Source organism: Camellia sinensis, chromosome 1 (genome assembly GCF_055761805.1).
Source record: "Camellia sinensis isolate YWXY chromosome 1, ASM5576180v1, whole genome shotgun sequence".
In the NCBI taxonomy this organism is placed as follows: Eukaryota; Viridiplantae; Streptophyta; class Magnoliopsida; order Ericales; family Theaceae; genus Camellia; species Camellia sinensis.
In genome coordinates this window covers 36,046,168-36,100,801 of record NC_138961.1, presented here as the reverse complement: position 1 = coordinate 36,100,801, position 54,634 = coordinate 36,046,168, and the positions used below count along the sequence as shown (strand labels likewise).

The window sequence follows — 54,634 nt, the reverse complement described above, 5'->3', positions numbered from 1 at the left end:
AATAAATAAATTCCTATAATTTATAGACTAGAGTACACTGTTAAACCTGTTAATAATTAAAACAAAAAGATTAGAATGCATTTATATATAATAACCTCAATGTAAATTATGAACATTTTTGTTTTTGTTTGTTTGTTTGTTTGTTTGTTTTTTTTTTGTTTTTTTGTTTTGAGGCAAAACTCATTTTAATTTCCTATGCTTTATTGCATGTGCAATTTACCCTATGATAATTGAAAATTAACATATAATTTCTTATATCTTGACATGTATTTTACATTTATTGTTAATTTATACAGAATATCTAACTGTGCACAATTTACAAATTATGAGAGGTATGTATTGTGGGGGTCCAAAATGAACAGTAAATAATGATAATACTTAGAGAGGCAAAACTATTCTAACGAGCCAATAATCTAGGATAACTGGAGAGTGAGTAGCCAGGTAAGGGTGGAGTAAGTGGTTTCAATAAAGAATGTGGTAGTGCACAAATGGACAACATATCATCCCAAATCCCAAGAAGTTCTCTTTTGGATTTTGGAAAATGGGTTCTATTTATAGGCTTTTTGTTGGTACCAGAATATACCAAGTGGCCAAATAGTGCAGTGACACATGTCGTAGGATATTCTATTCTAAACCATTAGGTTTTAGTAGACACATGGCCCTTGACATGTTAGTTGAGTATTGTGTTGATACTCGTACGAGGAGTCTAGTTGCTCAATTGTCCTCTCTTATGCTTATCGCCGGATGAATGTGGAAAATATTGGTGTTCACTAGCCCTGTCATATTATGAAATGGAAAATGTTTGGCACAAGTCTTAACATGTACCTTTTGGTGCGAATCTCAATGGGTGTCGTCTTGGTATAGTCCGCAGGAGGCACATCTGTTTTGGTGGCATTCTTCGCAATGGTACTTGTGATGGCATCTGCCCTCTCAATTCGTGTCATGGCCCAAACCCACCCCTATAGGTTTAGCGTCATAATTGGCCAGTGATCTTGAGATTACTAAAGGCCTCTGAGTAAATAAAGGGTTGTTTGGGATGTACTATATAAGTGCACTTTTTGACTTTTTAACTAAAAAAGTAGAGAAAAAAATATATATGTTTGGGATAACTTTTTGACTTTTTATAAAAAAAAATTGTGTAATAAAATATTATAGATACATAGTACACTAACCAAGTTGTTGACTTTTGGGGTGTGAATGAATTTTTTTTTTTTAATGGGAATTTGTGGCTTGGGATGTGTCGCATCTTCTCACTTTGCTAAATATATGTGCAAAGTACACTAACTGAACTTGTCGGATAAAAAAATTAAAAAAAATAGCTTCCCCACACACTTATAGTATAAATTTTTTGACTTTTTTTTAGTAACTTTTTGACTTTTTAACTTTTATAATAGATCCCAAACAAGCACTAAATAAAATATAGGGACTAGCGGAAGCAAATACAAACATATAACGTCCATAGAGCTGTGTAGACATACATGGAACAAAAATTTTAAACTTTAATTATATAAACGTGACATCATATAAGTAACAGTCTTACGTCACTTCATTTATAGATAACCAAAATGGAACTTAGCCCAACATACAAATAAAACAAAAGAAAACTTAAACGAAATTCTGGATCACAAAACATCGACCACAAGCAAGTTTCGGAACCTCCATGGGAGGCACTGTGGTTGACTGGACAAAACTGACCTCTAGGCAACAGCTTAGGCTTGGTCACGCACCTAATCACCTACATACATAAATAACATAGTGAGCTGGAGCCTAGTGAATAACACTAGAGTAAAGGTTTTATGAATGATGTCCAAATAATTTCAGAAATCAGAATTCATATCAGAAACAGATTCAGATTCATATACTCATCAGGAATCATAAACAATTATATGTGGCACATCCATTAACCATCATATCATCTTGGTCTTGGGACCCATATGCATAGTCGGTACCGACGACCCCAAAGGTCCATATCTTGTACACAAGTAGCCATGGTACTGTTTCCCTTAAGCAAGGGCCATGTATAAACCACGGTATTGTTTCCCCCAAGTAAGGGCCATATGATCATAAGCTACAATATTGTTTCCCCCGAGAGAGGGCCATATAAACATATGTCACGGTATTGTTTCCTCCGGGCAAGGGCCACGTAAACTAAGGATGCCACAAATAATACATTTTAGAAAATTGGACATTCATTCAATATTCATAAAATAACATTTCATAAACATATCATATCTTTTCATTTTGAAAATACTTATAGTCAAACATAGCTTTACAGAGTTGTTACTCATAGATAATTTCGATAGTCGAATGGACAGAACAGACAGATCAGATAGTCTATGACGCGTGACCTACACAAACACATAACAATACACATTGAAACACATGTCCGGAAAACACATAACTCATTTCATTTCATCTTGGTGTGTTTTTAATCTTTATCTTTATTATTATGTCTTGATTAAGGCTTAGGAATGCCTAAGATGCAATGAGCATACCAAAATGTAGCTTGAAACACTTAGTCAAATTTTCAAAAATAGAGCAGTCCACTCGAGCGCAACGTTTGTTGCTCGAGCGGTCTGCAAAGTCTGCAAAAGTACTGATTGTATGATTTTTCGGCTCGACAAACGCTCGATGGTTGCTCAAGCCAAAGACTGAGTAAACAGGGTCCTCGCTCAAATGCAACTTTGGTCGCTTGAGCGGTCTGCAAAGTTCTGTAAAACTTCTAGGAACATGAATTTTACACTCGAGCTTAGACTTCTTCGCTTGAGCAGAGGTACAAAACAAAGGGTGGTCGCTCGAGCACAACTTTTGTCGCTGGAGCCAACCCCCAAACTCTGCAAAAGTATTGAAAGCTTGAATTCTTCACTCGAGCACAGACTTTACCGCTCAACCAGAGAGTGCAAATTCTGGAATTTCCAGATTTGCTTCCCGAGTTCAAAACTCAATTTCAAAGTTTCAAAACACAACCTTTTGGGCCAAAACTAAGTAAACCATTGAGAAACTCATAGTATATGATGAATTACAAACTATGTCGCAAAATCAAGCCCAAAAGCTTTGCCAATTGAACAAAACTAAACTTGAAATGTTGAAAACACAACATGCATGTATTTTCTTGAGTTCAAACTTTCCAAATCTTGGTAGAATGAGATGTTTAGTACAAAGAGGAGTTGAATTCTCATAACAAGACCAAAACATGAACATGCATATAGGAAAACTTTGAAATCAGCTTCAAAAACTTCATGATATGCACATGCATGCATGGTTTGATCCCAATTCCATTTATTTAGCTTAATTCTCAAGTTAATCTCCTTAATTCTCCTGAACACATGCATTACACTCTATTTCCCTTTTGATTTCACATGTAAATGAGCTTGAGGTTACAAGATGTGAGTTGAATTCTTACCTAAGGTTGAAGTCAAGTGAAAAACTAACTTAAAGCTCCAAATTGTCTCCAAATCCTACCAATTCTCTCTTTCCTTTTCTTTGATCTCAATTTCTTCCTTCCCTCTCTCTCTCTCTCTCTCTGACGTGTAAGAGCTCAAAATGGTGAAGATGAGATTATTCTAAAGTGTTGTATAAGCCTTATATAGGCTAATTAAGGGACTTAATTAACTCTTGGCTTAAGTTAATTAATTTGTATTATTTTATTCTAATTGTTTAGTTTCGAATCGAATTTCAATTGAACCTACCATAATGTTATAAAAATTCCAAATAATACATAAACCAAGTCAATTTCGTGATCGGATGCCGATAAAGCCTTCAATTTGCATATCAAATCAGAAATACAGACATATATTTCTACATCAAATAGGAATAAGCACATTTAACACAATACACATGCAATTAATGTAGAATTCTCTTGTAACTACTTATTAGGCATTCTTAATAAAAGTTTATAAGTTAATCACAGGTCAGGGTTGTTACAATTCAATTTTCTAAGACATGCAGTCTTAAGACTCATGATCTGCTACCAGTCATACTTATGTCTACCTCAACGGCTCCTCCACCCTTAGCCACCTAACTACAAACTCCTAGTTTCCCAAGACGTAGGCCGTAGCAAGGGTTATGCCTCATATCAAGCCCAATGGGGGCTTCCTTGGCCTTTCCAGTGCAACTAAGGCAGGCTTAAGACTTGCGTAAATAGAAAGGGAGTCCCTTAATTTCAGGCTACCCTACTCCTATCTTTACGGAGTTGTCATGGTATATTGGTATCTTTGGTGCCTGCTATCAATTCCAACTAGAAAGTGGTAGAGCTTACTATTAATGCCAAGCTACATATGCTTTTGACCTGCTATCAATCCTAGGTTGCTAATGTTTGGGGTCTGCTATTAACGCTAAGCATTAGCCTATACTTGTGTGGGGGAAGCCTTTCTCAAAGGTTGTTATCATCTTAGGGAGTCTTGCCTCAAAAAATAGTTGTGGAGGCTTAAGTTGCCTCGGTCTTTCTTTCATCAGCAAGTGTCTCAAAGGCAGCTTTGCAATGTTCTAGTGAGATGGCGACACTGAGGTAGGATACCTCAGCTACTGTCCCTTAACAGGTAGAACCTCAGCAAGTTCCCTAAAGTATTCTTTACTGCTAGGGGCTATTCGATTCTAGTGGGTCGAATCTGGGTTGACCTTCCAGTTGGGCCATTATCTTTGGGCTTTGACCCATATTTATTTATTACACTTATTTACCAAACAAAGTTGACTTTAATGATTAGATTAACACTTTAATTTTTGCTGCTCTACATGTACTTATTTGAAATAATATGTGGTAAATCACATATGGAGTAATAAATCACATGCGGTACTATGAAAATTTCTCAGTAATTCTTAAATGGATAAATATATATATATATATATATATATTGTTTTTTTGTTTTTGGTAAGGAATTTTAAACTTAATTATCATATTATTATGATTTGTACATGAAACATAAATTTAGGGAAATTACCTGTGGTAATTGCAAATTTTATTTATATATCTGGAAAATTTTATAATTTTAATTATTAATATTGATAAAATTTACCACTAATTTGTAATTATTTTTCAACTTATACATTGATTTTAAATTCCCCCATATTGTAATTTTCACCACTTTCATAAATGAACTCATAAAAAAACCATTTTCCCTCCACCCTCTATTACTTCCATCGTAATCAAACTCTAAAAACAAAATTATATTATGGGTTTAGCTTAATGATCATGTAACCATACTTTAGGGGGTGGTGAAAGAAAAGTCAGAGATTTGAGCTGATAGAGTAACGACGACCTTTTTAATTGTAAAATAATTTTACTAATAAATTAACATCTTACAATCTTGGGAAAAAAAATACTCTAAAAACAAATTTGGATTTTTTAAAGCAATTAATTGAGAGGCGTAAATTGAAATTCATGTGCTACTTCATTGGGCCCTGATGTCATAAAAGCAAGTTCACTCTAAAAATTTTCTTCTTTTTTGTTTGGTAAATTATAAATAGGGAAAATTTCACCACAGGGAGACAGATTAAAAAAAAAAATTATAAAAACATGTAAGTGTAAGTGAAAGATTGTGGGGTACAAGTGTGACTTGCACCTAGGGGTGGACATCACCCCTTTGGCTCGCCCAGCCCATCCGGTCTGGCGTTATTTTTTTAGGGTTTGAAAAATTATTTTAGCCCATAGAATTGGGCTGGACCAACATTTTCGAGCTGATATATTACTTGAGATTTATACTTTTAACGTAACCTGGCTCTACCCGACCCGCTATTTAAATTAATTAATTAATTAAAATATATATGTTCTTGATTTTATCTTTGTTAATTTTATTGAAATTCACATTTGTGATGATATTTGATTGAATTTGTTTAAGAAATCTTTCAATTTATAATGTTGTCAGTATATTTATTTAAAAAATATAATGTGTAATTGAATTTAATTATAGAATATTTAAAAAAAAAATTAACTTATAGCCCCAATCATCTTTGGAAAAATTGGTCTAAGGTCTCTCCCCAACTTTTGATAAGAGGAGAGGTCCACAATAATATGATTTGATGGCTAAGGTCCCTCAACCTTATTTTATGTTATAAAATACCTTATTTACCATTCTTTTATAACATAAGTTTGTTTGGATTTTGGCAAACTGAATATTCTATTGCTGACTTCACGGTGAAGATTTTGGAAACTGACTTTGCAGTGGAGATTTCGTAAGGATTTTGCAAGTGTTGCAGTGGACTTAACGATAGAGATTGCTACGATCGTGTAGGTGTTACAGTGTGTTGATCGCGTAGGTTTTTTAGTGGAGTTGAATCATGTGTGTTTTCGATGGAAATTCTACATGGATTTTGATTTTTGTTTTGAATTTTATGTAAGGATTCTGATTTCATATTAGTTTTTCAAGTTTATTTTTGCATTAGGTTTTTGTTTTCAGTTTTGATCAATTTAAAAGAGAGGCTAGCTCAGTGAAATTGTTTATGATTTTTGGAGTTAATTTTTTATTCTCTGTTATTGATCAATTTTAGATAGAGGCCAGCTTGATAGTGTTGATTTTTATTTTTGGAATTAATTTTTCATTCTCTGTTTTTTGATCAATTTCAAAAAGTGTTGACAGTGTAGTTGATTTTGATGTTTAGAATTCATTTTTCGTGCTTTGTTTTTTATCAACATGCTGATCAATGATAAGTTTCGTTCTCTATTTTTTCAAACCAAAGAAATTTTTTTAAACCAGAGAAATTTCATTTTCTGCACTTTTGTTGGTATAATCCAGAGAAAATTGTAAGTTTGTTATTATAATCCAGCAAAAATCATAGAGAAAATTATAAGTTCATATGGGCATATTATTAGAAGTTTCTAATGCAAATAGAATTTGAGAAAGTGAATATAAGTTCTTAAATTTCTCTGGACTTTTATTTGTAGTTCAGAGAAAATTATAAGTTTATTATTCACTTTCAGTTTGTAGTTCAGAGAAAATTATAAATTTGTAGAAAGTGAATATAAGTTTTTGTTTCTCTGAACAAAAGTTATTTTTTGTATTTTTTCTTTCAGTTTAGATGGACAGTGCAGTGTTTTTTATTATCTTGAAGGTGTATATAAGTTTGTTAATTTCTCTGGATTTTGATATGAGTGCAATATTGCAGAATGACGCAAAGAAAATTATAAGCTTGTAGTTCGGTGAAAATCACAAAGAAGTTTATAATTTCATAACAGATCTTCTGTGTGATTTTTGTCTATGATTGTGTTTAATAGTTAGCAGTAAATTTCTCTGTGATTTTGTTTTTGATATCTTGAAGGTGAATATAAGTTTGTAAATGTCTCTGGACTTTTATTTGAGTGCAGAGAAAATTATAAGCTTGTTATTAGAGAAAATTATAATTATTAGAAATTTCTCTGGACTTTTATGTTGTTCTTGTGAAGTGTTTTTATGTTGAACAAATTATTTTTCTTGTTTTTTCTTTCAGTTTCGATGGACAGTACAATGTTGTTGCTATGCAAATATGGGAATGGTACTATTGTCATTAATGTCTCATGCGAATTAAATTTTGAGGAATTGGTTGGCATTTTGTGTAAAACATGGGAGAATTTGAAACCTGAGACGATGTGTATTTCATATTTTATTGTGGGTCATTCGAATTATATGGTTCGAAATAATATTGATTTTCTAAATATGTTGAGGGTTGTTTGTGCACATGGTGTTAATATAGTTGATGTTTCAGTTACTAGGTGTAGTACTTATGATCAAGAGAATGAAGTGGGGTCTAATTGGGTGGATTTTGTGCATGGTGAATGTGATAGGCTGGTGGATATTGAAAGGAATTCACTCTCTAAGTTTTGTTCTCACCAAGAAAAGGTGTTATTGTTAGTTGGTTGGCGAAATAATATTACGAGTGTTGGACAAAAGCTTGAGGGTGGTGTGGTTGAGTTCCGTACTATTTTATGCAAGTATGCTATGAAGGTTGGTTTTCAGTTTACGTATGTTAAAAATGACAAGCTGAAGGTTACGACAGAATGTACATAAAAGGAATCAAGGGGATGTATGTGGCGTGTACATGCTTCAGTTGAAAAAACAAATGGGTTCTTTTACATAAGAACTTTGAACAATGAACATACGTGTAGTGTGGCGGTTCGTATTAGTAAACATGCTAGGATGACTTCCAACTTAGTTTCTGGGCTGATACTTGAAGAGGTAAGTGTAAAACCTCTAACTCGTCTAGTGGATGTTGTCAAAGAAATGAAAGACGAGTATGGGGTCTCAATAAGTTATAACTGTGGTTGGTTGGGGGTTGAAAAAGTAAAATGTAATACATATGAGGATTCTTGTTTGTCATTCGATCAATTATGGAGGTATTATGATGAGGCATTGAAGAACAATCCAAGTAGTCGTTTTGAGTTAGATTTTGTAGATAACAAGCGTTTCAAAAGAGTGTTTGTGGCTTTTCATGCATGTATTGCTGGTTTTAAATATTGTCGGTCATTGTTGTTTCTTGATGGAACATTTTTGAAAGGACGATACAAAGGAGTTATGCTTGCTGCGACGGGGAAATATGGGAATAAAGGTAATTGTAAATATATTTTATTTTATCTAAGTATGTGAATTTTCCATACATATAGGAATTGAGTGAATGTGATTTTTCTCTGACACTTGGAATTTTCTCTGGTTTTGGCCACTATGTGAATTTTCTTTGGTTGTAGCCACTGTGTGAATTTTCTCTGAATTTTGGTCAGTGTATGAATTTTCTCTGGATGTTGTCAATGTGTGAATTTTATCTGTAGTTGGTCACTAAGTGAATTTTCTCTAGATATTGTCACTAAGTGAATTTTCTCTAGATGTTGCCAATGTGTGAATTTTATCTGTAGTTGGTCACTAAGTGAATTTTCTCTGGAGTTGGTCACTAAGTGAATTTTTTCTAGAGGTTACCATTGTGTGAATTTTCTCTGGATGTTGGCAGTGTCAAATTTCTCTGGTTGTTTACTGTTCTAATTTTCTCTGCATGTTTATATCTAATATGCTTGTTCCTATTTGTTTTGTAGGTTTTTTTCCTATAGCTTTTGCTGTTGTTGATGCTGAGAATAAAGACGATTGGTGTTGGTTCCTTAAACATTTATATGATGTATTGGGATCGGAGAGAGTGATAAGTTTCATATGAGATCGACATTGTGGTATTGTAGAAGGAATTGCTAGGTTTTTTCGTAATTACTTTCATGGATTTTGTCTTGAACATCTAAAGAGAAATTTAAGGGATAGTTGTCATGTGGAAACACAGATTTGATTAGGGAGACGGTTGTGTCCAAATTTTCAGAATGTGCATATGCGCCAACAAAGGCATCATTTCATTTCAAGTTAAATGAATTAAAAAGCGAGGGAGAAGACATTGTGAGTATTTTCTTGAGAAGTTTACCATATGAAAATTGGAGTGATGCATATTTTGAGGGGAAATGTTATGGTAAGATACATTCAAATGTTACTGAGTCATTCAATTCATGGATACGAGAAGCTCGGCACTTGCCAATGACAAATTTGGTGGACATGATACGGTTACAAATCGTGAATATGAGGTCTGATAGAAGGCTGCTCTATAGTAAATGGAATAAAGTTCTCTGTCCTCGTATGGATAGTGTATTGGAGAAGGCTTTCTTGAATGGGAGGACATGGAATGTGAGTTTATCATCTGATAATGTCTTTGAAGTGCACTATTTTCCTTCGGTTATGGTTGATCTTGGGTTGAGAACTTGTTCATGTCGAAAATAGGAAATAAATGGGTATCCATGTCAACATGTTGTTGCTGTAATTTTTAGGAGTGGAAAGAATTTTAATTCATTTGTTGAACCATTTTTTCATGTTGATATGTATCGTCAAGTATACTCGTTTTCGATTGATTTAGTTCCAACTGTTGAAAAACTTGTGTGCAGCATTGATGATGCTATGATTTTATCTCCATTGAGTAAGAAACTAGCTAGGAGGCCAAAGAAGAACATAATTGCTTATACTGGAGAGTTTAAAAAGGTTATTAAGTGTAGTCGTTGTGAGAGTATTGGTCGCCATAATAAGAGGACTTGCAAGGAACCTTTGTTAAATAGTTGAGGATAATACATTTTATTGATTGAATAATACATTTGATGATTACTTTGTGTATTTTGTCTTGTAAAATGTATTTTTTGGACAGTGTATATAATAATATCTATCAAATTCATTCAGAGAAATTTTTCAATAGTAGTGAAAGTGTGTATTGTATTTGTTGATACATAGTATAGGCAGTGTGTTTGTAATACCAATCAAATTCATCCAGAGAAATTTGCCTAAAGCAGAGAAAATTACTGTGTACATTGTGTTTTTTGAATTTGATAATTATTTTGTATCAACACAGTGCATTACAGATTGCATGATCATATGGCACCCTCTTTGGGACGATACGAGTTAAATTTCTCTGTGAATTTCTGGTAACTTCATACTAGGCAAATTCATCCATAGAAATTTGCCAATAGAAGAGAGATTTACTATGGGCAATATGTTTGTTGAAACGTGCATTGTGTTTTGTGAGGTCCAATTCATTTAGAGAAATTTGCCAATAGCATTGAAAATTACAGTGTGCATTGTGTTTGTTGAAACATACTATGAGTAGTGTGTTTATAATACTAGTCAATTTCATCTAGAGAAATTTGCCACTGGCAGAGAAAATTATCTGTGCATTGCATTTTGAAACTTCAAATTCATCCAGTGAAATTTGCCAATAGTAGAGAAAATTATTGTGCGTTTTGTGTTTTTTGAATTTGATGATTGTTTTGTACCAACACATAGCATTACAGATTACATGATCATATAGGCATTCCCTTGGCAAAATATGAGTTAAATTTCTCTGTAAATTTCTGGCAATATCATATTAGAGAAATTTCTGCAGACAATTTTCTCTGTGTGGATTGTGTTGACAATCACAATAAAAAAAAATATATTTAACCATTAATAGCTATGAAATTTATATTAGTCAAAAAAAGATATATACATATATGTCAAATATCATCATTCCTTCAATGTATGAAAAAACAAATTGAATGGTTAATCCTAATTACATTGTATACATTGTCTTCCTTTCATTAGTGTGCTTTCAATATTATACTTTTGGTTATTCTTCTGGTGGTATTTGAATTGGTTCTGTCCATTACCGGCCAATTTCGGTCACAAATCTCTCTATGATTTCTGCCCTCATCAACCTTACGTCTTGTGTGGACAATTTCGAGTTGATATGTTCATGGTTGCTATATTGTCTCATTATGTAGCATATAAAGAGGCCACAATCCACACTGCATACAAATTATAGATATAGTTAGTTTTAAGAAACATTCAAATTAGATTATCTTATTTATAGATGTTTTATGAAACTTACGAATCACTGTCTTGTTGTGGAGCATTGTTGATATATTCGAAGTCGTAATTTGTGTTTTGTGAGTCTATCAATTTGAAAGAGGGTTGTGATTGTGTCTCTCTTTCAAGGCAAGCTTTCAAAATATTCTTCACATAATCTTACTACAAAAAAAAAATAATTTTTAAATAACAGAGAAATTTACAGACAAATCAATGGGATTCTATGAAAATTATCATCACATAAACATTATCATGGATTAAAAAATTTGCACTCGTTACCAATTGTTTTGCATTTTTGATATATTTGTCTTGTGCATCATCTCTCATTGGCCTTAGTGAGCTGTAGAACCTCCATAAATTGTCTTGTTTGTCAAGGACTAGAAAGGTCCAGTGATTTCCATCTGTTGACTTCTCATTACCCCCAATATTTATTGGGAAATGGAAGAACTTGTAGTTCCTCCATGTTATTTCAAGATGCTTGTCAAATAATGAGACTCTGAAAGTTTGATTTTCCGTCATCTTAATGAAGTTCTGCGGTAAGAGAAAATAAAAAAAATGGTTATGTTATGAGAAAGTTGAAATGACAGGAATTTAAGAAATATACACACAGAGAAATTTTAAATACACACAACTAGCCAGAGAAAATTAAACTAGTGACACAACTGGTTTCAAGAAGTATCTTAACAAGAGAAAGTAGTAAGTAAATTTCAGAGAAAATCAAATAAAAGAGTAGTAACATACTAAGCTCATGTATGTGAAAAAAAATGAAGTTGGTTGTTGTCGTTTTCTCATTTGGTCAGCAAATAGGATCTCTCCATAGCCATCAACGACTTGAAAAATATCATTTATAATTGTAACATTGGTTTATAAAGGCTGATGGAACATTACAGAGAAATTTTGATGAAAGACTTACATTATTGGCAATTTTTCTTTTTCGTTTATTAGGTATCCAATATCTTCAAAGGTAATGAGAATCAACTCACTTGTCCAGATTAAAGCCCTACAAGATGACAAAGAAGGGATTTAATAGTTGTTAATGCAATATAAGTTAGTAAATTGTTGTTTGTTATCTTCTATTTTATTTGTTGTACTTACTTGAGTCCAGACACATTTGATATGCGCTGCAAGATGTCTTTTTCATGTTCTTTTATCAATTTTGAAACCGGTAAAGTTTGTGAAAAAATCCAAGATTTTTTGATGCTTGTTGGTTGAGGCAAGACATACGTATTGGCATCAAGTACTTCTTTGTCTTTGGTGGTTTGCTCTGTTTGCTTTGCAACTTGCTTTGAACCTTTAGTCACCTTCGCAACTTTAGGATATTGAAATTCTGGATCTTGCTGTTTTTCTTTCCTTTCTTTTGCCTTTAAATTCTTTATCATTGATGTATGATCTTTTTTCACTGTTTTTCACTATAGACAGTGAAAATATCAGTAAAAGTGAAATTTCTTTGAAGAAAGAGATGATATTTCAATATGTAAATTTATTTGATTCAATATTTTCTAATTACCATAGATTTTTGTCTTTTGTTTTGGTTGTTCTTTGTGTGCCACTTATTCTTGCCGGGTTGTTGGTTGTTGTTCCACTTCTATTCTAACTATACACAGTGAAAATAAACAAGCCCCAAAAATCAAATAAGCAAATAGATAGAGAAAATCAAATAAGCAGTAAAAATCAATAGAAATAAGCAGCAGAAACAAATGGTCAGAGAAATTTAACTTCTAGAGAAAATTACCATTGATAGAGAAAATTATAATAAATAAAAATTTCGTTGCTGAGTTATGTTGCCACAAGGACATAACTTTTTGTGGCTCAAGATTTTCATTGACCTCGTGGTTGAACTTGTGTTGGTTTTCGGTAAGGTTGTGTTGCTAGTTGGACGGATAGTTCTTGAATTTGTTCATGCAATCTAGCATTTTCAGTTTCAAGCTATGAAATTGAATGCCTCAACTGTTGAATTGTTTTTGTATCATCTTCTTTTTGAACCTCCAACATCCTTAGTTTCATATGGTTTGTGATGTCTCTTTCTTGAAGTTCTGAGTTATGTGATGTTAAGGTTCTTATTGCAATCTCCTTTTATGCAAGTAATTCATTCAAATTTCTCTCTTCTTCCATTTTGGATTTAAAAAGTGTCTTTAGTCTTTGATGTAGATTAGCAATTTGAGCATCCTTTGATTCCTCAGATTCTTGAGGCTGATGTATTGTTGAGCCACAAATGCTATCATGATGTTGGTCCATCGGCTCATTATGTTCTTCTTCATCACTCTCCTCATTGTTTTCTTCTTGCTTTTTAGATTGAGAGTGCCTTCATCTTCTTCTTCATTGTCTTTTTTTTTCTATACATTTTCTTCTTTGTCTTCTACTTCTATTTCTTTACTTTCTTCTCTGGCTTCTGCTTCTCCACTGCTTGCTTGATCTTCTTGTCCATTGCTGGCTTTTTGTTCTTCTATGTTGCCTTTTTTTTGTTCATTCCTTGCTTCTTCAGATGAATCTTCTCATGTCTCTTTGAATTTAACAATTGTTTTTTTTGATTCTTTCTTCTCCTTTTTACCAAGACAAAACTCATCTGATGAGTTTTTAACTAGCTCATTGTTATCTATCTGTAACAGGAGGCTCTTTTATTAGAGAAATGTTACAAAGTTCACTGAGAGAAAAAATTCAAATAAGACAGATAAAATTCATCTAAATGATACTAATGAGAAACAAACTTCAAAGAAAATTGTATGGGTCAGAGAAAATTATAGACAAGGAAATAATTTTATGAGGCAGAGAAAATTATGAAACAAGCAACATAATTTAGATATCAGAGAAAATTAATTAGGACATATAAGTTAATGTTACTATAATTATGTTAGAGAAATTTGGATTCTAGAGAAAATTCATTACAAGGATAGAAATAAACAGTGTTAATTAAAGAAGCAAGGCACATAAGTTATGGGCCAGAGAAAATTACACATAAAGAGAAACAATTTTATGGGCCAGAAAAAATTATGAAACAACCAACATAATTCAGATATTAGAGAAAATCAATCAGGGCATATAAGTTAATGTGTTACAATTGTGGTCAGAGAAATTTGGATTGCAGAGAACATTGATTACAATGGCAAAAAAAAAAAACCAGTGGTAATCAAAGAAGAAACATAAATTGATAGTTCAGAGAAAATTGATCTTAATCAATCAAGGCACAAAGAGGGAAACAAACCAGTGGTCAGAGAAATTTTGGAATTTCACTGAGATTTCAGTGGCAATAGAAATCTAACCTGTCAAGGTGCAAGAGAGTGGACTGGTGTCTTCTGCAGCTATTTGGTCAAGCTTTGCAAGTGTCACGACCCAAACCCGGCCCTATGGGTTTAGCACCGTAACCGGCCAGTAATCCGAGATTACCAAAGGCCTGCTTAACAGTAGCACAGTAAAACAGAGTACAGGGCCTGGCGGAAGCCAAAACAGTAAAGAAACAATATCCAATGAGCTGTGACGGTCTGTATGCAAAAAGACTTTTCATACATATATACACAAACAGTACAGAACAGTATGCACAATATATACAATCATTCAGAATGGGGACTTAATCCCTATATAACAGTACAGTAAACATTCAGTCTATACAATCCACTCGGTTATTACAAACAGTAAGACAGTACAGAATGGGGAGTCCTAAAACGCTCCTAAGCCTTAGCATGATAGGCTTGGAACCTCGCAGTGAGGCACGGTAGTTGGCTGGACAAAATTGAAGTAACCCTGACGCTCCTAGCCGCGGTCTGGTGCCTGTACACCTACATATATATATGAGCGGTGAGCTAAAGCCCAATGAATAACATAATGCGTAAAGAGGTTAAGAATGAATGTCCTTACAGTAATGAAAACAGTTCATTAAATCAGTGTTTCAGTCGTTCAGTCAGTACAGTAATATGTGGTACATCCATTAGCATAACAGTACAGTAAACAGTAGGTCTTAAAAGACCGAGCAGTAAATGATGGCCATCAGTCAGTAACAGTAGTGGTTCCAACAAGGGAACCGACAGAGATCTCTGTATCAGTAATAGTAAACAGTAAACAGTAGGTGCTAAGAATGCCACAATACAGTTCAGAATATAGGGCAGAACATTCATTCAATTAACAGTATTCAATTCAGAAACAGTACAGTTCAGTTGTTCAGAAAATAATCATTTTTGAACATATCTTTACACAATCGTTACTCACAGAGTTTGGGCTACAGTATGCTAGAGCGTGTCTCCCAGTCGCCAACCCTACACAGTTAACAGATTGAACACACTAAGCTACACAGCTGGGAAAGATAATAACTTAATTCTTAATTTGCCTCAGTGTGTTCTACATCTATATCCTCAATAAGATGTCTTAAACTAGGCCTAAGAATGCCTAGGATGAGATGAGGATGCAAAGATGCACTTTTAAAAGCATTTTCAGAATTTTCAGAAAACAGAGTCCCGCTCGAGCGCAGGTTTCCCCGCTCGAGCGGACATGCAACAAGGTTACACGCTCGAGCGTCAAATACCTCGCTCGAGCGTACTGTAAAAGTACTGGATGGGTGAAATCTCCGCTCGACGGACGCTCGACGCCCGCTCGAGCTTGAGACACATGCCTCCGCTCGAGCGCCCATTTCTCCGCTCGAGCGGACTGTAAAATAGTGCAAGATGCTGGATGCTCGAATTCCACGCTCGAGCGGCACTAGCCCCCGCTCGAGCAGAAGTGCAGAATCTGGAAAACCCAGATTGCACCTTCAAGCCAAAAACCAAGTTTTGATGCTCCAAATCCGATCCTCTTGGGCCACTTTTCTGGAAAACATTTGTAACCACATAGAATAACATAAATCAAACCTCAATTTGTAAAATCAAGGCCCAAGGGTGTTTAATTCAAACCCAATATCAAACCAATCTTCATGACAACAATTCAAATGAGCGTGCATGAGCTTAAATCATTTTCAAAGCTTTAATGTTGTTTCAAAAGAGCTCAAACCTTCAAAATCAAGATGAACTCATGGAGTATGATTGAAAGATGGGCATGCATGTGAGGAATTATGAACTTACAACCTCAAAACTCAAGAATGGTAACATGCATGCAACAATCAAGCTACAATTCAACATGTAAGAGCCATAACTTGGCTCAAGGCTACAATTTGCTATAAATCATGCAAGAATCACTTAAACTCAAGAACAAAAGGGCAGTTACTCTACCTTAGGTCGTCAATGCAAAACTAGAAGCTCCAATTAGCAAGCTATACTTCAATTACCAAGCAATTCTTCAAGTTCCAAGCAATTCAAGATGAATTCACTCTAACTCCCTATTTCTCCTCTTCTAGTCGGCTACACACTCAAGAGAAATGGCTGAGCAAATGTGGTGTAAGGCAAGACTAAGTCTTAGACAAGGTTTATCAATGTGGCCCACGAGGATGGCAATTTGGTAATTAAGCCTAACTCTTTAATTAGCTTATTTTAATCTAATTTAATCACACTAAATCAGATTTTCGATAAATACACCATAAAATCACATTAATTATGAGGGTCGAGAAACATCAATCAATTCCCGGTTCGGCCGCCGATAATGCCTTCAATTAGCAGTTTAAACATAAAACATGAACAGATCAAATAAACAATCAAACAGATAGACTACAGATTAACATACATACTCGGTCAATTCAGTTCCAGTTTTCAGTCAGTCAGTTTCGTAGTTCATTCAGTTCAATTATCAGTCATAATCAGTCTCGGTTAACAGTAATTAGCAGTTAATCAGTCATTAATCGGTAAACAGTATGAGGGTTGTTACAGCAAGTTCCACTTGGCATATCTTGGGAAGTCAGTTGTTACTGTCTTCCAAGTCAATAATATTTGCATATTCACATAGCCAATACTGTGATGGAAATTAAAGTAATTAAATTTTGCTAAACACACAAATTTGTAAGTATGATAACTGCAAATTTGAATGGAAATTATACTTACCAACAATGCAATGACACACCCCATAACTTTTTATAGAGTTTTGTGCAATGCGATAATAGAATCAATCAATGTTGATGTGATTGCTTCTGGCCAATCATACTGTTTCATTGATTCAAAAGGTTTCACATACTTTATAAAAACCCACCCTATTGAATTTCCACTTGTTGCAAAAAATATGGTGAGACACAAGTACAATGTAACAATGATTGTTACATCTTTGAAGTCAGTTGGTTGCTTGCCTTTCATTGTTTAGGCATTATTAAGAATAGGACTAGTGAGCCTTGTGTCCTTTGGAAATCTTTTCCTTAGAAATTTAAATTTTGGCTTTTTAGAGGATCTTAATGACATGGCTCATTTACCTCATTGCAAATCAAAAATCAAGGTCATGTCATTGGTTGTAAATGTCAAGTTCTTTTTACCAACTGTGAATGCTTTTGTTTTTTTATTGTAACGTTGGATTATTGCAACTACATCATCATTAGATTTCCTAGATTTCCTTGGATCCATCCTTCCAGTGGTTAGAGCTTGGATCAAATACCAGAATGGGGTCTTTTGAAGCTCTACAAGTTGGTTTGAATTGAATTTAAGTGTTTGAAAAAAGGAGACAACAGATGAGAGATTGGATCAGTATTGAATGCTGTAAGGAGCTCTCTTTCTTTGGAGTTTAACAAGTTTTTCTCCCCTTGAGCTTGAGTCTTTTGAAGTTGGGGTATTCATCTTGATGCTAGTTGCTTCATCACCTTGGACTTGTGTATTTTGGCAAGGAGTTTGTGGTGTTTTGCTAGTTTTTAATCTTAGATCATAAGAAGACTAAGAGAGTTTCTGTTTTTTGCTCAGCGTTTCCAGTGTTTTGCTGCTTTTACATGTTGCCATTTCTAGACAATGATAAAAACATAAAGATGTCAACATTAAATCCCAGAGAAAATTGAACATGCTAGAGAAAGTTGGGCATGTCAGAGAAAATTACACATAAGGAAGAAAACTAAGGTGGTCAGGGAAAATTATAAATGTCAGAGAAAATAAGACACTAAAAATTAAATGTCAGAGTATTAATTGTTTTCCTGTGGAATACATCTAACCATAGAAAATTTCCATTCCCAGAGAAAATCAACAAAGCAACATAAACATGGCTGAGAAATTTTAAATAATTATTAAAATTACATATAGAAGTAAAATATAGCTAGAAAAAATTCAAAAAAGAAATATATATCTAGCAAACACAGAAAATGAATGACAGAGAAAAGTAAACATGGCAAGCCAAAGAAAATTTCCATTCCACAATTAGCAAGATAAAATAAACAAAGCAACGTAAACATGCCACTGAAAATTACACAACATTGAAACCAAGAATTGAACAAAATAAACATACTAGAGAAAATTACACATTTCAGAGAAAATTATACATTCTTGAGAAAATTTCTATCCCAGAGAAAATTTCTAGTCCATAATATTAAAATGCCAGAGAAATTTACATACACAACCAGAGAAAATTAAACATCAAAGAGACACACAAGGGAGAAAAGTAATGTGGCCAGAGAAAATTATAAATACCAGAGAAACTTAAACACAGATAAGAGAGTAATAGACATTCCAGAGAAAAATACATATTCTAGAGAAATTTACAAAGCAGAGAAATTTATAGACAAAATCACAGAAACATGTTTAAGAATAAGATCAAAACACAGAGAAATAACTTTTTTCAAAATAAACATGCCAGAGAAAATTCAAAGAAGAAACATACATTCCAGTCTATAATATTAAAATGCCAGAGAAATTTACATACACAACCAAAGAAAATTAAACATGATAGAGACACACAAGGGAGAAAGGTGATGTGGCCAGAGAAAATTATAAATGCCAGAGAAACTTAGACATAGACAAGAAAGTAATAGACATTCCAAAGAAAGATAGACCTTTCAGAGAAAAATACATATTCTAGAGAAATTTACAGAGAAAGAAATTTATAGACAAAATCATAGAAACATGTTAAAGAATAAGATCAAAACACAAAGAAATAGCTTTTTTCAAAATAAGCATGCTAGAGAAAATTCAAAGAAGAAACATATATCAAGCAAAAATCAGAGAAATTCAAATGCTAGAGAAATTTACAGATAAAATCACACAAACATGTTCAAGAATAAGTTCAAAACACAAAGAAAAAACTTTTTTCAAATTCATGTAGCTTTTTATTACGAAATTGACACTTGAATTTATGGAAGGTTAAAATAAAATGCAATTAACTGTGTTTCTAGAGAAAATCTAGTTGGATTGTAAAAAAACTTACCAGAGTTAGGATGAAACTTTAATTATGAACTGATATGCCCTGAGATGAAGATACGATGTAACGAAGTTGAACTGAGATGACGCTGAACAGTGAAAATGGGGTCAGAGAAATTTGTGAAAAAGGAATGTGAATGATTTTTGCAGAAGATAATAAAACTCTAATGTCGATGGTGAAGATGATATTGAAACCCTAATTCTGCTGTTTTCTTGCTCGTGAAGATAGTTGGATGCTTGGAATGGAACTCAGTCGTCGGAATTCAGTTTCGTTTCTGCGTTGATTTGTGAAGGGTATTTTGGTCCACGAAATAATTAAAAATGCGCGCCATATAGTTCAGGTACCTGATGCATCACCCTTTTTTTTGGTGTCTTTTATCCTCTAAATTACAATTATTAGGGACCTTAAAAAAAATTTCCCTTTATTTTTTTGGGATGTGTTTAGGCTAATGTAGAGACTCGATGTTAGGGCCAGGCCGAGCTGGGTTTAAGCAGACGCAAAGTCTCTTTTATCGTGCAGTGTTAGCCTGACCGGACCCGACGAATGCCCATATCTACTTGCACCCCTCCATATTTGTATAAATTTTCCCCCCTCTTATTGGGATGTAATTCCCCCTTATAAATACATTTTTAAAGTTTGCTTAAAATATGAATTATTTTATGTAATTTTAAAATTTTCAAAACCCTTTTTGTCATAATTTTTTATTTAAAATAATAGAAGAAAAATAAAATTCTTAATTACACTTCTACATAACAATAAAATTACGATAAATTTTAATTGAAAAATATATTTGATATCGTTAAAAATGATTAATTAATTTAATAAAAAATAATTTGTTATACAATTAGAAGTTTGAAGGGGTGGAATAAAATTTTCAAAATTAAAAAAGACAATTTATATTTTAAATAAATTTTAAAATATGATTGTAATTTATTTACGAGGGAATTACAGTTAGAAGAAAAAAAAAAAAAAACCCTCATTTACACCCCCGAATGGCTTCCACCCAATGCTTTTGAAATTATTATTTTTTAACCCTTTATTTATTTTGTAACACTCCAATCCCCGTTCGAAAGCTTCATTTCAGATCGATTGGGGAGGGAGGGAGAGAGAGAGAGTGTGTGCTCTCCACCAAAAATATTCTGGTGAGTTTCATCGTTAGTCTCACTATTTTCTTCTCATGTTACCCTTCTTTTTAGGGCATATATATATATATATATGTTTACTTTCGATCTAATCATCATAATATGTTTCGTTTATTAAATTTCTTCGAACAGTTTCGAATTAAATCTTCAGCTTAGAGTTTGAAGCTTTGTTTATTCTATTTAATTTTATTTGTATATAATGATTGATTGTTATTTGATTATTGATTTACTGAAACCAAATACCCTACCGTTCTTCTAATCCTTTATGGTGGATCAATTAGTTGTTGAAAGATCAGGATTTACAGTCTTGGTGTTAGGTTTACTAGGGTATACCCCTGGACTAGTTGAATTCATAAGAGTAAATTACCCCCCCCCAAAAAAAAAAAAAAAAAAATCATGATTAGAGTCTTGGAAGTGAAACAATAAGTTCATAAAAGATTTACTGAAGTCATGGACTCTCATATATGTTTATCTCCATATCATTACATGAGGGTATGTTCAGGTTTCAGGGTACTGCTTAAGCAAGGTTTTTTTTTAGCTTCAGAATTTTACACATGGGGAAGTGACCCAAATCGTTTATCTAATATCTTCACTTTTTTTTTTGAAAATGTTATTTTTAAAATTTTGAATTTTGCAAACTTCATCAAATTTTGAATTTTGCCACTGGAATTCCTTTTTTCGTGTACTTTTGCTAAAATGCCTAATCTTTGCCCAGTTTAGTTTTATCCGAATTTTGACTAATTCAGATCCAGTTGTCGGGCCCTATATTAATTTATAATCTTTTCTAAATTTCCAGTCAGTTTATTGAAAAAAAAAAATACCACATTCCCTTTTCCCCCCTGAATTGTAAATCCAAATTTTCCTGAATTTCGCCTAAAATTCCAAAATTTTGGCCAGCTTTGTCTGATCTAAATTTTGGCTGATTTGGATTTTGCTGTATTGTCCGAATCTGTCAGCTTTTCTTATGACAAAATGGGGATGACTTTCATAATCAACTTGTTTAACGCTCTACTGCAACCAAAAAGGAAACTCAATTTCCTGATTGGCCTAAAGAAGATGACAGAATGTTATTAATCTTTCTAGAGATTCTCAAATGTTGCATCTGCTAGTACAGGATAGTATTGAGTAGTCCCATAGTGCCATGTGGGATTGCCTACGTCACTACGTGATACTCCAAACCAATCACGTAGCTTAAATTTTTGCGAGTTGAATATATTGATTCATCTTTGTTAGGTAGTTGAGAGTCAAAGAATGGCCCATTTCTCTTTTTGCCAAGAGTACTACAAAGATCTGGGAGTATTTATTAATTTTTTGCAGCTAGTTCATATTGAATTGTAATTTGCAGGACTGAAGCTTGAATGGTATTGGAAAACCTTATGAATCATGATGCAATTTTGGGTTTATACCATAATTGCACGAAGCAAGAGTGGGGATGGAGTGAGGGCGCTATAGAAGAGTCAAAGGTTGGGTTGGGAGTGGGAGCGGGGGCATGGGTGGGGGTGGGGGGCGGGAGTGAGCCCCCATAGGAGTTTCCTGCTACTAAGGTTTATACTCAATAAAATTGTGCACTTTCTTTAATATTAGGTATGACGGTGCTTTCCAGATTCATTGGTTTGTGCTGATGACTTTCATCAGCAGTTTTGCTTAGTTTTTTTACATCAACGATTATGCTCATGAACTCTTTTTCTGGACTTAATTTCACATCTGGATTACATGTACCAACAATGGAAATATGATATTATGAGTGCAATTTTTTGGGGTTTTTTAATTTACAGTTGATGCATCTCCACTGATAATTACTGCAGTATTGTAGTGTTAGGAGATGCATTCTCAACATTCCTTCATTCGGGATATGTTTTACGTACATGCATAATTTGAATTGACTTGTTCTAAATATAAAGTAAACTCATTAGAATTCCTTCATTTTGAATACAGATGAAGTTATTGGAAAGTGATTTTGCTAATGTTCATGATGCAGGGAATGGGTTTTTGGACGCTACTAGAAGGTTGTCTGCTTCTTGCTAATGCACTGGCAATATTAAATGAGGAACGTTTCCTCGTGCCTAGAGGGTGGAGCTTCCAGGAATACTCAGGTGTCAGAAGAAATTCGCTCAAGGGGCAGATGATTGGTCTTATTTATGCAGTCCAGTACATGAGAATTCCTCTTATGATTGCCAATACCATTGTCATTGTTGTGAAGCTGGTGTCTGGGTGATGTTGCATTGTACGTCACTGCCTGATAAGTAATAATGCTATTCTTGTTTATGATGTCTTTGTTAAGTTTGATCTGTATCTGGGAGTTCATTCATTTGGCATGATAAAGTCACAAATCTTGATTACTGAAGAAGTTTATATGGCAAGTGACAAGCAATTCTATGAATTTTGAAAGTGAAATAGAATCAGTCCGCGGTGGTTTTTTTTTTTTTGTTTTTCAGATTTTGAATACTGAGGCTTTTTAAGACCTTTAGAATTTTGTTGTTCCCATGTGATAGAACAATCCAATTGTTCAACTTCCCTTTACATAGGGTGTGGATTAAGCATTTAGTTGACTCACCGATTTAGAGGCTCCGTTTAAAATAGAGCAAAGAGTTTGTATGTGAACTAAGAGGCTGTCAATATGGATTATTTGCTTGTGATTCTGCCGATAGTCTATGGATGACTTCTTGTAGTTGGTGCTTGAATGACATCTAACCACACATTAGGCTGGCAATTTAGGGCACATATGCCTCAAGAATGACTTCTATTTTATCCAAACAAAAAACGTGACTCAACATTGAAAATAATTGAATAAAAATTCTGTCTTGTTTTCCATTGCATTTGCCCTTGTTTTTCCTCAAAATAGTTGATGGCATGTATAATTTCTCTATGTTTCTCTATCCATAAGGATGAATGGCAGACAAACCTGTGTCTGTTTATGTGTCTGTGTTTTTCTTTCACAATACCCATGGTTCTGGCATAATTTTGTCTATTTTCTGGTCTTTGGCAAGGAATTGTTGTGGTCTTATGAATTGTTGATGTTTTTGTTGTTTTTTGCTTTTTTTCAGATGAGCTGAATGGTTGCACGGATTGATGAAGGTTCACCATGATTGATGGAAGTGTGAAGACGTTTTTATTTTTATTTTTTTATTTTGGAAGAGGCAGCATTTGTTAAAAAACAACAAAAACTGCTTTCGTAGGAACTTTCTTTCTTAGTATTTGTTGTTAGGATCCATGACATATCATGGTGGTGGAAGCATCAGGTGGTTTGTGAAACTGGTTTGCAATAGATTTACTGATTTTGTATTGTTGAAATGGCTTCGGCGCAGATGTGTGTTACGGTTTAAGAATTTAGTTCATTGATTTGTTAATTCTCTGCCCCATCTTACATAATGTTCAATGTCTGTGATGTGAGATTTTACGACAATACTTGACTCCAGACTTTGGTATGAGCCACCCTTCAATTTAACAATGTGTTTTGATAATGTGCGTCTACACATTAAGAAGTTTGAAAAGATCGTAAATTCTGAATGGAAGTGTAATAAAGAATGTATAATCTTTTCGAGCCTTATTATCATGTGCTCTAAGATTACACGATAACAAGACCCTTTACAATCTCTCTCAATTGTCTTTGTGCTCTGGCGTGGCTTTTCATACTCGTTTTTATTACAGATAAACTAACAGGATGAGGGGAAATCGTTGAAGCAAATCCGAAATGTCCATTTTATTTTATTTTTTTCTCTCTTTGTTTGCTTCCTTCCATCATGAGAAGTTATTTATTAGGTCAAACTTATCATGTGACTGTTTGCTCATTTAATAATAGAGGAAAACATAATTATTTTATCTAAAAAATAAGATAAAAGGTGGAAGAAAATAGTTACATGTCCACAACAAATATGATGCAAGTCAGACATACTAGAAAATTTCTCACCGAACACCCTTACAAACAAACATTGGAATGTTGCATGGCTAATGGTTCTGGTGTTGGCAAAAGTCTTGATTTGTCTCACTAGGTTTGGAAAAAACATTTTATGCCAAATCAATTTATTTTACATTGATCATAGAACACATTTATGGTTGCCTTGGTTAGCGTTATACCAAATGTTAAAAAATGCAAGAATATTTTTCATCGAAACAAATGGACAGTTAGATTGTACATCTTTTTAAGGTTCACATAGTTGCTTATAGTAAACAAAAAGCATAATATTGAGCTATCACAAGTAGGGCTGCAAACGAGCTGAGTCGAGCCGAGCTTTAGTATGTATGGACTTGTTTATTAAGATTTTAACGAGTTCGAGCTAAATAAAAATTTAACGAACCGAACTCGAGCCGAGTTGGCTTAGGCTCAACTCGAGCTCGAGTCTGTTCACGAGTTTTAACGAGCTAAAAAATTTATAAATTTATACTTACATGTGAGACTAAAGTTGCAATTAAAACTTTGATTATACAATTATATATACAATATATATAAGCATACTAAAAAAAGTTCATATTTTACTAAAATAATAATATCTACTACCACTATTATATAAATGTATTATCTATAGTTAACTATTATTTACATTTATATTTTTTAAATATATAAATAGCATATTTCTCTTATTTTTTATACATATTTTTATATTATTTAATATATAAATAATAAATATTAAACGAGCCAGCTAACGAGCCGAGCTTTAGAATGTTTAAGCTTATTTATTAAAAATTTAACGAGTTCGAGCTCGAGCTCGAGCTTGAGCTCGAATGCAAAAAAAAATTAACGAACAGAGTTCGAATGAGTTCTTATTGAGCCGAACTCGAGCCTGTTCACAAACGGCTCTGTTCATTTGCAACCCTAATCACAAGGGGATGAGAGGAGAGAAATGAGTGAAGAGGACGTTATATGATGCTAAAAACCTTCAATTCTTGAGCTAAAACAAAAGCTTAAAATGTTGTCAATCAAAATACAATAATGGGGACTACATGCCAACAAGTACAAAAACATTGTTGGCTCATAAATCAGCAAACAAATGGTAAGTTTTAGAATCAACTGCAATAAGCCTCAAGGCTGCAACAGATGCAGCAAGCGACATGCAACCGAAGAAACAGACGTTGAGCCAGTGCCACGATTTCTGCACCGCGGTGAGCTTATTATCCTTAGCCACCATGTACATGTGGTTTGCAAGGATGAACGTAAGTGGGAATGTGCTCACAGCCCCGGTGAGGCTCATGAAGTCTCCAAGGAATGGCAAAAGAGCCGCCACAAACGTGTTTATGGCTAAGTAACCACCTCTCACCGTGATTCTGAACGACAAGTTGCGAATAGCGAGGGGGCTTCCTTTGATTCCGTATCTTGTATCCAAGTACTCGTACATCGGGCTTGCAAATATCTGGCAACAGAAGATGAGAAAACAAAAGAGACATGTGTTTAGGAAATAAGTATGGACAGTGTAAATAATATAAACATTATGGTCATCATTAATGACATTATAAGGAAGAAACAAGTGAGGAGTTAATTGAATCAAGAGGCAATAAAAGCTCCAAATTAAGCAAGTTTTACCAGTATGATTGCCTAGAAATGGGCACAGAGATGACAATTTTTTTGTGTTCTTTGCTGATCTAAATTACAATGGGGTTTTGTACCCTATGAACAATTTTAAGGCCAAGATGGGATTTGGAAGGCAATAATTGGGGTCCTTATTTGAGGTAAGTCCAATCTGTATAAAAAAGGGGGGAAAAAATAAAAAAGAGCAGCAATGCTACGGAGCCTGCTAAATGTATTCGAAAAGTTGCCAAGAAAAGAATGCTCTGTTTGTTTCAGCAAAAACATTTTCCATGAACATTTTGCAGAAAATCATCTTCTTAGATAGTGTTTTCTAATGTTTGGTTATGACTTTGAAACTAATGTGCTAGTGATTATGGTAATGGTGATGTTAGTGTGGCAGCAGTATGGTGGTAATGGTGGTGGTAGTAGTTCGGTTGGTGCAGGTGGTGATGGTGGTGGCATTGGTAAGAGTTTAATCCATAAAATGCTAGAAAATGAGGAAAATATTTTTACGAAAACATTCTTCGCCGAAACACACGGAGCGGAAATGTTTGGATTAGATTCAATTGGATATAGGCCACACCACACTAAGTTTGAATCTACATCACACACTACATTTTCAGGTAACTTTTCAAACTACTTTTTCAGGCTCTCTAGGTTTTTCTATAAAAAAGAAAGACAAAAAAACAAGAGATGGCCACTGTAATAATAATAGTAATAAATAAATAAAATAAAAACCACAAAATTGAATGAAAGAAGAAACATACATGGAGAGCAATGACAGTTTGCAAGAAGGAAGAAATGTTGGCCAACACCTTCACCCAAACTGGACCATTAACACTGTTGAGCAAATAAGTCGATGTGCTCGATCCATAAGCCCAGTAACCCACGAAAGTAACAATATACATTGGCAAAACTCCTACGGTGAACTGAAAGTAGAGAGCTTTCATCATGTTCTTAATGGCAGGCTGTCTCACAGTTGCCTGTTTAAAAAATATAATCATTAATTTTGAGAATGTAAAAGAAAGCAAGAAATTTCACATATTGCCTGTGTCCTCCACAACAAGCAGGACCCTTCAGAAATTCGAAGGGAATAATAATGTTTTGATTTTTTTCTTTTAATTTTCAAAATTAACTAATAGGTATCAAGCTTCTATCAACAGAAGCAGTGGAAAGCAAAGCACTTTGCATATTTGGTTTTGTTTTTGTTTTTCCGTTTTCAGTTTTCATGTTTTGGGAAAAAAAGACATTGCAAAGTATAAGAACACCCAGCATTTTCATATTGTTTTTATTCTTGTGTGAAAGCACATTTCAAAAATTTGATCATGTTTCCTAAAAGGTAGGTTGTTTTCAGGATATTTTATTGGAAACAATTCACCAAACAAGTTTTTTGGAAAAAGAAAATGGAAAACAGAAAACAAAAAAAACAACCAAACAGGCCCAAGTAACTTAAGTAAATAATTCAGTGTTTGTCTTCCAGTGAAACTTCAATACAAAGATCCTCAATCCAAAAGAAGAAAAACACGAATACTGCTTGTTAGTTTGCATATTTTGCCACCATAAGGTCAGCCATGGTGTTCAAGGTGATCAATAATATTCTAAACAGAAGTACAAATCTGTTTTTAGAAGAAAAATAAACACTAATTTTGCCAAATATATATATACGAGTCAGGAAAAATATTGTCAGTGACATATAGCACAAGCAGATTGCACGTATTTAAATGCATAATGCGATAGAGATTATGCATCATTCTTTTATTTACCGTAAGAGGTCAAAGAACATGTTCATTGTCATTGTAAAATTCATGGATCTCCTCTGGCTTACCTGTATCTCTGGAAGCATTCCTGTATTGAATGCAAAAACAAGATTTGCAGCTGCACCAATTGTTGTGAAGATCTTGCTTGTTGGTGTTCCCGGGATACTATAATCCCTTGCTGGAGCTTTGATTCCTGAAATGACGGAGACAGTGTTAATGTAAATTGGATACCATAAAAGGATTTAGCTGAGCTAGTAATATTAGTTTATGATGATCTAATTGAATGCAGCGAGAGTCTAAACAAGCACAGGGACAAAAAAGATTTGATAATAGTGATTTAGTAAAATTTGGGGAAAATCTACTCAAACTAGTGCAAGCAATAATCCCAACATCCCCAAATCCATCTTAAATCAAACCTCAAAACTATGTACACAAAGAATCATATTTGACAATAAGTTGGTGTTTTCTATTTTTTTTTTTTAAAAAAAAGAGGCAGAAAAAGTGATAGATTTGTGAAAATACTAACAACTAATTAGAGCTTTTCTTCCTTGGAAAAGTTAAAATAGAGTGCATGGTATTCTAAATAAACTCTCGCATCAATGACATTATAACAGAAGGAAATCTTACCATCTTGAACTGACAGCACAATTGCTATGACAATATACACTAAACTGAAAAATGTTGAAAATCCGAGCCAAATCCTCAGAGCTGACAAATGGGGTATCCCAATGGCAAACATGGCGCACACAACCCCCGATATTGCAATAAAGTATGGGAGCTTCATGGTATTATCGTCCTTAAAAAGCACATAGACTGCCTGTGCAACAAATGTACAAATTAATGAACTTAGAAAAAGCTTCATACAGCTTCGACCAAAAAAAAAAATTAAATTATCTATTTCTTCAAATTCATAGGACAAAGTTTTAATTGTTGAAGAACAATTGAGGCTTGTGAAAACCGTTTACATGTTCATCTTTATAATAGTTCAATGAAATACAGATTTTGACTACAACAAACAAATAGATAAAAAAAAAAAAAAATCATTAATACCAGAAATGAGTATTGCTATCCACCACCTTTAGGGCATTGGTTAAGAGTAAAATAAAGACAAGAAATTTAAAACTTCAAGGCAGATTTCACTTATTCCTATACACTTATATATATATATATTTATTTATTTATATACTTTTTATATATTTTTCAACCTTGATCAACGCCCTAAGGGCGGTGGTTAGCATTTTCCTATCAGAAAATATGAAATGCTGGTAAAATATGTCTTCCATATGCTCAATCCTTGTCTAGAAAACAAATAAATAAATAATAATCAAACAATTCTACAAACCTTTAGTGCCTGACCAGCCAAAATGATATATCCGGTGTTAATCATAAAAAGATTCACATATTGCAAAGCCCATGTAAGCGAATAAGCTTTGCTACCTGTGACAACAAAATACCTAATAAGCAAAAGCAGCAGAGTCAATCATACTAGTTTTCTAAGCAACCAAACAACAAATGGGATGAGATTAATTTTAAAAATAGTTTCCCCCTTTGTTTTGGTGGCTCATACCATATATGAATCCTGCAAGGTCTCTATATCTGATATGTCTTTTGCCCCCAAATTCGTGGAGCTTAGCGGTCAGAGAATTTGCATACAGAGACACCACTGTCGCAACAATTAAACCAACAACGCCCGCTATCCATCCAAGGGGAACCATGATTGTCCCAGAATATCCCAGTACATAGGAACTGTTGATGCCGGTTGTGAGGACAAAACCGACTTGAAACCAAGAATCTAAAAAATCCCCAAAAAAGCATAAAATTAAACATGAATGATAAAAATCATATATGAAAGTAACTTAAGTATAATGAAGCAGATAAGTGTAAAAATTACCCACTAACAGCTCTCTCTCTCTCTCTCTCAGAGATAGAGGGGAGTGTCAAGAACCATGATATTGAAAACAATGAACAACCACGAATGACAAACAATTTACTAAACTACATACTAACTTTCCATTGAAATTCAGGATGCAAACCCTCTAGAAACCCATAATAAAAAAAAAAAAAAAATACACCCTCTAGGAACTGAAATTACTCGGTGAACAAAACAAAAGACCATTAATTCCTCAATAAAATTACCCGCAAGTGGAGGCCTCTCTCTCTGTCTCTCTGAAAGAGAAGGGGCGAACCATGTTATTGAAAATCTATGAATAAGCATGGGCGGCAAACGATTAACCGGACTACATACCAACTTTCCTTTGAAATTTTGGATGCAAACCATCAAGGAGATGAAATTACTAAGTGAACAAAACAAAAAGACACATTAATTTCTCATGCAAATTACCGCAAACAAGTCTCTCTCTCTCTCTAAAAAACAATAGAGGGAAGTGTCAAGAACCATGATACGGCAAAAACTAATAATAAACCATGAGCGGCAAAACAATTAACTGCACTAAATACTAAATTCCTTCAAAATTCTAGATGCAAACCCAATAGGACCTGAAATTTCTCATTGAACAAACACAAAATACCCATTAATTTCTCATACACCAACAATCATACTACATACAGACATTGATTAACAGCCAAACCAGAACCCAATTTCTCCACATTAAATTAGTCCTCTGCCATGCAAAAACTAACCTAAACCAAAATTCTCTCTTATTGAAGCACACAAAATGATTTATTTATAAACCGAAAATTGACGCATAAAACTCAAAATTACTCGTTCCATTTTCCAAAACTTGAATAAAATCCAAACATTTCACTATACAGAATATTAAAAAAAAAAATGACCCAGACACAAAAAAAAAAAAAAAAAAGAATCTTTCAAAAACCCATTCTACATCATACATATATATGTGTATTTGAACAAATATTGGGAATTGAAATAGGAAGAATAGAAAGAGAGACCACGGCTGATGAGGTGAGCGGTGTCGGGAATTTCAGGGCCTGACTTTTGATCAGAGACGGGTTTGCGAGGGCGAGAATCATCGTCGTAGGTATCCATTGATACGACCTCTTGCTCTTCTCTTCTCAAGAGCGGTGTCCTCTCTTCCTCTTCCTCCTCCTCCACCTCAATTATATATGTCACAGCCAGCGTCTCTCTCTCTCTCTCCTCTCTCCCCCCCTCTTTATAATACAAAGATAACACTCGAATCAAAAAGAGAGAAAGAGAGAGAGAGAAACAATAAATGGAATTCACAAAAATCAATTAGAGCCACTGAATCAACCGACCCAATTTTAGAAATCAGAGAAAAAGAAATTAATTTATATCTATATATACACATTAATTTATACAGACCCGACAGCGAATCGCAAGAAAGCACTTGAATGCCACAGGGGATTGAGAGTGGCGCCAATCCCCATGAAAGTCGTTGTGGGCTGCTACTAGTTAGGTATATGTAATTGCGTATCAGAATCAGAAAACTTTTTCATCTGGAGGGCCCCACAGTCTCTGACCGTTGATTTGGTTAGATCCGGGTCGGAGTTGGACCGTTAACGAGGAAGGATGATCGGCGGCGGCGGCCACTGTTTGTCGGTGGTTTCTTTTTCCATAGTAACAACAACAACCACCACCTTCAAAACGATTCTAGTATGTGAATGTTTCGGTTAATCGTTGGGAGGTCGTCCTACTTAGACTGACGTACGGAGATGTCCATCTTCCGACGTCGTTTTGGGAAGATACTCTTCTCTCTCTCTCTATGTATATATATATATAGTTTGGGTGCTTGTTAATAATGCAGGGATATTTGTTTGTTTATTTATTAACGGTGGTGGGTGGGTGCTTTTCTAAGAAAAGTTAGATTCTATATTTGATTTTGATGTGTGCGAGCTTTAATCAGTGTATCATATTTTATATTACAAAAAATATGTCCATACACCTTCAATATTTTCATTTTTATTATTATAATCTTTTTCTCTCTCTATTTTCTTTTTTTATTTTTTATTTATTTATTTATTTTTTTTTTTTGGTGGTGGTAGTGGTGGTGGTGGGATTGGGGACAAGTGGTCATAGTGGTGGCTGGAGAGGGGGGGTCATGATGAGAGAGAGTTGCAATCTCGATTAGTAAGGGAAATATTGAAAAATTTGAATTAAATTTACTCTAATAGTTGTGTCTTTTGACATAGAAGGGTGTGTCATTTTGAAGAGTCACAACTTTTTTAAAGAGTCATGGAAGAATCTATAAATTCTATCCCCCTCACTTTAATTTGGAAGGGAATTGCAATTTTCTTCTTCTTCACTTTGCATTTATTCTTTATATTTTCTGAGTCTAATTTTCTTATGAAGGGAGTACATGCATAGCGAAGTTCGCTAGGCTTGTAATAGTAGTGCTGCTAGTGCAAGACATTGATCGTTGTATCCTGGGAGATAGACGTCCATTGAATCCTAAGCAACGGTAGGAAGATGAATCTGTCTTAAGGAAGAAGTGTCACACACTCAATTTGATTTTGTTTTTATCTATTTATGTGCTGTAAGTTATGTTACATTGTTTTGTCAATTTATTTCAGTTTTAGTTTTGCCCAAAAACCGTTTACATATTTTTAAATTATATTTTCTATATAGTTTGGTACTATTTTTCTAACAATCTTAAGACAGCTCCGTTAATGTTTATGGTTTTTGGGAAAATATAATTTTGATTTTTCCCGACATGAACTACTTTTATGTTAACATTAATCCATTGGTAGAGTTGGATGTGTTTAGGGTATAATTTTCAATCTGTGATCGTAAGAAGATGACGGTTGCCATGCGTGAATGTTGAAAGCTGCCAAATGGTGTCTTTAATTTTGCACTAGAATTGGTGTTTGGACCTATCATATTTTCTTTAGAATTAAAATCACTTAAAAATGGGAAGTCATGATGATGAGTTCACCCAGACCAAGATTAGTTTACTAGGAGAGTTCTCTTGTTTGGCCCTTTCGAATATTTGTGCCGTTTGCTATTATGTGTTGTACGGAGGGCGAGAGAAGTGCACGTTAAGTCAGATGCAATGTGGGAGTGGTGGTCTTCGACTCTGTTCTTCGTCCCTCTTCGCTAGATGGCTTATATTATGCCATTCTTGCACCAAATTGTTTCTAAACTGCTAATCTTCCCTATGACAGTTCTTGGAATTTCTTTGGAGAAATTCAGATCGGAGATTTGGAAATTAGTTGGTTCCTGGTGAGGATAGGACTGAGTTTAACAATGACACTTGGTGTCTATCATGATGATCGGTGGAGTAAGAGAATAAGGCTTTCTATGGCAACAAATAGAAAAGGAATTAGAAACCGAAACACTGTTTTTATAAATTCCGATAAGGCATAAATTCACCAAAACCATTCGAGATGTTAAGTAAAACGGATCTGTACTAGTTTTGTACTGGTTCAATTGTGAAACGGTTCACACTTCAAAACAGCATCTTTATGATTATGATTGACTTGTCAATCTTGTCTATGTCTACATATGTTGTAGAGTTGGCAATTAATAGCATCATTTTTTTATTTTATTAATATGATATCATTAATATCAATTTGGCATGTGGTGTATTATAAATGGATGTCAATTATTTATCAAAGTGTTGATAAAAATCTGAACCTATGTGTTTTGACATAAGAGAGATTCTAACTATTCTTTGGAATAATGACTAAAATTGGTGTGGTGACTGATAACTCTGTAATGAAATATTATATGAGTTAAAATATTTCATAGGTAAAAGACACTTTGGTAATTGTCGACATAGTCACCAATATTGGATAAGACAAATAAGATATAAATGTATTTATACAGTGACATTTATATTCTATGTTGAGATTGGAGGGTTGCAGTAATGCCACGACCCAAACCCGGCCCTATGGGTTTAGCACCGTAACCGGCCAGTAATCCGAGATTACCGAAGGCCTGCTTAACAGTAATACAGTAAAACAGAGTACAGGGCCTGGCGGAAGCCAATACAGTAATTAAACAATGTCCAATGAGCTGTGACAGTCTGTATGCCAAAAAGATTTTTCATGCATTCATACATATACGAACAGTACAATCTATACAAAATTTACAGTCACACAGTACAAGGACCTAATCCCTTGATAACAGTACAGTTAGTAACTGACAGTCTATCCAGTAATCCAAACAGTATGGAGACAGACGGGGGAAACAAACAAAACACCCCAAAGCCATAGCATGGCAACTCGGAACCTCGCAGTGAGGCACAAAGGCTGGCTTGACAAAACTGGAGTCTAACCCACGCTCCTAGCTCCGATCTGGTGGCTGAGCACCTACATATATATATAAACAGTGAGCTAAAGCCCAGTGAATAACATAATGCGTAAAGAGGTTTAGAATGAATATCCTTACGGTAATGAAAACAGTTCAATTCAATCAGTATTTCAGTTGTTCAGTACAGTAAACAGTCATATGTGGTACATCCATTAGCATAACAGTAACAGTAGGTCTTAAAAGACCGAACAGTAATGATGGCCATCAGTCAGTAAACAGTAGTGGCTCCACGAGGGAACCGACAGAGATCTCTGTAACAGTAACAGTAACAGTAAACAGTAGGTACTAAGGATGCCACAGTACAGTTCAGAAATAATGGACATACATTCATTCAGTAATACCAGTTCAGTAAACAGTTCAGTTCAGTATTCAAAAGATATCAGTTGAACATATCTTTACACAATTGTTACTCACAGAGTTCTGGGCTACAGTATGCTAGAGCTTGTCTCCCCAGTTGCCAACCCTACACAGTTCACAGGTTGAACACACACTAAGCTACACAGTTGGGAAATATCATAACTTAATCCCTAATTTGCCTTGGTGTGTTCTACAACGATATCCTCATCTAAATGTCTTAAACTAGGCCTAAGAATGCCTAGGATGGGATGAGGATGCAACAATACACTTAGAAAACATTTCGCAAAGTTTGCTGGAACTAGGAGCCTCGCCCGAGCGTCGAGCGGGACTTTCTCCGCTCGGGCGTAAGTCCAAAATCAAGGGCTTCGCTCGAGCGAGGAATCCTTCGCTCGAGCGGTCTGCAAAACAGTAAAAATACTGGATGCTGTGATTTTGCGCGCGATGGTCGCTCGATGGTCGCTCGAGCGGAGCCCTGGACAAAGGTGCTCGCTCGAGCGGGGAATCCTTCGCTCGAGCGAGGAAGCCAAATCTGGAATTTCCAGATCTGCCTCCCAAGCTCAAACCAAGCATTCTACCACTCCAAACTCGACCTCTTGGACCCAAATTCTGGAAAACATAACTAAATTCAATGTATAACAAGTTTCAAAGCTCAATTTATGAATTCAAGCCCCAAAGGTGAGTCAATTAAAACCATATTCAAACCCATTTTCAAGAATATGAAGAACATGCAAACATGCATGGATTCAAACCAAATTCAACCTTCAAAGCTTGTTTAGCTGGACTCATTTTTTCAAAAACATGATGGATTCGTAGACTCAAGCCTAATTATGAACATGCATGTACAATTTTACCATGAATTCAACTCAAAACTCATCAATTCAAACATGCATGCATGAATTATGTTCTATCCTTCATGTATGAACTAAAACAAGACTTAACTCTACAATTGAAACATGGATCTTGCAAGAATTAATTCTAAGACAACAACAAGAAGATGGATGTCCTACCTTAGTCTTGTAGAATTAGGAGTGAGGGAGCTCAAATATGCAAATACACTTCAATTTCCAAGCAATTTACAAGGTAGAACTCAATTTCTCTCCCTCTCCCTCTCTTGGTCGGTTAAGCACAAGAAATGAGCTGATGCAATGTTTGATCTAGGTGTATATTGAGGCTCAAGTGTATTGTATTGAGTGGACCACTCATGTGGCAAAATGGTAAATAAATCAAACTATGCAATTGATTAATATTAATCTAATTTAATCATACCTAATCAATTTTCAGATAATTATACCATAAAATCACATTAATTCTGAGGATCATGGAACATCAATCGGTTTCTAATTCGGCCGCCGATATGGCCTTCAATTAGCAGTTTAAACATATAAGCATGAACAGATAATCATACAGTCAAACAGATAGAATGCAATTTAACTAACATATACTCAATCAATTCAGTTTCCAATTTCAGTCAGTCAGTTCAGTACTTGAATCAGTTCAATTATCAGTCATAATCAATTCAGTTTAACGGTAATCGATGGTTATCGGTAATCAATCAGTCATCAGTCGGTAAACAGTATGAGGGTTGTTACAAGTAAACAAAAAGAAATTAATTATGGCTAAAGAAATGTTATTTGACAAAATGTTGTGGCCACAATTGGTATTAGTCATTTCTTCTTTATACTTCAAAAACAAGTTTTGAAGTCTAATTTTATTTTAGGCAAATTAGTATTGTGATTATATTCACAAAGTAATTTACATCTTATTAGTTAGTTCAAGCACGCCAATTAATGATATATTCTGATTTATTTCAGAATTGTAGGGGTGTATTAATATTTTTGTATAATTATACACCAGCAAGGGAAATTAAGTTTCCTTGGAATGCTTAAAATGTGGGGGTGCTTGGAGGATTTTACCAAAGTAACGGTTCTGATTGTAGGTACACAAAGAATCTCAATTCTTTTTATAGGAGAAAGTTGGAGTAGAAGGAAATATGGTTTCATTAACTCCTAAGGAACACCTCTATGTTTATTATTTAAATTTGAAAATAGGAGTGATATAGAGTAATGGTAAGTCTCGAAGTAATCAAAGATTGAATGCCGTAAGACATTTGCTTTCAGTTGTGCGTATTGTGTAAGGATAATATAGTGGAGCCACGAACTACTCAATGATAAATAACTGAGGGTCAATTGGAAAAATAGCGACCGCTAAACAAAAAGTTTGACCAGAGAACAAATAAGGGAAAGTTCATCGAGGGGAATGTGATTAAAGTCTATTACATCAAAGTCATCATAATGGTAACCCTATTTAGATGACTGGAGATTCCAAGAACTAAGTTTAAAGGGACAACTAAGTTATGTGTGGCTTGCTAGAAATCACTAAAGGAGTCTAACTTTTATCCATTCCTATGATGAGAGTGATATTTGCAACATGTGTTGTATGCAGGGAACTTCGGATAAGCTATGCTTTTAAGGATCACTTATATCTTGAAAACCCTAGACGAATATCTTTCAAGAGAAGTATTTAAGAGACTCAAAATAAGAATCACCTATATGAGTGTGAAAGGGCCGCTTCTATGAGAATTGATAAGACAAAATTCTCTAAAGCACTCATGAAATACCAGGAGATGCCCAAGGCCAAAATGGGCACAACCGTGAGAACTAAATTGTGTCTGGAGATATTTTGGGTGAATTCTATTGTCTTGGCTTACACAAACGGTTGAACAGTTCAAGGCATCATGTCCACTGATTAGCTAGTAAGTCTGGTAGGCTTTCACTAGGGAAGGTTCAAAACCAAAAGCTACCTATCCCAATGCAGGGTATTTCCTTAATGTACTCTTTTTTTGTCTACATGTTGTTGTATGTCCTTTCCGTAAATTTCATTCATGTGGGGGATTGCTAGAAAATTTGAATTAAATTTACTCCAATGGTTATGTCTCTTGACATGGAAGAGTATGTCCTTTTGAAGGGTCTCAACCTTTCTAAAGAGTCATGGAGGAATCTATAAATTCTATCCCTCTCACTTCAATTTGGAAGGGAATTGCAATTTTCTTCTTCACTTTGTATTTATTCTTCATATTTTATGAGTCTAATTTTCTTACAAAGGGAGTATATGCACAGCGAAGTTCGTTAGGCTTGCAATAGTAGTGCTGCTAATGCAAGACATTGATCGTTGTATTCTGGAGATAGAGGTCCAATGAATTCAAAACACCGGTGGGAGGACGAATCTGTCTTAAGGAAAGAGTGTCGCACACTCGACTCGATCAAGTTTTATCTATTTATGTGCTGTAAGTTTTGTTACATTGTTTTGTCAATTTATTTTAGTTTTGGTTTTGCCAAAAAACAGTTTACATATTTTTAAATTATATTTTCCTTATAGTTTGGTACTATTTTTCTAACAGGAAATTGCAATCATCGATGATGAAAGGTGTCGTTAGTAAGAGAAAATATGTTGGAGAGGTTGGTTGTGTCATCGGTAGGGAGAGGGTCGCTAGTGGAGAGAACGACTATGGAAGATGGGTCAAGTGAAGAGATAAGGCTAGAATATATGGGGTTGCGGTGAGGAAAAAGGATGGAAAGAGGGTTTGCAGTGCATAGTGGAAGAGGGGATCATAGTAAGAGATAAGAGATTACAGAGGGATTGTTAGTAGGGGTGTGCGTTGTGTGATTCAAACAGTTTTAGAGTAAAATTATAAATCAAACGGCGGATTGGCGAATAACCAAATTGCGGTTTGGGATGAATTGACTGATTGAAGAATATTCTTTACTAATTATAAAGTATTTGCATAATATATAACATTAATTTGCATAATATTTTTTATATGTATAATACAAACTAATTTTACATAATATTTTTCATATATATAATTACTACTTTGTAACAAATTTCACGTCTTAAATATCTCACACTAATTTTTACTTTAATATTTCATTAGAAGTTAAAAATATGTACATATTATTATAGCAGAGTGGAGCGATTTCGAAGGCGGATTATAAATTTTAAAGTTTAATCGGTGATTAGAGAGTAGAACAGTGCAGATCGATGTGATTTTAACAGATTGAACAGCATTTTGCATAGCTCTAGTTGTTAGTAAGGAAAATGTGGTTATGAAGGCTGTTGCAATGTGTAGTAGGAGAATGGGTCACAATGAGAGGAGATAAATCAGGGAAGGGATTAGTGGTGAGGGAGAGGGGTTAAGAGCTAAGGAAGGGGGTTGTAGTGAGTAGGGGTTGTAGTGTCGGTAGGAGATAGAGGGTAAGAAGGGAGTTATAGTGGACTAGGAGGGTTTTGCTGGGAAGGAGAGGGTCACAATAAGGGAGAGGGTTACAACGTCGATGGGAGAGGGAGTTGAGGAGTGGGTTGTAATGGGAAAGGGCTACAAGGAAAAGAAAAGTTGCATCAGGGAGAGAAAATTTGAGAAGAGGGGGTTGTAGTGGGAAAAGGGCTACAAGGAAGAGGCAATAAGGGGACAGAGAAAGTGAGATCTAGAGAAAAAGTGGCTGGGTAGAATAGAGAGGGACTAAGAAGTGTTAGTAGTGGTTGATTGAGTAAAGACGGGTGGCAATCAGTTAGTGGAGAGAGGGAAAAGGTAGTACTGGAGAAGTGACAATGTTGATGGACCGTTGGAGGTGTTGGAACAAAAGGTCTTGAATTCTTGAAATGGTGGTCTTCGGGTCTTCAAAATTTGGCAATGATCTTGTCTATATAGAACAGAAAATTAGTGCTTCAAGTCGCGTTACTAAGTCGCTTTCCTAAAGACAATATTTGTACCTACCAAAAGGTGTACAAGGGGTTACAACAAATTTGCCTCCAGGATACAATAAAGCCTGATCTAAAGATCTAGTCTATCGGCGTCTGCACTGACGACAATAGATCAGAACACTCTTGATATAATCAAGAAACCAAGACGCTAATAATCAAATCCACATAACTTGATTATCAATAAGAAAAACAGAAATGTGCTTAAGAAACTCTTGATCGAAAATTTAAAATCAAGAGGGAGAGAGAGAGAGAGAATTGCAGGAATGAATTATGAATTTTTGGATTGAATGAAATGGCTGAATTTGTAACCTATTTATAGGCCTTTGATGGATCTGATCGAATAGTTATGTCCCTTGATCGCATCCGATTAGATCTGACCGTTGGATCGACGATCTATGGTGCAGATCATTCTGACACCGAATAAATGCCTTGACTAATCACACCTGATCACGATCGGGTGCCATCTCATCCGTACGATCGTGCGCATCTCCAATCAACTGCTATGATCAACTCGCTCCATATTGGACACATAACGGTTTGATTGGTTGGTTGACTTATTGCCAACGGACGACACGTCACTGCCATATGGAGCTGACTGTATTCCACGTCACCCATGCCATGTCATCATTCCAACCTGTCCGATGCAAATAGGAAAGCGCCCTCATGGCGCCTTGCGAAGTGCAAAGTGCACCATCAAATACCACACAGCCCACGCCATGCGCGCGTGTACGAATGGTGCTTTGTGGTGTGGATGCATGCACACTAGCTTTCATCCCATAATTCCATATTCAAAAGAATATTCCATGTAGCACTTTATTAAGTGCTCCATGTTTTGCTCTCTTTTCAATGTGGGACAAAGTGCCCAAGCGTAATTAATACTTTCCAAAGAAAAAACAACGAAGGTTTTGCAAAAACCCAAAAATTAAACTATAAATTTTAAAAACCATTTTGAAAATTCCCCAATAGGAGGTGATGACGAAAGGATGGATTGAGTAAAAATCTAGAGTTTTTAATTTTTTAAGATTTGAAAATTTTTAAAAAATTATAATTAAAGAAATGTAATGAAATAGTTTTGTTACACAATTAGACACCCACATAAATACATCAAAATAAATAAATAAATAAATAAATATGCCCTTAACTTTTATAATAATCTCTTCTGAGGATTCAAAAACTTTGAACTCTAAACATCGATGACATTAATGATTTTGTAACGCACCCAACATTCTTATGTAAGAGGTTGGTTGTTCAAATTTCGCTAAATAAAAAATCAATTGTGATAGAGACTCCCAAATATATATGACCCCCACAAACCCCACTCTCATCCCAACCACTCATAATGTAAGGCCTACACATATATGAGTAGACTCACCCACACACACATCAAAGGTCAAGATCAAATTGGGGGTCATTGAAGAGTCAAGAGCCTCTCCTTGCAAGCTTGTGCTTGCGTCCGTCCTTGCAGGCCTTCAGGTCTACTTTTAGGCTCAATTTTGATAATCCGAACCGTTTATATTTTATGATTTATTCAGTATATCATACCTGTAAAAAATCAAGTTGATCGGATATCAGAAAGTATGTGTTTGAAAAATTGAACTAAACACTATTTTTTAAAGAATTTAATAAACAGTTTTCCGAACAAATGCTTTCTGATATCCGATCAACTTGATTTTTTACAGGTATGATATACTGAATAAATCATAAAATATGAACGGTTCGGATTATCAAAATTGGGCCTAAAAGTAGACCCGAAGGCCTACAAGGACGGGCGCAAGCACGGAAGCGCAAGCACGGAAGCTGCAAGGAGAGGATCCTCACTCGTCATTGAACCCTTAAAAAAAGGAGTCTCAAACATTTCTCATATAAAATTAGGTGGCTGTAATCCATTAGCTCATAATTTTACCAATTGTCTTATGAATTTATTCGCAACTGACACTTAGTGACTTTTTTTTTTTTTCTTCATCTTTTAAGAGTATTTTTTTTTAAATTTTTATCTTTTAAGAGTATGGTAGATATACATTGTATTTTTAATTTTTTTTTTAAAAAAAAAGCATCTGTCAACCAAACAAACAAATAAAAAATATTAAAAAAAGAAAAGAAAGTAAAGCTACATTTGCATCCACTCATCACTCAAAGTTTAATAAATATCACCATAATTATTTTTTTGGGGGTTTTATTATTTATTTAGGGATACATTATTTACATATTTCGGAATTCAAGATCGGTGTCAGATAACCACTAAAAAGGCATTTGTTCTTATAAAATTTTCAATTACTAGATTCGTTTGGCAATGATTTTTTTAATTATTTTTTTAATTTTTTAATTTTTTTTAGTCTGAGACTTTTTTAATTGTTTAGTCTTTTTGTTTGATTTTTTTTGACTTTTAACTTTGTGAATGACAAACTTTTTTATTGATTTTTTGACTTTTTAACTTTTTTGATATTTTTTATCTATATGTAATTATTTAGCCCAATAAGAAAACCAAACTGGGGCTGAAAGGCATCTGTTCTTAAATTTTTTTAATTAATTATATTAAAAATACATAAAAATTTTACATAATAAAATTAAATATAAAAAATAGCAAGACTATAAACCCACAATTATTTATTCAGAAATAAAAATCAATAATTTAAATTTATTTACATATTTCATCAATTTAATTACTATACATATTTGTTGTGAGTAAATTATGAATTTATAATTCTCAGACTACAACTTTTTGTTTGTGAAAATATTTCATATTAAAAAAAAATCATCTTTCCAGTTGGTCCTGACCAAGGCATTGAATTGATTTAAGTAAGGAAGAAGAAAACATCATAGACAATAAAAAAGGTAAAATCAATATTTGCATGATTGCATCTACTCATGAATGTGTCAAGCAAAACCCAGCCTTTCATTATATGCCCAGTTTGATAGAGACGTGGAAAAGTGATTATAACTTATAGTTTAACAGCTTATAACTTATAATTATGAGCATAAGTTGATTTTTGACTTATAAATTAAGTTTCTCTTCCCCCACTCAAAGAATAAGTTGATTTTTGACTTACAAAAAGTTATAAGCTGTATTACTAAGCTGAACCAAACACATCAAAATAGCTTAAATTAAACTAAAAACTGAAATAAGTTGGAAATAAACCCTACCAAACAGGATCTATGTGGTGTCATAGGAGTCGGCAAAAAATTGATTTTTTGATTTTTTAAATTTTTTGGTGACTTGTTTGATTTTGTGCAAAAAAAATTAAAAAATCAAAAAGTTGATTTTTTTAGCTTGTTGCCAAAAGACCCCTATATTACGCACAGGCTTGTAATTTAAATAAATAAAAATAATCAAATAAATATTATAATTTAAACTTAAAGCATCTTCAATGGTTGATTAAAAAAATTTATTAAAATATTGATTACATGACAAAAAATGTAAAAAGTGAAACCCAATAATGCGTGTTAAGTGTTTGTTAGTTTGGAGAGTGTTTGTGCTATAAGGGTCCGTTTGTTTTATGTTATAAAGAGATGAAATAAGATTAGATGAATGTGGGTCTATTAATATTGTGTTTGTTTGGAAAATAGGGAAAAAAATTCATAACACCTTAGAATTATGATAGGCCTCCATAGATGGGATTAGGGGCCCGTTTGTTTTCAGATGTAGAATGGAGGGAATTGATATTGAGGGGATTAAGTAAAATTGTATTTATTTTAATGATAGTTGTTAGTGTGGAGATTGTTAAATTATTTTTATATAAAAGAAATATAAAATAATCAAACAAATAAAATTATGATTTTTACTTAACAAAAAATACAAAAATATTAAACATTAATGTTAAAAAAAAATGCCCAACATGTAAATAAATAAATAAATAAAAACCCGCGAATTAATTTTTTAATACCATGTCTTTGGCCTCCATCTCAATCCCAGTATCCAAGGCCCATCATAATAATCCGGATGGCTTATGAATCTCCTCTCCATCTTCCAAAACAAACACAATATTAGTCGGTCTCACATCCATGTCAATCTCATTCCTTCCTCCATCTCCCAAAACAAATGAACCCTAGTAGTTCCTCATGGGAGATGATATTAGAAAAATAATCCATTGGGATTAGATGGAAATTAACTATTTTACCCTTTATTATCCTACCTAATCTAGATACTCTATTTGATTAATATGATATTTTCTCTATCAATTTTTTTAATTATTCCACCATTTTTACCCCACTATTCTTTATATCAAAATAATTTAATATAAAAATATTTTTTAATATAAATATATAATAGTATAATAATATTTATACCAAAAAAATTATATTAAAAAAAAATAGTACCAAAAAAAAAATATATTTATGAAATATAATTTTTAATATTAACATATAATTTTAATATTAAAATATATAATGCATTTATTAGTTGGTACAAGTGCAAATTTGATAGTAATGCAATAAGGGTATATAAGAAATTTTATATGGTTTATCTCACTCCTATCTCTCAAAACAAACCGCAACTATTGTTAGTCAATTGCTTATTAAATAAATACTTTGGTGTTTTGGAAAGTTGATAAAAAGTTAATTTTTTGACTTTTTTAATTTATTTTGTCTTTTTATGAATAAAAATGTTATGTGATCGAAAATGAATAAAAAGCTAAAAGTTGACTCTTTTTTTTTTGCTTTCCAAAAGATTCCGATTTTTCTTATACTCCTCACTGATAATCCCTTTATTAACAATTCTACTCAACTCATCTCCAAAAACAAATAGACCTAATAGTATAATTAATGTATGTGTTAAGCAATGTTTTGAAACTCGGATCGAATTGGTCAGTCAGACCGGTTGGACAGGGAATCAGGCCTTGTTCCAGTCGGGCAAATCCCTTAAAATCGGAGTGGGAGCAAAATCGGTGTAAAAATGGAAAACCGAAAGACCCGACAGGCGAACCAACAATATATTTCAAAATTTTGATTAAAAATTCTTACTTCAAGAGTCTCCTCTCATAAGGAGGAGTCTCATTGGAAGTTTGAGAAGATTATGAAAGTCTATTCCTATTTATAGGAAAAGATTTTTCAAAGAGAACCTACAAAATTCTATGTGGGATTGAATCAAATTATTTGAAACATATTGATTAGAGGGAGATTTGAAAATTTCATTTCCCTCCAAATTTAAATCTAGTATCCAACCAATTTGTTTGGAGAGAATGTTTAAAAATTTTAAATTCTTTAAAACAAGTGACTTTTTTTTATCAATTATAACTTTATTAAATATTATTAATAAATACTATGCAACAATTTTTATTTTTATTTTTATTTGAGTATTTATATATATTTTTATTTATTTATAATTTATAGTTATATTTTTTAATTATATAATATTAATTATGACGTCACGGTTCGATCACTTTGATCCAACGGTTGAATTGATGATCCGTCCACCTAGTTCTTTTTCCAGTTCGCTCACCGATCTAATTTTCAAAATATTAGTGTTAAGGGTATATTGGCCTTGTTTGGCAAGGGTAATTTTAGGCTATTTTAGGCTAAAATTTACAAAAAGACAAAATATGTTAAAATAGTTAATAAGACAAAATATCACATCAAATCCATAATCATTTCACTTTTTCTCTCACAAACATCATACCTAACTAAAAAAAATCCAATAATCTTCTCAAACATAAAAATTTTAGCCTACTAAAATAGTCAAAACTAAAATAGCCTATTAAAATAGCCAACTTACCAAACAAGGCTATTGTATAAATGTAAAGTTCACTCAAATATATATAATAATAATAATAATAATAATAATAATATTATTATTATTATTATTAAATTCTTATATAAAATAATACTATTAAAAAACAACAATGATTTAGACTACTAAAAAATACATCACTAATAGTACTAATGTATTGGGAATGGCAAAAAAAAAAAAAAAAAAAAAACAAAACAAGGCATAGAAAGTGGACAGGACTCACTGCCACATCATTAGTGCTCCTTCTAGTGCTCCCTTTTTAGTACTCCAAAGTATTTTTCATTAAAAAACAAGAAAGTACAATCAATGCCAGCCGTCGATCAACTCTCTCTCTATCTCTCTTGCTTTGCTGACAGCCAACTCATTCCCATTCTTTTCTCTCTTGCACCACTTGGGAAGTGGTTTTGTGGGCTTTTTTGGCTAATTTAGCCACAAAAGACAAAATAGACTATTTTAGCCACAACAAACAAAACATCTCATCCAATCTATAATCATTACATTCTTCTTTCACAAAAAAAGTCAAAAAAGTCAAAAAGTCAAAAAATCTTTCCCAAACCAAGTTTTTTAGCCCAGGCTAAATAGCTAAAAAATCAAAAAATCAAAAAACCAACCCACTTTCCAAACCAATCCTTACCCAACTTAACAAACAATCAAACTAACAAGTTAGCATACTATTGGAATACAAAATCCTTGTTAATTGTTGGTGTCAGCTAATGTATGACACTAATGATGGGTTAAACCAACCTCATTGGGGATGTGCTTAGTATAAGTGGTAGGAGTCTTCATATTTTATATCCATGATTCTGGGTTTAAGCTTTTACTATCACTTTGTATATTTTTTTTTTAAGAAAAAATAAAAAATACTGTCACGTCGTATAAGAAGAACAAAAAAAACTCACTACATAATTGAAATTTTCACTTAATAATAGTGTAGATAAATAGATAGGTAATATAATTTTATTTATTTATTATTCTTTTCCATATATATTGTTAAAAGAAAAAATGAATAGATATTAATAATCAAGTTTTATTAAGCTTGTGCTTTAATAATGGTCAATTATGTTAATAATTCAGTAGTGGGAGAATAGAATACTATGTCATATTGTCTATATTGTATTTCTAACCAATAAATTAGCATAAAAATTTATAGATGTGAGAATTACAATTTTGGACCAATCACATTTTGTAATTTGTTCACGCACTCGCAAAGTGTGAACAAATTCATTTTCCACCATCATTAAATAGATGAGAGAGAAATATGATCCATTTATGATTTCTCATTTGGTGGGGGCACTAATGCGGTGTTTGGTTGGGGGATTTGGAGAGGGATTTGAAAAGGAAAATGGAAAAGGTAGGTGAAATGTGAATAAAATATGTATATATTTCACATAGTTTCACACACCTTTTTCCTTTCCCTTTTCAAATCCCCCAACCAAACACACCATAAGTAAGTAGTGTGACATATTATCCCAGAACAAATTAATAATTTTTTGAGAAAAAATTCAAAAATTATGTACCATAAGGTGAGAATTTTTTTGGATACAACTTGTGTGTGTAATTTTACACAAAAAAGAGTTGCAACTCCATATTTTTGATCAAGCACACTAATATACAGTTCTCTTATTATTATTATTTTCCATATAAATCATGAGAATCTCCCAAAGTAACTATATTTTAGATAAAGGATGATGATAGTTGGAATTAATACATGCCATGTTGTAAGGCTGTTGTTTCAGTTTCTATCTTTTTTGGATTTGAATATATGTATTATTCTTACAAGGTCCATTCTGAAAGGAATGAAACTTTTGATCATGTACAAAGAATTCTCTCTAGATTTTATAAATCTCCTATCGTCCATACAATTAGGGGTGTGCATAATACCGCCGAAACCGCCGAAACCGCACCGCCAAGATAAATTCGTTATTATTCGTCAATCGAACCGCCGGTTTTTGGTAAGAAAAATGGCAAATTCTAGTGACACTTTTATCAATCCGCCGGTTTCTATTTTTCTTCCAAACCGCACCGACCCGCACCGCTATTAAATCATGTTTTATAGGATTCTAAAAATTCTTTTTTATTTAAGTTTGCTTATTGTTCTATACCTTAGAATATAGTATTACATTACTGCTCGAGGGGAATTTTATGTATTGTATTTGATCATTGTAGCTTCCACAGATGCTTGTAATGAACTGATGGCATAGTCGTTGATATTATCATGTTGTTGCTACACTTGCTGCATCAGAAGAAAGCTTCGCAAGATGCTTAACATCACGATATCTCTCGTCTTTTTTTTACTCTTTGATTTAAGTTTTGTAATTTGAATTATATTTTTTATAAACCGCCAATCCGCCCGAACCGCCAAGGCAAATCCGCCATTATTTGCCAACCGAACCGCCGGTTTTTGATAAGAAAAATGGCAAATTCTAGTGACACTTTTATCAATCCGCCACCCGCCATACGGTTTCTATTTTTCTCTCAAACCGCACCGACCCGCACCGCGCACACCCCTACATACAACCACAAGATACGTTTCTATCCACCTGTAAAATTGCATTTGAGTTGTGTCCATCAATTTCTGTCTCTGGTCTTTGTTTGTTTCAAAGTGTTTCAACCATTGAATATTTTCTTCTTGTGTTGGTTCTAAAAAAGAAAAAAAATAAAAATAAAAACCATTGAATATTTCATGTGCAACAGTCCATATCTCAATATTCAGTATGTCAATTAATGCAAATGCAAATGCAATGGGTGACAAAAGTTGGAGATTGAGAGAGACACGTGGAGGATTGGAAGCCACATGTACAATGGGTCCCAGAATACAAGACACGTTTTTATCCCAAGAGATATTCTTGGTGAGCTCTCCCAATCAAGGTTTTAAATATCGACATCGACATGGACATCATGTATCGTATGCTGTCACGGCGGCGGATAGTTTATTAAAAAGTGCTATAAGTTTAAATTTTTTATCAAATAAATGATCAAATGTCTCACATGTATTTGATAAAAAATTTGGTATAACATTACACAAAAAGAAATTCAATTTAATTGAAATTATCCTAATACGATTATCTGAGACGATGCTGCCAACCATGGGCTGGGTCTACAATTGTTCAACATTCCTCCATAATGCACAAAGAAAATAAATTCAAAGATTATTGATCATATGGATTCATATTTACCAATACCATAATACCCTTTTCTCAATGGATTGCTTAAAAATAAAAAAGGCAAGAGAGAGAGAGAAGCACAATACCCATGTGCTTGTGTGCAATTGTTTTAACCATTGGACATTTAATGCTCCCATACAAACAAGTATGACGGACACAAATAATTTTCAGAAAAAAAAAAAAAGAGACGGACACAACATGAATATGGTAATACATATATATATATAATATTCTATTTACTATGTATATGAATATTTGTTTCTATATATTTAACTTGAACCTAAATCAGCTTTCCAAAATTACAAAAAAAAAAAAAAAATCATCACAAAGGTTTCCTAAATGCAGAGTTGATAGAACAGACCTTTCCAGTGAGATCCACCGCCAACTACCTATTCCAGACTTATTGTAATGTAAAATGTAATGTAATGTATTGGCATTCCTTTTCTGTCATCTTCATATCTGTTTTATTGATTCCGAAGGACTCTTCCTTTTCTGTCAGCTTCATATCTGTTTTTTCAATTCCAAAGGACTCTTCTATCAAGATTCCAGATGGGAGGGTCGTTGCTAATTAAGGAATATGAGTAGTGTGTTAGGGCTTTAATTTGATTGGTTCCCAATAGAAAGTTAGAACTCCAAGATATGGAGATGTTATTTGGTGGTCCAGCGACATTATGATGTGATGTCCTAGTATGTTGTGATTGGTGGAGAGAACGAGACTCATGATTTTGTGTTACATCATGGGAAAACAAGGGGCTTGGTGATTAGTGCAGGACATTGCCCCGTGGTGTCCTTGGACAACCAAATAATTTTTCCAAGATATGCGCATAGGTGTGTAGCATAGGGCAAAAGGCTAACCTGAACTGGGAGAGAAACGACACAACGGAGTAGCCGAAGTGGTAAGGGTCCCTTTTACCAGACGCGAGGTCTGGGTTTCGAGTCTCGTCCCCCTCTCCCCTTGATTAGATTATACACTTGTGTTGTAAATATAAATACTATAACCTTCTCAAAACAAAAAACAAACAGAAAAAACTGGGAGAGAACCAGATCCTTTCTCATTTCATCAAATTTGTTTGCTTATTAATTTTAATCAATTGATAATCAAAAAAAAGAAAAAAAAGAAAAAAAAAAGAGTCAACTATCTGTCTGCGGAGCATATGAACTGTAGCAATTTTCAAGGTGAATTCCTCATTGCTGACTCTATTTTGCAAATTATAAGAAGAGTATGCTGTTTATGTGTACTTTGATAGATTTTAGAAAGGACCAAAATCTTCAACCAAAAACCTGTGAGTGTTACGATTGATTTTATGATGCAAATTTAAGTAATAATGTAACGGCAGTGATGGGGGAGAGGAGGGAGGGTGGCAGTAGTGGCAGGGAATGACAAAGGAGCTGACTGCTCATATTGGTTAGGGTTTTTGGAGAATGGAAGAAGCAATGGTATATTTGTCATTTTGCATTAAAATTTTATTTGGATACTCAAATTAGGCACCTGTGTTACAATTTCCACCAATTTGGACAAAATTGTAATGATAACACTTTAGTCCCCAATCATATGAGGGTGAAATGATTATTTTTAAATGAGAGGGAGTTGAAGTACTTTTAGGACAAACCATAAAAAGATAAAATGGATTTTGGGGAAGTGCTTATAGGGAAAACCACAAAGGGTTAAATGGATTTTGCCCTATATTTGTTTATCATTCTTTTGTTCAGGGTGAAGGGTTTGTATGTCATATACTATGCCTGTTTTGTGCAATACTCCTTTAGGCCTCGTTTGGGAACATGCTATTTTAGTAATTTTTTGACTTTTCGGTTAAAATATGAAATAAAAAAAATTAATCAGCTTGTTTATTTTCATTTTTCAGAAAATACTTTTCAAAAAATTCTATTTTTTTTATTTTTCGTATTTTTTTGTTTTTACTGAATTTTTTAAATATTTTAAGCAATTTTTTTACTTTTTAGACACACCTAACATAAATACACCTAAAAAGTAAAAAAATTGTAAAAAAAGATCTTTTAAAAATTCACTAAATACAAAAAATACAAAAAAAAAAATACAAAAATTCAGTACATTTTTTTATATTTCTATGAATTTATTAATTTTTAAAAATATTTTTTCACAATTTTTTTACTTTTTAGATACATCTAACTAAGGTGCATCTAAAAAAGTAAAAAAAATGTTTAAAATTTAAAAAATATTCACTAAAAACAAAAGAATACGAAAACCAAAAAACTCAGTTTTCAAAAAAATTAATTCAGAAAACTCAAACCAAACACACTGAATATGTTTGGGATGACTTTTTAATTTTTTATAAAAAGATGTGCAAAAAGTAGAAAGAAAATAAAATCTTTAATTTTTTGGTATAAGTTGTTGGCTTTTAGATTTTTTTAATAACTTTTTGACTTTTAGGCTAAAAGACTTGCCAAATGAGGCCTTAGTGTAAATTACTTCCTACAAAAAAAGGTTTACCACAAATGGTACACTTCAAAAATTAGAAAGAGGGTCTAGGTATTCGTTTCGGAAAAGGAGAGTGGTGAGTGGTAGCTGGCCACCCCCAGATTTTTCACTTTCCACTTTTGTTTTTGTTTTGCTTTGTTTTGTTTTTGGTTTTTTGTGTAAATGATGGGTTTGAACCCTGGGGTCAAGTCACCACTATGTTAAGACACCAGTTAGCGTGCAAATAATCTCTCCTTTATCAGTAATTCTACCAGCATCTAACCTTAGGAAATAGTACATCTAAGTTCCATCACCAAAGGTATTCATTATTCAAGATTAGGGTTGGGGTTCGGGGAAGACGGATGGCTTAAGTGCATGGCCTCTTTCTGGATTAGAGAAGAAGTTTCGATTACCACAAAGAGGTGCTTGTACTCAACTCTAGAGGCTTAAATATAAATTCCTACATATGTAGTTTATAGAGTAATTAAAATTTGTGCTGAATTAAAATCATAAATTTAACCAATCCCACAGATTCAGGAAATGGAACAACACAACAATACATCCCACATGCCTCAGTCATTGTGTGAACATGCAAAGATTAGATCAAGATGATTGGTGCAAGATCAGCAATAAGGGCATGCAAAAGAATCACTCTTGTGTTTAGTCACACAGAAAGGTCCAATTAACAATTAGGAAAGAACAGTAGTATAGGATTTCAGTATGCAGATCACTTATAACCTACATATTTGGCCAGCAATCAAATAATAAATCATTTAAGAGAAAAATTGTTCACTCCCATGATAGCAAAAAAAGGTTCTAATCCAAATTCAGAGCACCAGAACTCGAGAGTGGATGCAACTAAACTAAATAAATAAAGAAATAGAAGTCCACATTTTAGAAAAAAGACTAAGAACAAAAAGAGATGAAGGTGCTATCACCAATAGTTCAATGTTGAAATAGATATACAAAGACTTCAAGGAATCTGAAATTATGGGTGATGGAGTGATCATCCCATGAATGGCACTCTCGACCAGAAGTAAAGCAAGGAGATAGTTACGAAGGTGCTATCACAATCAACAATTTTACAAAGAATTCACTAGTGATGTCCAGATCCGAGAAGTTAATGACTACAAATATGAGCTCGGAATCTCAAACAAACACAATGACAATGCGGCTGAATATGAACCTTATGAATATGCATGTAACGCACAATCACATGGAGTTGTGCTGATCCCAGCATATTTGAAAATAACCCACACACCATGTTCACAGAAAGGGGAATAATAGGTTACGAGTAATTCAAATTATTCGTTCTCTTATTCTGAAAAAAGCCAACCTTGACATAACATGAAGTTCTAGTACTTAGGATTTTGCAATAAGCAAAGCCACAAAGGAAAGATGATCTATTCTAGCAAATCATAATATTTGCAAGCTAGATTAAAGGTTCCATGGCATTACTTCATGGGATGGTTTTAGTAGAGCTAAGAGCAGTGCCAAGTGTTGGGATTTATACCATATCCCACCAACGCAAACGGGGAAGTACACTCACGCACACACCAAAGAGAAAAACCAATCACGTATAGATTTACGTGGTTCAGCCTAAATTGCTTACATCCACGGGAGAGAGAGCTTCCACAATGAATAAAATAAAAAATACATGTGAAATGGCCAAAACACTCAAAACCTACACCACTACCAGAACCCCATGCTCAAGAGCTGTTGTGTCATTGCTCACCTTGGTGCCCACGATATTTTTCTCTCACCCCTTACATCTCTATTTTTTACCTCACTACTCTCTCAAAGAAACCCTATAGTCCACATTACTTTTTATAATAATCTATCAATGAGAATCCTAACTCTACACAATTAGGTAACCAAATCCTACACATATTAGGTTTCTCAGTAGATTCCAGATTCTATTATCTTAACCCAAATATATGTATAAATCAATCTAATAACTGTATGACACCTACCTTTATCACATGGGCGGATTAATCCTAAGACCAAGGCCATGCATTGGGAAGTTTAATCTCCACACTATAGAGATGGGCAACTTCATTAGGCTAAAAAAGCAATTGGTTGGTTATGTTGAATACATGGTTCTATGAATCGTACGATTTGATACGATTTTCGTATAAAACAATTCGACTTGCATACTGGAATTGTAAAATCAAATTAATCAGACGATTCATCGTCATAATCGACATGATTCGTCCGATACACACGACCCAAATTTCTTTTTCTTTTTTTTCCTCCTACCCAACTCTATTAAATGACATCATTTGACGTCTTTAACTAAAAAAGAAAGCACAAATAGAAGGAGTCGAGAGAGACAAATTGAATTGAAGATGAAGTCAAGCTAGGGTTTGATGAGAGAGAAGACGAAGGAGACAATGTATAATCTCCAATTAGAAGCAAGACACCAACAAAGGGTAGAACAAGGAAATGCCTATGATCCTATTTCTCTATCGGATATGGAATCTGATGATGAGTGGATAATTGAAAAAGATCCTGCCCTACTTGAGTACACCGCATGGCTAGATATTGATGAATGTTTTCAAGTTCAAGTGGGATCAAGTAACAAAAAGAGGAAGAGAGGTAATATACTTTTATGCATTCAAAGTTCATGGGTCTACTGCCTGAATGTTCAAAATGACAAATACGAAACTTCTTACTCTTATTTGTAGGGCCTAGAAATCTCAACAAGACAAGTAGAGGGAAACAAGTGGTTGAAGTTGATGATGATGATGATGATGATGATGTTGATGAAGAAGAGATAGAAAATATGGAGCAAGTAGATGTTGGAAGTGAAGATGACGAATTGATCAATGTTCTTGATGATGACATGATTGATATTTAGAAATTAGACTTCAATAGTCTGTTGTGTTGTATGCCACTATGCCTAATGATGTCATTTTGGATTTTGAATTTTGCCAAAAGCTAGTTTTTGAAGCTTGAACTTTGGTTTGATCTATAAACTTTTGGAGCTTCCTTTTAAATCAATGACAGTTGAAACAATTATGCATGAAATTTATATTATATTGTTAATTTTTTCATTTTAAGCACTATATTTGTCATTTTATATGTATATATATATTTTATATAAAATATATATATAATGTTTGATTCGATTCACGATTCAAGTTTTTAGAAATACGATTCACGATTCGATTCGCGATTTGACAATCATGGTTGAATACATAATGCCACTTCCTACGACTTCTTTAAAAATAAGCTTGCAGGTGCAATGTCAATGCCATAAAAGACATAAGTAAAGGCCTAGGTGAGATGGTGGGACTCCGTCCGACAAGTGCTATTAGAGCTAGGTTGTCATTGGTTTGAGTAGCAGGAGCGTCATCGTGAAAGAGGGATTGTTGGGTACACAATCCTGCTTCCTATGACCACTGTAGAATCCGAGCTTGCGGGTGCAATGTTGAATGTCATAAAAGACTTAAGTGAAGCCATCCCTAAGTTTTAGGAGACAAGGTGAAACCCAGTATGACAAGTGGTAAAAACAGGGCAGCAGTGTCCGCCTGTTTAAGGACACACTAAATGCAGTGTGTCTAACATTGCCACAGAATCTACCTTGCACTCAACTTAATCAATCCTCTACATCCTTAAGCTACAGAAATTTCTTTTAAACAGGCTTGACTTGTTCCTAATTTTCAAAAAGATACTTATTACTGATGAAATATGAATATTTCTACTAACCGCTTCGAGATTAAAACAGGCCATAGACTCATATGGCAGTCAAGAACTCTTCATTTAAACATAATACAAATTCAACAACATGAATTACAACTGCATACAATAAGTGGTTCCATAAAAAACTACATAAGTCATATCATTACAAACAACATAAGCACATCTGAAAGATCTAATTCTTAACATTTTTGCAAGCTATCATCCACAACAACGCTAACCTTTTTATATCCGAAATTTGTGGGATGATGCAAAGAGTATTCCTCAGGGATCACTGCAGTCCTATTAACAAAGATTGTCCACA

The 54,634-nt window shown here is 33.8% G+C and overlaps 2 protein-coding genes and 1 non-coding gene across 5 annotated transcripts in view; 1 reads left to right on the top strand and 2 right to left on the bottom strand.

Annotated features, from left to right (window-relative positions):
* The first annotated feature begins 20,513 nt into the window (after positions 1-20,513).
* LOC114279992 (uncharacterized) lies at positions 20,514-24,033 on the top strand. Of its 2 annotated transcripts, none has more exons than XR_014333848.1 (3): positions 20,514-20,686; positions 22,665-22,910; positions 23,731-24,033. It is a non-coding gene; the product is annotated as an uncharacterized LOC114279992 (transcript). The 2 variants fall into 2 exon arrangements; XR_014333849.1 differs by having other exon boundaries at positions 20,550-20,686; positions 22,665-22,929.
* A 1,512-nt stretch (positions 24,034-25,545) lies between these two features.
* Positions 25,546-31,768, bottom strand: PROT1 (proline transporter 1). 2 transcript variants are annotated; one of them, XM_028222304.2, is made up of 8 exons: positions 31,245-31,626; positions 30,854-31,072; positions 29,511-29,735; positions 29,286-29,380; positions 28,571-28,760; positions 28,012-28,136; positions 26,954-27,169; positions 25,546-26,031 (listed from the first exon to the last, which is right to left on the bottom strand). In XM_028222304.2, the coding sequence occupies exons 2-8, from the start codon at positions 30,948-30,950 to the stop codon at positions 25,654-25,656; spliced, it is 1,326 nt and encodes a 441-aa protein (XP_028078105.2). In that variant the 5' UTR covers positions 30,951-31,072; positions 31,245-31,626; the 3' UTR covers positions 25,546-25,653. The 2 variants fall into 2 exon arrangements, with proteins under 2 accessions (XP_028078105.2, XP_028078106.2); XM_028222305.2 differs by lacking the exon at positions 30,854-31,072 and having other exon boundaries at positions 31,245-31,768.
* Positions 31,769-54,349: 22,581 nt separating this feature from the next.
* The window catches only part of LOC114279994 (L-type lectin-domain containing receptor kinase VIII.2), a 1,290-nt gene continuing 1,005 nt past the window's right edge, over positions 54,350-54,634 (bottom strand). Inside the window, exon 1 of the mRNA XM_028222306.2 lies at positions 54,350-54,634. This exon is cut by the window's right edge and continues 1,005 nt beyond it. Coding sequence (XP_028078107.2) covers positions 54,513-54,634 — 122 coding nt within the window. The 3' untranslated portion in view covers positions 54,350-54,512.

Bases quoted from the DNA above. Each gene is read 5' to 3' on its own strand.
- PROT1 (XM_028222304.2), bottom strand. From the start codon at position 30,950: ATGGATACCTACGACGATGATTCTCGCCCTCGCAAACCCGTCTCTGAT. The intron at 29,381-29,510 runs GTATGAGCCACC...TTGTTGTCACAG, and splicing joins CCTTGCAGGATTCATATATG to GTAGCAAAGCTTATTCGCTT. The intron at 28,761-29,285 runs GTTTGTAGAATT...TTTGTTGCACAG, and splicing joins TGGCTGGTCAGGCACTAAAG to GCAGTCTATGTGCTTTTTAA.